The sequence below is a fragment of the Camellia sinensis genome, chromosome 4 (assembly GCF_055761805.1).
Source record: "Camellia sinensis isolate YWXY chromosome 4, ASM5576180v1, whole genome shotgun sequence".
NCBI classification, from domain to species: Eukaryota; Viridiplantae; Streptophyta; class Magnoliopsida; order Ericales; family Theaceae; genus Camellia; species Camellia sinensis.
Window position 1 is genome coordinate 46,743,334 of NC_138964.1, and position 72,089 is coordinate 46,815,422.

The 72,089-nt window shown below is 44.4% G+C and overlaps 1 long non-coding RNA gene across 1 annotated transcript; it reads right to left on the reverse strand.

Annotated features, from left to right (window-relative positions):
• Positions 1-45,088: 45,088 nt before the first annotated feature.
• LOC145824611 (uncharacterized) lies at positions 45,089-50,248 on the reverse strand. Its single transcript, XR_014366440.1, has 3 exons — positions 50,064-50,248; positions 46,218-46,306; positions 45,089-45,280 (listed from the first exon to the last, which is right to left on the reverse strand). It is a non-coding gene; the product is annotated as an uncharacterized LOC145824611 (long non-coding RNA).
• Between the last annotated feature and the right edge of the window lie 21,841 nt (positions 50,249-72,089).

A 72,089-nucleotide genomic window follows, 5' to 3' on the forward strand; every position in this document is an offset into this window, starting at 1 on the left:
GAACATGGCACGGAGGATTTGTTCTTATCAGGGTTTACTTTGGCTGAGGCTCGAATTGTGCAGAACATCATGGCTGTTAATGAGGGAGTGTATGTCAGTGCTCAATCTGTATACCTCATGAACAAGCTTCAGTACATCCTCGGGATGGGATTGGGAAAGAGCGGTCTGAAGGGCGTTGCAGCATTGGCCGAAGTGCCGCACAATCCGCATACCTTTGGCTTGGGTTATCTGCCCACCAAAGAGGACTGGGTGAGGAAGGGTAAAGAGATGGCTGGGAAAGCTAGAGCAAAGAAGGTAGGGAAGCCTTTTGAGTTAATGCATCGACCCATTCAGGGTACCCTGAACAGACGCTTCGTCCGGGAGAGGGAGGACTTTCCATTTTGTGGCTTCCCAGAGCCGTGGCTGAATGCGGAGAGGAAGCGCGTGCCTGGTTTTGAGATCTTCTTCGACCTACAACTATTCGGGGATGACGTTGCCAAAGAGCAGATGGACCCATTGGCTGAGGTTGAGCAGAGTAAGAAAGTGTAGTCTGAGGACACCGAACTTGAAATGGGGGTAACACTGGCGTGTCTACTTTCAGATCCTTCGATCGACCAGGAGTGCTTGGGGGATAACTTCTCGGTATGCGTGATTGGGAATGGAACGGCTACGGGCCCGCCAGCAACTATTTTGGATGCATCTATCGCACCCTCTCTCATTTGGCAGTGTGAAGAGGAATTTTTGTCCAGCAGCACCGAGTCAGGTAATGAGCCGGAATCTGATTCCACTGAGTCTTGTGAGTCGGAATCAAGTTCCAGCTCGACTGAGTCTGAGTTTGGTAATCCTGGAGATGATAACCCGGATGCAACAGTCTTGTCCAGGTCATCTTTTTCTTTCTCTTTTGAGTCTGTTGTAACCGAAGAATCGGACGATTTGGATGTGCTTAATGAGAATCAAGTAGTTGTGGTTTCTGAGTACTTTTCTGTGCCCTTGATTTATTGCATTAACTCAGACTTTCAAAATTTTGATGAAAACGACGAGGAAGAAATTCCTCCGATTTTGCAATGCTTAATTGAACAAGAGCAGGAAAGATTTGTTAAACCCCTAGTTGATGAAATCACTACAGTTAATATTGGTACTGAGGAGGACCCGTAGCTGGTCCAGATCGGGTCCACGTTGTCTTCAGAGGAACGCGAGCGCTTAGTCGCTTTATTAAAAGATTTCAAAGATGTTTTCGCGTGGTCCTACGAAGACATGCCTGGAATCGATCCTGAGATTGTACAGCACCGGATCCCTCTTGATCTCGAGGCCCGACCTGTTAAGCAGAAAGTTAGGAGGATCCGCCCGGATTGGGCTCCCAAGATTAAGGAAGAGGTCACCAAGCAAATCGACGCAGGCTTCCTGCTGGTATCCGAATACCCGACTTGGTTGGCCAACATCGTCCCAGTGCCGAAGAAGGATGGCAGGATCCGAGTGTGCGTGGATTTCAGGGATTTGAACAGAGCTAGTCCGAAGGACGACTTTCCCTTGCCGCATATTGACGAATTGGTGGATTTCACAGCGGGACATGCTTTGCTTTCGTTCATGGATGGCTTCTCAGGTTACAATCAGATAGTGATGGCACTAGAAGACAGGAAAAAGACTGCTTTCACCACCCTGTGGGGGACCTACTGCTACAGAGTGATGTCGTTCGGGTTAAAGAATGCTGGAGTTACATATCAACGGGCCGCGACCACAATATTGCATGACATGATCCACAAAGAGGTTGAGGTGTACGTGGATGACATGATTGTCAAGTCCAAAGAAAGAGAGGGCCACTACACCGCCTTGCAAAAGTTCTTTCAAAGGATCAGAGAATTTTGGTTGCGGCTAAATCCTCAAAAGTGTATGTTCGGTGTTACAACAAGAAAAATGTTGAGGTTTCTGATTACACAAAGGGGCATTGAGGTCGACCCTTCAAAAATCTAGGCCATCTTAGAAATGCCACCACCAAGGACTGAAAAGGAGGTGCGAGGCTTTTTGGGTAAAGTGCAATTCATAAGACGGTTTATCTCAAAATTAACCTTGACTTGTGAACCACTTTTTGGTCTCCTGAAGAAAGGAAAGAAATTCCAATGGGACGGTCGATGCCAAGCTGCTTTTTAACAGATCAAAGAATACTTGCAGAACCCACCCGTGTTGTCACCACCAGAGCCGGGGAGACCGTTGATATTGTGCCTTTCAGTGACCGAGACCACAATGGGCTGCATGCTCGCGCAAGAATCAAAGGACAAAATGGAGAGAGCCATCCGCTATCTGAGCAAGAAGATGCTAGAGTATGAGACTTGCTACACACCGTTGGAGAAGGCATGCTTAGCTTTGGTATGGGCTACCAGGAAGCTGCGGCACTACCTGTTAGCTCACCCCGTAATGTTGGTTTCACGACTCGATCCCATCAAATATCTTTTCGAGAAACCGGCACTTACGGGTAGGCTAGCTCGTTGGTTGCTGTTGCTTTTCGAATTCGATCTAAAATATATGACGCACAAGTCAGTCAAAGGAAGAGCAGTAGCAAAATTCTTAGCCGACCATCCAGTTGAAGGGGGCGAAGGAGTCGAGTACTTATTCCCTGATGAAGCCATTTTGCACATCGACGATAAAACTTGGACGATGTACTTTGATGGAGCGTCAAATCAGTACAGGTATGGGATAGGAGTGCTGCTGATAGCACCTGACAAGTCCCGTATCCCTCTAGCCTTCAAACTCTGATTCAATGTCTCGAACAATGGAGCAGAATACGAGGCATGCATTGCCGGTCTAGAAGCGGCCTTGGAACTAGGGGCAAAACGGTTGGACGTCATCGGAGACTCGAACCTTGTTGTCTCTCAAGCAAAAGGGGACTGGAAAGTCAAAGAAGAAAAGATGATGATGTACCACCAGACCTTGGACTTGTTATTTCCTCGGTTTGTGAAGCTAAACTTTGCTCATCTACTAAGAGAGAACAACAGGTTCGTAGATTCTTTAGCAACTCTATCTTCCATGATAGACATCCCGTTCGGAGTCCGGATGCATCCCGTCATCATTGACTAGAAATTTGCGCCAGCCTACGAGTCAATTTCTGCTATAGATGAGGTCCAAGACGAAAACCCCTGGTATTACGACATTTAGAATTTCTTGGAGAAGGAAGCATACCCGCCAGGGGTAAATGTCAAGGATAAAAGGGCAATCCGAAGAATGGCCGTTCAGTTCATCATCTGTGGGGGTAAGCTGTATAAGAGAGGTCATCTGGGAATGCATAAGCTGTGCGTTGAAGCCGAGGAATCGAAGCGCCTGATGGAGGCCATCCATGGAGGAGAATGCGGTGTGCATATGAACGGAGTAATGCTAGCACAGAAGATCCTCAGACAGGGTTACTACTGGTCCACCATGGAGGAGGATTGTATCGGTTTTGTTCGGCGATGCCACAAGTGTCAGATCCATGGAAACCGCATAAACATCCCGCCGTCGAAGCTGTACAACATGACTTCACCATGGCCATTTTCAGTTTGGGGAATTGATGTGATCGGGGCTGTCACTCCGAAGGGGTCGAATGGGCATGAGTTCATCCTAGTCGCGATAGATTACTTTACAAAGTGGGTCGAGGCCCAATCATATGCCGTGTTGAAGGCGTCGCACGTTGCAAAGTTTATCAGAAACAACATCATCTGCCGTTACGGGGTCCCAAACGAGATTATTTCGGATAACGGTTCCCACTTTAAGAAGGAAGTGATTGACTTGTTGGAGAAATACAACGTGGCTTTTCATAAGTCATCCACATACTGGCCGCAAACCAATGGAGCGGTCGAGGCCGCCAACAAGAATATCAAACACATACTGCAGAAGATGGTGGAAACCTACCGGGATTGGCCAGATAAGCTGCCATTTGCTCTGTGGGGCTACAGGACTTCAATTAGAACTTCTATCGGAGCGACTCCGTATTCATTGGTTTATGGGATGGAGGCCGTTCTACCTATCGAGATTGAGGTTCTATCATTGCGAGTATTGGCTGAGTGTCAAATAGCCGAAGCAGATTGGCAATAGAGCAGGTTTGAGGAACTCATGCTCTTTGATGAGGGAAGACTAAAAGCACTATACCATATTCAAGGTTATCAGCGCAGAATTGCTCGGGCTTTCAACAAGAAAGTCAAGTCCAGGAATCTAAAGGAAGGAGATTTGGTGCTCAAGGACAACCGAGCTCCCATCCACGACCCAAGGGGCAAGTTCAGACCCAATTGGACTGGTTCCTACATCATCAAAGCTATCTGGTCAGGTGGAGCTGTGGTTCTGATGGATCTAGATGGCCTAGAGTTCTCCCAACCGATCAACATGGACAAGTTGAAGAAATATTACCCCTGAGAGGCTTGCTAGGCCGAAAACCCGAAAGGGCGACCTAGGCAAAAGTTAGAGCATAAAAAATTAGAAAAATATAAAAACTGAGCTCGCAAGGTTGAAAACTCGCAAAGGGCGGCCTTGGTAAAAGTTAGAGCGTAAAAAGAGAGTGAAAATACTCGAGTGAACCTAAGCCTGAACTACGTAAGGCTTGATTCCCATCATCGGGATACGTAGGCAACTTCATCCTGAAGTTCAGCCATAAACTTTTTCCCGATCAACTTTGTCCGTTTGATCATCTCAGTCATCTTTGTCTACCAGCATCCATTGGAATCTCCGGTGCAGTGCTTTTCAGACTAGGGGCAACTTTCCGTTGCTGTGCAGTGCTGGGGTGCTATTCAGACTAGGGGCAACTTTCCAGTTGCAGGGATCTGGGGTTGTGCATCTCAGTGACAGATCTCAGGTGTGTCCAGTTCTGATCTATATCGAAAATAGTTTTGAAAAGTTTTAATAAAATTTGACTTTGTTCAAATTAATCTTTCTACAACTAAGAACATTTTTGGACCAAAGCGGAAAATTTTCAGTACCAAAACCTTCAATTTCATTGATTTCAAAACAGAGTTCTCCTGCTCTTGCATACGATCGAAGTTGCTTTTTATTACATTCATAAAGAAAACTTGGAAGTACTAATAAAGCAATAAATCCGGGGCATAGTCAAGTCAGGTGTCCCTGCGCCCCCTCCCAGAGCTGGTCGAAGCTTCTGATACCGAGCTGGGCCCAATCTGTGCCTCTTCATTAAGCCAATCCAAGCACTCGTCAGACAAAGTATAACTAAAAGTGGGAGCGGGGGCCAGGAGTTCTCTCGTCCTCCATGTCGTGGCATATCGGGCAAGCTGTGCACCTCGAACCGGAGATGAAGCCGGATACTCTATCCCCTCTGGTGGACAACTCTGATCAAGACCGAACTGGCACTGGAACCGGAACGGAAAATAGAATACACAGTGAGTCAGACCAATCAATTGGATCCCAGTCTGCCGAGACATGCTATAGCTCATTAACGGGAGATTGAGCCAAGGGCAGCGCCAAGCGATGCGATCTGTAGACAAATTGCACATCCAGTCGAACCACCATCCCTCATCAAGGGGATCGACTAGGCGTTGTTGAAAGAAGTAGCTGCGAGCTGAGTAGGCTGGGCAAGAGTCCACAACCTGCAATTTATCCATCAACCATACCTGGAGAGGGATGAAACATGAGAGAATGAAGAATAGAGAGATGTACGATGAGAGAAAAGTAAGACAAGGGTTTTGTGAGAAAAACCAAGCCAGAGGGCCGAGTGATGTGAGCAATACATATGTGAGATTGGGTGGGAAACATTACCTGCAGTAGTAGTGGACTCCCCGCAAATCTGGTCATCTCCCGGCGATGGAAAGCATCCAAGCCCATCAGCGTCTCAGCCAGTGTTATCGCAATACAACTTTTTCCATCCTTCAAGCCTTGAGCAACTTCAATCAGGCGAATGCTAGATCCACCAAAGCCCGACACAAGCAAAAAGTGAGATAGCATACACAAGCAAAGGGCATGTTGTCGGAAACCTTGCCAATGATGGTCGCCACGGTCACCGGCGTCAGAAAAGCGATAAATCAATCCGAGGATGTCCAGTTCCCCATTACAGATCAGAGACCGAGCGTCATGCGTGGTGAGTCCACACATCCGCCCTAAAGCTTGGGCGTGACCAAAGCGAAACTGAGGCAAGGTCTCTTCATAACGTTCAGATTCCATCAAAACTTGAAAATCTTTGAAAGTCGGACATACCTCTTTCCCGCCAAAGCTAAAGACGTGCGTTACCGGGTTCCAAAACCTCGCCGCGGCATGGAGAAAGGGAAGGTGTAGCGGAGTACGGCTCAGCGTGAATAGTGCATTCAAGCCGAAGCCCCGGAAGTTCAACTTTTCTGAGCCGTCTAAAGTAGCAATCCAAGCTGTGAGATTTTAGACGAGAAATGCCTCCATTTTGGTGCAAAACTGAGATGAAATGAATGAGCCACGGAGCTAGGACTTTTAAAGGGGATAAGGCACTGTTCGGGAGGAGACGTGTCGAAAAACTGGTGGTTGCTGAGCTAAGTGGCCGGCCGGCCACCTTTTCTGGTAGGCCAGCCACCCCTCTCCCCTCAAATGCAAAAAGCTGGTCAGCCAGCTCCCAAAGGTGGCCGGCCATGCTGCAATTTGTGTCTTTGGTCCTGTTCTACCCTCTAGAAGAAAGTTCCTAGCATGTCCATGCATCGAGAGTGTCGAAGGCCTCCATTTCCCTCTGCTTCGGATGCGTTCCATCACCCAGATCATCCAAAATGTGTTTTGTTTATTGAATTGGTGTTTAGTCTTGCTTATCGAGTTGTTGTTTTGTTGGTCAAGCTGTTTCGTTTACCGAGTCTTGTTTATCGAGTTGCCGAGTTTTGTGCATTTGAGTTGTTACTCTTTGTTTATCAATTTTGTTGTGTTGTAAACTTGCTAAGGTTTTGTTGTCTCTTAGTAAGTTAGGTTGCTTAGTTTGTCGTGTCGGTTCGCTACCTGACTTGGCAAATACACAATGCACATTTACCGTTTAATCTCATTATTTGCAAAATGATGCGATGCGATGCTGAGAACATAAAGTACAACACTTTTTCAAAAAGCTGTTTCATTCCATCATGCTTCCTTTGTTACAACATTTTACAACAAAGGTACAAGATTTACAAAAAATAAAACTGCCTAATAATGTACAATGTGCTACAACTACTAGTAAAAAAGGTAAATAAAGCAGGAAACAGCTGCACCAATGCTCTCAAGAGCAGGAATAAGAGGCCCTCTTCGTCCTCTTCTGCGGAACAGGCTCTGCACCACCGGCACCATCTGAGTCGGAACTGTCAGCCTCGGGATCCTCCTCAGCCTCCTCTCCACTCCCGGAACCAGGGTCAGAACCCTCCTCTCTGTCAGCAGATGTCTCTGACTGACGATTTGCAGCCTCCTCCTCCTCTTCGTCCTCACCGGGCTCCTCCTCTACGATATGTGCTCTGCGTCTGCGGGACGACTCCCCTCTCCCGGCCCCATGAGAAGGCCGAGATGGCCCCGCTCCCTGAGAAGGTCAAGATGGCCCGGCTCCCCGAGAAGGCCTGGATGGCCCGATCCGTGGCTGATATACCGGAGGCATCTGAAAATAAAAAGTGCAGTTTGAATACATCAACTCAAATGTGTGTATCAGATACAGATGCAAGCAAACTACATGAAATGAGGGTGCATGCAGATACAGTACATGAATGTGGTGTGTGTTAGATGTGCTCTACACAGGTAACCTACCAATGCAGTGAAATGATCAAGTTCGGCATGTCATCGGAAGTATGATAAATGCGAGAAAATTAAAGAGTACCTGGACACCCATGATGGACAACTGTGCCTCTCTCCGTAAGACCATACCCTCGAGTGCGGCCATCATCCCGAGCATCTCATCCATATACTCGACCGGAGGCTGCAGATACAAATGCAAAATATCAGTAAAGGAGTGAATGCCCAAGTATCTAAGTGATAAATCAAAGCTGTAAAGCATACCGGCGGCGAATCAGGATCTCTGACATATCTGTGGTCAGACATGGGAGGCTCTATCGGAATTGAGTAGGGAGTCCCGAATCGCCATCCCGTCAGCTCGATCGGCATGTCTGGCCATCCAGGATGATGATGAGTCGGAGGAATCAGGGGAACCAATCCACCCCCACCTCTGGATGTACCAGCCCTGCTAGCGAAAAGGCCGTCCGTAGCTCGAGCCTGGCTCGATGAGGGCATACCAGCGGGTCTCCTCGTCGGAGTACGGACTCCCATCAACGAAGGCATCAAGTATGTGTGATGATAAGTCGCGTACTCTCCCTGCTCCAGATGAAGAAGTACATCAGTGCCCAACCTGGCGTCAACAACACCTTGGGGAGGGAGCCTATCAGCGGTCCGCATGTCGTCTGGGGGTGCTGAGGGAATGTCCTGAACGAGGTAGTCCCATGTCTGGCGCAGGAAGCGCTCCCCTAAAAAACAGGCCCTGCCAACCAGCCCCTCTAATAGGATCCTATACCGAAAGGCACCCCAGGCTCCGGCAAATTGGAATTGGAGGTCTCTACCCAAAGGCGCCCAAGGCTGCCATGTGATCTGCGGATAACCAATGCATAAGCTGATCAGAAATTGTAAATGCACAAGATTGGAAACATGAAGAACTGAGAGTTCTGCAATACCTCTGATGGCCGTACTGTATCGAAGTACTGCCGTAGATAGAGGAGAGACTCCCGAGGTCTCAGCCGGTACGGGCCCTCAAATACCAGCGAGTAAGGGGTCATGGAAGGCATCCCCACCTCGAGCTCCGGAGCTAGTGTCGGGAAGTACGCATAGATCCATAGTTGTGGAAAACAGAGCAGTAGCCATCAGAATACAGAATGCTGAGTGCAAATTGTAAATACAAAATGCTGAGAGCAAAGTGCAAGGTACAGAGTGTAAAATACGCCGTGTGTGCAATGTGCAAGTAATGTAAAGCAGAAATGTAAATCAAGAGGGCAGAAAGTACCTCCCAGGCTCTCTAATAGCCGCCGAGTATGTTCCCCCGTCCATGGGAAGTCGCGCTCATATAGCAATAAAGAGTAGCCAGACTAGCGCCACCCCAATCATACCACCGGACCTGTGATAGGTCCACTAGGGCACTCAACAGATAGAGCCCGACAGTGTTCCCCCTATCGGCAAACAGAGTGGTCCCGAAGAGGAACATCAGAAATCCGCGAGTATACTGGGCTACCTCCTCAGGAGTCTCTAGCTCCATCTCCACCCTCTGAAAATGGGAAGAAAACCAAGTATATCGGAACCTGCCCGAAGATCTGTCAACTGGCGGGCGAGCTCCCAATAAGTAGATCCAGGCGGCCTCCCACTGGCCCATGTCCTCATCATATGGGATCGCCCAGCCTCCCACATCAAGGTCGGTCAATACGGCGAAGTCAAATGGGGTCATAGTCATGTCCCCAGTGGCAGAGAAATGAAAGGAGTTGGTGGTGTCCCACCATCTCTCCACCAAAGCACCCATCAGCGTCCTACTAGCCGGACAACGAGATATCCCAGAGCAGAAGGGCCCAAACCCTGCCAAGTCAACCAAATCCCGGACAGCCTCCGGAAGCTCCGCATACCACTCCCTAGCCGCAACGGAGTCGTATCCTCGTGCGATACGGGAAGTCACTTGTATTCGGAATGAATACATATATTCAGTCTCAAAATGAAATAAATGAGCTGCGTGCAAATGAAATAAATGAGCTGCATGCAAATGAAATGTATGAGCTGTGTGTAAACAAAACAGATACAATACAATGAGCTGCGTGCAAATCAAGTATTTGGGCTGTGTGTTCAAATCTCAAAATCAGTGGGCTGCGTGTTCACCCTCAATCTCGGCTATGTGTTCAAGAATTCAAAGCAGATCCCTGGGCGCTCGATCATCAAAATCAGTAAAGTGATAGAAAACAAATGTCGAAGGGTCGTACCTCTCGGGTATGAAGGGTCGAACCCTCGGAGGCAGAGCCATGATATCGGGATCATCCCCGGCGCCTGGAGAACCTCCACCATGGGGAAAATGACCCGCCATTTCAAACAATCTGCAAAAAGGAGCAAAAATGAGCCAAAATTGGAAAAAGTCAACAAAAGTCAACTCTCGGGAAATGAAAAAGTCAACAAAAGTCAACCCCCGAGGAAATCTTCCAAATGTTGAGAAAAACTTACCTCAAGTGGTGAAAATGAGAAAAGAAGCACCGAAATCAAAATTTAATCGGCCCAAAGTGACGAAAACTGAAAGATTTCGCGAAAACGACTTGCGTGGGGCGTTGGAAAACGCGTATAGAGCACAGATCTGAGAGAGAAAATGCTCTAAGGAGGTAGAGGATGCAATTTCGGAGCTGGAGTTGTGAGGAAAAAGTGTTTGGCCGAATGGATTTAAAGAAATGAGGGCAAAAAGACCAAATTGCCCACAGTTTTGGAAAAGTGGCCGGCCGGCCATCTTTTCTGGCAGGCCGGCCACCCCTCTCCCTCAAACCTGGTCGGTGGCCTCCCCCTGCGAAGAAAACTGGCCGGTGGTGTTCCCCATGTGGCCCCCAAGGTCTCTGCAAATTTTGGTAAGGATTGGAGTCCCTGGGACCCGGGAAAGCACAAGCAAAGTGCACTTTTTGTCGCGAAATCGCTCCGCCAGAACTTCAACTCCAATTTTCAATGTGTATCTCACCGTCACTCGCCAAAAGCAAGGTGCATCCTTTTTGAATGTGTTGCGACCCCCCGGGAGGTAAACCGAAGGTCGCGATTGAGTCGCCCTCATCAAAAGTTTGCATTTCTTTGATCATCGTTTTGTGACAAACATGCATTCAAATTCACACTTGTTCTGCATTGTTATGCACGTCACTTGCATTCTCGTGCACACCACTCATACTATTGTGCACGTTTCACGAGTATTGTCATACCCTCATGCTTAGCTTGCGTTGTTACGCGCGTTTCTCCCCGCATTGCGATGCACTTTTCCATCGACACCGCAATTGTCTGCATTCGATATCATTTTGAACATGTGTTGCTAATTATGTTGTGCTTGTCGAGTTTCTTTCTTTTGCAGGCACGATATTGTATGTACGGTTCATTTGAGGCTGGTGCGACCAGACGAACCGCGCAGGTATTGTATCTTCTCCGTGTAAGACGTGGCGAGAATTGAATAATTCTCCGCATTCTTAACTACATGAAATGTAGTTGTTGCTTTGCATTCTTGCTTAAAACTGTTGCATCTATCGTGAATATGTGCTTCATTACAGCTTGCTACATTTGCATGATCATTGAGATACCTTCGGCTTCTTGCATTGTCGGTTGCATTTTGCCCCTACCTGCGGGCACGCTTGCGAGCGCATCTCTGTTTATCTCTCCTGTTTGTCTAAGTTTTCGGCCTTGTCAAAAATGGGTCGTCTCTGGGCTTTGACATTCACTCCCGTCACTTATGACTTTCGAGTTCTGTCAAAGAGGGGAAACTGTAGATAACCCATTTTTGACCGACCTTAAGACTCAGACGTCACTGATTGAGCGCTCGGTGATATTGCATATTGTGCTCGTTCAGAAGTTTCAGAGTCCCGGCTGCAAGCCTTGCCTCCGGACTTCCGGACTCTTTCGTGCCTTGCCTCGGTTTGCGAACCAAGCTCTGTTTTCTTTGTTTTCTCTTTTCGAAGGGAGGGAGAGGTCTCATTGATCATCTCTTAGTGGCCGTAGGCTACGTTTCGTGGTCGTAGGCCATTTTTCTCGTTTAAAGCCCGGTTTCCGATTTTTCGGAGCCGACGGCCGTGTGCCTCGGTTTGGGACCACCTAACCACCTCCGTTTTCTCTGGTTTTCGGCACACATCTTATTTACTCCCTTTTGGGGGACACTGTGGCTCGAGAGACCAACTTCGTGGTCGAATGCCACCTCTGGTGTTTAACAGCCCATTTTCAGGGCCCCGGGCCGCGCATTTCGGTCCCCGAACCTCCATTTTGCATCCGTTTTGGTTCATTTTTGGTGGAAACCTTATTTTCATTGTTAGAAAGCTTGTAGGAGGGTGGGAGGCCAGTAATTTTTCTAAAAAGCCAGTTTTATTTCTTCATCGCTCTCTGTCGCTCGTTTTCCTCACTAGAAAGTTAATGTTGACCACTCCCGGGCCACTTTCTTTAGCCCTAAACCCCATATTTGTGTTGTACACACCTGGGAGGCCACCAATATGAATAGGCTGGCCAGTAATTGTCTCTGACCCTTTTGAACCCCTATAAAAAGTTGGCTTTTCTCTCTCTTGGTTCACATTTTCTGGGTTTTGACCACATATTTGTATTGTGCACACATGGGAGGCCACCTTTTTGGGGTGGCCGAACAACAATTTTGATTGATCCTTTTGACCCCTGGCCAACCGGCCAGGGGGGGTGGCCGGCCGGCCCCCTGACCCTTTTCAACCTGGTCGGCCATGATCCTCTCTCCAAGTGTATTCCAGTTGTGCCAGCTGTTTCCCCCCAGATCTTGTATCCGAGAGGCTGCCTTTTGGGGGGAAAATTTGAATTTGTTTTTCCCTCTCCCCCTTTTCCCTTGGCCTCTCCTCTATAAAGCCAGAACCCCAGCTCCATTTTGAGGGGTTACAAAAACCAGCTGAGGCATTGATACATACACCCTCTATATCTCTCATTCAACCCTCCAAACCCTAAGGTTCATGCACCCTTTACACACCACCTCCAAGCCTACAACCTCCACACTCCATTCCAGCAACTTGAGGTGGTTTTTCAGAGGTTAGGAGCACCTTTCCTTGGTCCAAAAGCTGCTGAAGACTTGTGCTACAAGGGTGAGTCCTCTTCTCCCTCTTTATTGCCTTATTTTGTTCTATATCTTAGCCCCTTTTGCTTACATTTTTGAGCTCCGACCTGCACTGTAAATAGTCATATTTTGAGCTTTTCTTCATGTTTGATCAAGGACTTTTTGCTGTTTGAGGTCTTATCCTTACCCTTCGTGTTTAATCTCTCTTTTAGGCCTATTTTTGCATGGTATTTTAGTCTTATTTGTGAGCTGTTTTGGATTTGGTCATAAACTGTAAAATGTATTTTTTTGAACCCCTCTTCAACTTTGTTGAAGGGCTCTCCTCTGTTTGAGGCCAGCTGCTATCACTTTTCTCTTTATCCCTCTCTTAGGCCTTTTTCTTGCATGTTGTTTTAGCCTCACTTGTGTTTATTTTCGAGACTTGATATAAACTGTAAAGTGCCTTGTTTTGAGCCCCTCTTCAACTTTGTTGACGGGATCTCCTCTGTTTGGGGCCAGCTGCTGTCCCTTGTCTCTAATCTCTCTTTTAGGGCCATTTTTTCATAATAGATTAGCCCTATTTGTGTTCACTTTTGAGATTTTTTTTAAACTGAAAAGAGTCTCCTTTTGACATCATCTTCATGTTTTATTAAGGGCATTTTCTTGTTTGAGGTCATATGCTTCCTTGTATGCTTGATTGTCCTTTATTTTGAGCCTTACACCTAAGCTCTTGTTGCATGCTTGGTTTGGCCTTCTAGCCACTGAAATCCAGTGGATTTTCAGTGGCTAGCACACTATTTTGAGCCTCGAAATCAGAGGGGGGTGACCCCCTCTGACCTTGACTTGTTTGGTGGTCATTTTTGGCCTTCCAAAGAGACCCTATCTTGCATGCTTTGAAGTCACTTTCCAGGGTCAATTTGGTGAGTTCTAAGACTACCATATTTGATTTTCATAATTGCTTATGCCATGCTAAGTGTCCACCTTGTATGTGCTTAATAATCCATTGCACGGCCCTCTAAAGGAGCTCATCATTTTTGCATGTATTGGTTGCATCTCCATGGTTATTTGGGCATATTTTCACATGTTTTATTCACTGATTTTTGCTGGTTTGGTAAGATTCCATGTGCATCCTATACCTGCCATATAACTCATGTTTGCCAGCCAATCTTGCATGCTATTTTAGTCCACCGTGCTAGCATCTTTTGGCCATGCTTTGAACTAGAAATGTTTATGTTTTGGGACTGCCTTGGCTCTGTCTTTAGACTTCATGATCAAATAATGCATGCTTTGTATAGCTATAAGTCATTTCATGTGCCCAGTTTCGAGTTTCGAGGTTCATCTCATGCACCGGGTGCCTTTTTTTCCATGTTTTGGGACCATTTTGCATCACATTTTAGTGCTAGAAATTACATGCTTGTATGCCATATTTCATGCCTTGTCATGCCTTGTTAGAGTTGCATACTATGCCTTAGGTTCGGTCCTCGATTTGCGTGCATGTGTGCACGCATTTCGATAGTCTCATTTTCATCTAATGGCCACTGATGTGAGTGTGGCTGAGGTCCACTCATGTTGGTGTAAGTCCATTATGCATTGTGTATGCCATTTCATAGCATTGCGTATGCTAGGTTGTATTTTAGAACATTGTGTATGTCATGTTGCGTCGTGCATTGTGTATGCCATTTCATAGCATTGCGTATGCTAGGTTATATGCTAGTTGCATTGTGTATGCCATTTCATTTGCATTGTGTTCGGGATAGGAGTTAGCCCAAGCATGGGAAACGAGGGACATTTCGTACTCCGAGTGACGGAACGTGTCTTAATTCTCCGGTCGCCGACACTCCAGATTACCCATGATGGAGTTTAGGTCTTGTTGTGTTTTCATGTGCATTCATTTCACATCGAGTCGTGCAATTTGACTCATCGGCCATCATGCATCGATATGCATGATTGGTGGCACGAGGATCGAGGACTACACTCCCCAAAAAGTAGTCATGCATACATATGTGAAAATACTTTCTCATGCCCCTTTGTTGCTCTTTGTTGCAGTAAATCATAAATCAGCGGCCTCCTGGAGCTTTGCACAATATTTCGAGAAAAACTGCAAACAGAGGCAAATCGAGGCATCGCAATGGATTTCCGCGCTAGGCAATTCAAGCATGCATCATTCCACCATTCGGAACAAAGCTGAGGCAGTCCATAGGCTTACATGCTAGTTTATCGCTTTCCTAGTTAATTTGTTAATTAATTAGGGTTTTGTAATATTTAATTATTCATTTCGGACTGTAATTATTTATTCGGACTGTATTATTCTTTCGGACCCTCCGAGCGAGGACACAACTGTAATAAGTGTGCGTGCGTGTGATGTATGTCTTCCAACCCCACATCTTTTTCCCTTTTATTTGCCTTCTTATGATGGTTAGATTAGGGCATGTTTCAATTAGCATACAGTATGATAGCATGTTTGCCTTTATTCATCTGTATTGCATGCACCGGGCTCGGCGCACCATACTAACTGCATTTGTATTTTAATTCCAAATTAAATACGTGTTAGCTGTAGCATCATCATATGCCATGTTTAGAATAATCGAGCCTAACTTAGTTGCATTTTGCATGTGTTGCATTAGGCATTTCTGTATAGTTAGGATCATGCATGGATTTCTAACAGAGCTTCTGTTTTGGCTTGGAGTACTCGGTAAGTACTTATGCTTTAGCATCCTTGCATGCGTGTGAGTGACTGCCATGATAGCATGCTTACCATGAGGCTATGTGCTTATATGATATAACTGCCTGAATGCCTGCGGGTGAAGGTTGGGTTATTTGATTTGGAACAATTCATTAATTGTGAGTTTTAAGCCCACTAGATAGTGGCAAAATCATGTTTTCTAAACCCATCCGAGGGTGGCAAATCCATGTCTTAGCCTACTTGCGGGTAGCACCATCAAACCATTTTCAAATAAACAAACATGAAATGTTTTGTTCCAATTCAGGCGACCCAGTCTATACTTGTATGCTGTGCGCATCACATAGTAAATCTAGGCTAATAACCGGAATAAGAACGCATAATGTTTTCAAAAATAGATATCATAGTTAGTAGAGGCCGATCTTTGATCGGGCGAGCGGGGGTGCTCACAAAGTGACCTTCCCCAATCGTACCCAAGTTCTCGAGCCGAGGCAACTTTTGTGATGACGAACACGTGGCCTGAGGCAAACGAGTCAGGGTTTCCTAAATTTTCCCAAAATAAAACATTTAGGTGGCGACTCTGTATCTGGCAAATCAGTCCATGTTTGGCACTTCTTTCAAAATCTGTTTTCTCAAAACGATTTATCAGATTTGGACTCTTTGGTTCAGATTTAGAACCGTGACAATTTGAGAGTCCGAACATGTAGTGAGCCCAAATGAACAGAACGGGACTCATCCTCCCGAGACGTTCGGGGACGTCTACAACCTCCCTCCTCCATTGTCACTATTTCAAGCTCCAAAACCCTAATTTTCTTGGTCCATTTACACTACAACCCTTAGCACCACACCTCCATCATCCATTCCAGCACCTTGGAAGTCATTTGCAGAGGTTGAAAGCTCACCAACTTGGTCCAAAAGCTGCTGGAGGTCGGCTCTTCAAGGTAAATCAGAAATCAGCGGCCTTCTGGAGCGTTGCGTAATATTCCGAAAATAATTACAAATAGAGGCAAACCGGGGCATCGCAATGGATTTCTGCGCAAGGCAACTCAAGCATGCATCATTCATCATTTGGAACAGAGCTGAGGCGGTCCATGGATTTGCGCGCCAATTTACCTGCTTTCCTAGATTAATTTGTTAATTAATTAGGGTTTTGTATTTATTCGGACTGTACTATTTATTCGGACTGTATTATTCTTTCGGACCCTCCGAGCGAGGGCAATGTTGTAATAAGTGTGCGTGAGTGTGATATATGTCTTCCAACCCCACGTCTTTCTTCCTTTTATTTACCAGCTTATGATGGTTAGATTAGGGCATGTTTCAATTAGCATACAATATGATAGCATGTTTGCATTCATTCATCTGTATTGCACGCACCAGGCTCGGTGCATCATACCAACTGCATTTGTATTTCAAATTCCAAATTGAATATGTGTTAGCTGTAGCATCATCATATGCCATGTTTAGAATAGCCGAGTCTATCTTAGTTACATTTTGCATGTGTTGCATTAGGCATTTCAGCATAGTTAGGATCATGCATTGATTTCTAACATAGTTTCTGTTTTGGCTTGGAGTACTAGGTAAGTGTTTATGCTTTAGCTTCCTTGCATGTATGTGAGTGACAGCCATGATAACATGCTTACCATAAGGCTATTTGCTTATGTGATATAACTGCCTGAATGCCTGTGGGTGAAGGTTGGGTTATTTGGATTTGCACAATTCATTAAATGCGAGTTTTAAGCCCACTTGAGAGTAGCAAAATCATTTTTTTCTAAGCCCACCTGAGGGTGGTAAATCCACATTTTAGCCTACTTGCGAGTAGCACCATCAAACCGTTTTTTAAAACAAACATGAGATGTTTCGTTCCAATTCAGGCGACCCAGTCTATACTTGTATGCTGTGTGCATCACATAATAAATCTAGGCTAATAACCAGAATAAAAACGCATAATGCTTTCAAAACTAGATATCATGGTTAGTAGAGGCCGATCTTTGATCGAGCGAATGGGGGTGCTCACGAAGTGACCTTCCCCAATCGTACCCAAGTTCCCGAGCCGAGACAACTTTGGTGATGACGGACACATGGCCTTAGGCAACAAGTCAGGGTTTCCTAAATTTCTCAAAATAAAATATTTAGGTGGCGACTCTGTATCTGGCAAAACAGTCCATGTTTGGCACTTCTTTCAAAAAATCTGTTTTCAAAAATGATTTGCCGGATTTGGACTCTTTGATGAATTCATCGGTCTTTCATTGCACTCTGCGAGATTAGATATAAGACCGTGACATTGAGTCCTGAACTGTAGTGAGCCCAATGAACAAAACGGGGGGGACTTCCTCCCGGGACGTTCGGGGACGTCTACAGCCGGCCACTTTAGCTGGTCGGTCAACTTTCTGCTTTTTGCTTTTCTCAAGTGTGTTCCAGCTGTGCCAGCTGTTTTGCACTTGATCCACTGTCCGAGGGTTTTGTCCCTGTTTTGGTCCTTAAAAGGGGGTTTTAACCCCTTTGCTTGGTTGGTAGGAGGAGTTTGACCCTTTTGGTCAAGCTTCTTGAGGAAGCTTGACCCTTTTGGTCTGACTTCCTCAAGAAGCTTGACTCCTTTGGTCAAGCTTCTTTTAGAAGCTTTGAACCTCTCTCTTGGCTTCTCCAAGAAGCCTTACTTCTCTCCCTCTATATAACCAACCCTCCATCTCATTTTGCAAGGGTTAGAAAAATTTTGGTTAAGGCTTATACATTCCATCCTCCATAGCTCTCTTCTCCAAAGCTCAAAAGGCCATTATCCTTGGTCATTTACACTACAACTCATAGCCTACCACCTCCACCATCTATTCTAGCCCCTTGAAGCTGATTTTCAGAGGTTGAGAGCTCACAATCTTGGACCAAAAGTCACTGCATTGCTGTGCTACAAGGATAAGTCTCCATTTCCCCTTTTCTTGCATTCTTTTGCTCCATACCTTAGCCCCTTTTTCTTGCATTTTTGGACTTCGAGCTAAACTGGAAAAGATCTCATTTTGAGCCCCTCTTCAACTTTGTTTGAGAACACTTTGTTGTTTGAGGTCATCTACTTCCTTGTTTGCTCAATCTCTCTTTTAAGGCTATTTTTGCATCATGTTTTAGCCTTACTTGTAAGCATTTTTGAGCTTCATCATAAACTGAAAAAGATATTGTTTTGAGCTCCTCTTCATGCTTGTTTAAGAGTACTTTTCTGTTTAAGGTCTCCTACATCCTTGTTTGCTCAATCTCTTTTTTAAGGCTTATTTTGCTTCAAATCTTAGCCCTATTTGTGAGCATTTTTGGACTTCGACATAAACTAGAAAAAGTCTTTTTTTGATCTTATAAACATGTTTGTTTAAGGACTCTTTTTTGTTTGGAATCATCTTCTTCCTTGCATGCTTCATTTCTTCATGCTTTGAGCCATGCATGTGAGCATTTGCGTTGGCCTTGTTTTGGCCTCTTAGCCACTGAAATCCAGTGGATTTTCAGTGGCCTTAATGTGCCTTTGAGCTCCAAAATCATAGAAGGGTGACCCTCTCACCCCTCATTCTCTTTACTAGCATTGTTGGCCTTCCAAAGGGACCCTATTTTGCATGCATTGAAGTCATGTTTTAGGCCTCATTCTGAGGGTTTTAAGGTTTGCGTAAGCTCTGTCAAGAGCCCATTTTGCCATATTTTATGTCTATGATGCATGTATAGAGTAATCCCATTCAAGGCCTTTCAAATGGGCCTTTCTTTGCATGTTTTTTAGGCTGATTTCAGGGCCTATTTGGTGGGTTTTAGGGCTTTCATAACTCATTTCCAAAGGTGGTTTCGCCATGTTACATGTCTATCTTGTATGTGCTTAATAACCCCTTGTATGGCCCTCTAAAGGAACTCATCATTTTTGCATGCATTGGTTGTATTTCAGTGGTTATTTGGGCATATTTTGACATATTTTATTCACTGTTTTTGGCTGGTTTGATTAGTTCTCATACGCTTCATATACATGCCATGTAAACCATGCTTGCTAGCCAAATTTGTATGCTATTTTAGTCCATCATGTTAGCACTTTTTGGCCATGCTCTAAACTAGAAATGCGTATGTTTTGGGACTGCCTTAGCTCTGTCTTTGTACCTCATGGCCAAATAATGCTTGCTTTGCATAGTTATAATTCAATACATGTGCCTGGCTTTGAGTTTCGGGGCTTATTTCATGCATCGGGTGCCTTATTTCCATGTTTCGGGATCATTTAGCATCATGTTTCAGTGCTGGAGATTACATGTTTGTATGCCATTTTTCATCCCTTGCCATGCTTTGGTAGAGTGGCATTTTATGCCTTAGGTTCGGTCCTCGGTATGCGTGCACGTGTACACGCATTTCGGTTGTCTCTTTTCCATCTAATGGCCACTGATGTGAGTGTGGCTGAGGTCCACTCATGTTGGTGTAAGTCCATCGTGCATTGTGTATGCCATTTCAATCCATAGCATTGCGTATGCTAGGTTGCATTTTAGAGCATTGTGTATGCCATGTTACATCACACGCATTGTGTATGCCATTTTAATACAGAGCATTGTGTATGCTAGGTTGCATGTTAGTCGCATTGTGCATGCCATTCCATTTGCATGGTGCTTGGAATAGGATTTAGTCCAAGCACGGGAAGCGAGGGGCGTTTCGTACTCCAAGTGACGAAATGTGCCTCGATTCCCAGTCCCCGACGTTCTTGATTATCTATGATAGAATTGTTGGCTTCATATGTTCATACCTGCATTCATGTCATATTAAAACGTGCAATTCGGTCTCTCGGCCATCATGCATCGAAATGCGTGATTGGTGGCTTGAGAACCGAAGGCCACACTCCCTAGAGCTTGTGCAAGGACGGGGAGGAGTGGTCGCGCACACATATGTTGAAAATACATTGCTTTCTCTCTTTCTTGCCTTTGTTGCAGAAAAACCAGAGTCCAGGGACAGAAAGTGGTCGGCCGACCAGGTTTTCTGGTAGGCCGACCACCTTTTTTGGTTTTCACCATGAGGGGTGGTCGGCAGGGGGTTTCCAAGCCAATACCTGGTCGGTGGTTTTCCCAAGGTGGAGTTTCAGCCTCCTGAAGCTTTGTGTAAGTTTCTGAAATCAGCTGCAAACAATGGCGAGACAAGGCATTGCGATGGAATTTACCGGCAAAGCGCATCGAGCATGCATGCATCCATTATCATCCAAAACAGAGCCGTGGCAATCCATTTGCATGCCAGTTTATAGCTTACTTAGCTAATTTGTTAATTAGTTAGTGGTTGTGTAATAATTAGCTGTAATTCGTTATTCATTTCGGACTGTATTATTTAGTCGGACCCTCCGAGCGAGGGCACAATTGTAATAAGTGTGCGTGTGTGTGATGTATGTCTTCCAACCCCACATCTTTCTCCCTTTTATTTACCTGCTTATGATGGTTAGATTAGGACATGTTTCAATTAGCATACTTATGCTTGCATATTTGCATCATTCATCTGTATTGCATGCACCGGGCTCGGCGCATCATACTAACTGCATTTGTATTTCAATTCCAAGTTGCATACTTGTTAGTTGTAGCAGTTCACATGCCATCCTTAGAATAGCCGAGCCTATCGCAGTTGCATTTTTGCATGTATTGCATTAGGCATTTCTGTATAGTTAGGATCATGCATGGATTTCTAACATAGTTTCTGTTTTGGCTTGGAGTACTCGGTAAGTACTTACGCTTTAGCATCCTTGCATATGTGTGAGTGACTGCCATGATAGCGTGCTTACCATGAGGCTAATTGCTTATGTGATATAATTGCCTGAACGCCTGTGGGTGAAGGTTGGGTTATTTGGATTGGAACAATTCATCAATTGTGAGTTTTAAGCCCATTAGATAGTGGCAAATCATCTTGTTTTCTAAACCCAGCTGAGGGTGGCAAATCCACATTTTAGTCTACTTGCGAGTAGCAAACCGTTTTCAAAACAAATATGAGATGTTTCGTTCCAATTCAGGCGATCCAGTCTATACTTGTATGTTGTGTGCATCACATAGTAAATCTAGGCTAATAACCGGAATAAGAACGCATAATGTTTTCAAAACTAGATATCATGGTTAGTAGAGGCCGATCTTTGATCGAGCGAGCGGGGGTGCTCACGAAGTGACCTTCCCCAATCGTACCCAAATTCACGAGCCGAGACAACTTTGGTGATGACGGACACGTGGCCTTAGGCAAAGAGTCAGGGTTTCCTAAATTTTCTAAAATAAAACATTTAGGTGGCGACTCTGTATCTGGCAAAGCAGTTTATGTTTGGCACTTCTTTCAAAAAATCTGTTTTCAAAAAACGATTTGCCGGATTTGGACTCTTTGATGATTCATCGGTCTTACATTGTACTCTGCGAGATTAGATACAGGACCGTGACACAAATTGAGTCCGAACTGTAGTGAGGCCCGAGGGCGCGTCTACAGCATCATTCATCAGCATTGCATGCACCGGGCTCGGATCATCATGCTAACTGCATAAGTATTTCAAATCTAACTTGAATATGTGCATCAAATGGTTGCATTTCACATGCCATCCTAGGATTAGCTGAGTCTATCCTAATTGCATTCTGTATGCATTCTGTATGCGTTGCATTAGGCACTTAACATGGACTTGGATTATACATTGATTGCTAACGAGTTCTTTGTTTTGGCTTGGAGTACACTGTAAGTATTTTGTGCTTTAGCATCTCGCACGAGTGTGAATGTTAACATGACAGCATGCTTACCATGTGGCTAGATGCTTATGTGATATGAACTGCCTGAATGCTTGTGGGTGAAGGTTGGATTGCTTGAGTTGGAACAACTCATCAAAATCCGTGTTTTAGCCTACTCACGAGTAGCAAATTTCAAAACATTTTCCAAACAAATGGATATGCGATACTTTGTTCCAAATTAGGCGATCTAGTCTATACTTGTTTTGCTGTGCGCATCACATAGTAATTCTAGCTAATTAACTGGAATAAGAACACATAACGTTTTCAAAATTGGATATCATGATTAGTAGAGGCCGATCTTCGGATCGGGCTAAAGGGGGTGCTCATAGCTGACCTTCCCCAATCGTACCCAAGTTCCTGAGCCAAGGCAACTTTGGTAATGACGGACACGTGGCCTTAGGCAAACGAGTCAGGGTTTTCTAAATTCCCCCATTAAAAAATATTTAGGTGGCGACTCTGTATCTAGCAAAGCAGTCCACGTTTAGCACTTCTTTTCTAAAAATCTATTTTCTCAAAACGATTTGCCGGATTTGGACTCTTTGATTCAGACTAAGAACCGTGAAACAAAAGGGAGTCCGAACTGTGGTGGCATAAAGCCCGAGGACGCGTCCACAAATATTCTTTCAAACCCTCCGAGTGAGGGCCAATTGTTGTAATAAGTGTGCGTGTGTGTGATGTATGTCTTCCAACCCCACGTCTTTCTCCCTTTTATTTACCAGCTTATGATGGTTAGTTTAGGGCATGTGTAGACACCCCATTTTTTACCGACCTTAAGACTCAGATGTCACCAGTTGAGCGCTCGGTGATATTGCATATCGTGCTCGTTCTGAGGTTTCGAAGTCTCGGCTGTAAGCCTTGCCTCTAGACTTCTGGACTCTTTCATGTCTTGCCTCAGTTTGCGAACCAGGCTCTGTTTTCTCTGTTTTCTCTTTCCGAAGGGAGGGAGAGGTCTCGTAGACCATCTCTCAGTGGCCGTAGGCTACATTTCGTGGTCGTAGGCCATTTTTCCCGTTTGGAGCTCGGTTTCCGATTTTTCAGAGTCGATGGCCGTGTGCCTCGGTTCGGGACCACCTAACCACCTCCGTTTGCTCCGGTTTTTGGTATACACCTTATTTACTCCCTTTTGGGGGACACTGTGGCCCGAGAGACCAACTTCGTGGTCGAATGCCACCTCCGGGGCTTAACAGCCCATTTTCAGGGCCCTAGGCCGCGCGTTTCGGTCCCCGAACCTCCGTTTTGCATCCGTTTTGGTTCATTTTTGGTGGAGACCTTATTTTCATAGTTAGGAAGCTTTTAGGAGGATGGGAGGCCAGCAATTGTTCTGAAAAGCCAGCTTTATTTCTTCATCGCTCTCCGACGCCCGTTTTCCTCACTTCAAAGCCAATGTTGACCACCCCGGGGCCACTTTCTTGAACCCTAAACCCCATATTTGTGTTGTACACACCTGGGAGGCCACCAATATTTGGTGGCCGACCAGTAATTGTGCTTGACCCTTTTGAACCCCTCTAAAAAGTTGGCTTTTCTATCTCCTGGTTCACATTTTCTGGGTTTTGACCACATAGTTGTGTTGTGTACACATGGGAGGCCACCTTTTTGAGGTGGCCGACCAGCAATTGTCCTTGACCCTTTTGACCCTTGGTCGATCAGCCATGGGGGGTGGCCGGCCGGCCCCCTGAACCTTCTGATCCTGGCCGGCCATGACCCTCTCACCTGGTTCCTTACAGCTGCACCCTCTGTTTCCCCCTAGATCCTGTATCCGAGGGGGGGTCTTTTGGGGGGGGGAATTTGAATTTGATTTTCCCCCCCTTTTCTCCACTCCTCTCCTCTATAAAACCAGCCCCTCAACTCCTTGTTTGAGCGTTACAAAAACTTGTTTGGAGCTCTTGCATTCAATCTCTCTCTCTCTCTACTCCAAGCACCAAAACCCCTTATGTTCTACACCATTTACCCTACACCTCATAGCACAAGGCCTCCATCCCTCATTCCAGCAACTTGAGACTGCTTTCCAGAGGTGAAGAACTCCCAAACTTGGCCCAAAAGTTGTTGAAGTTTGGTTCTACAAGGGTGAGTCCCATTTTCCCTCTTTCTTGCCTTGTTTTGCATGCTATCTAAGTCATACTTGATAGCTTTTTTAGGCTCCGACCCAAACTGTAAATAGTCATATTTTGAGCCCATTTTCATGTTTGATCAAGGACCTCCTGCTGTTTGAGGTCCCCTACTACCACTTTCCTCTTTATCTCTCTTTTAGGCCAATTTTTGCATAGTATTTTAGGCTTATTTGTGAGTTGTTTTGGACTTGATCATAAACTGTAAAATAACTTGTTTTGAGCCCCTCTTCAACATTGTTGAAGGGCTCTCCTTTGTTTGAGGCCTCCTTCTATCACTTGCCTCTTTATCTCTCTTTTAGGCCAATTTTTGCATAGTATTTTAGGCTTATTTGTGAGCTGTTTTGGACTTTTCCATAAACTGTGAAATATCTTTTTTTGAGCCCCTCTTCAACATTTTTGAAGGGCTCTCCTCTATTTGAGAACAGCAGCTACCACTTGTCTCTTTACCCCTCTTTTAGGCCTTTTCTTGCATGATAGTTTGGCCTTATTTTTGATTATTTTTGTGGCTTGATGTAAAATCTAAAGTGCCTTGTTTTGAGCCCCTCTTCAACTTTGTTGAAGGGCTCTTTGCCATTTGGGGCCAGCTGCTGTCCCCTTGTGTTTAATCTCTCTTTTAGGGCCATTTTTGCACGATAGATTAGCCCTATTTGTGTTCATTTTTGAGACTTGTTATAAACTGGAAATATGCATGTTTTGAGACTGTCTTGCATCTGTCTTCATGCTTCATGATCAAATAATGCATGCTTTGTATAGCTGTAAGTCATTTCGTGTGCCTAGTTTCGAGTTTCGAGGTTCATTCCATGTATCGGGTGCCATGTTTCCATGTTTCGGGACTGCTTTGTATCAAATTTCAGTGCTGGAATTACATGCTTATGTGCTACATTTCATGCCTTTCCATGCCTTGTTAGAGTTCCATACTATGCCTTAGGATCGGTCCTCGATTTGCGTGCATGCGTGCACGTATTTCGAGAGTCTCATTTTTCATCTAATGGCTACTGATGTGAGTATGGCTGAGGTCCACTCATGTTGGTGTAAGTCCATTATGCATTGTGTATGCCATTTCGATTCATAGCATTGCATATGCTAGGTTGTATGTTAGAGCATTGTGTATGCCTTGTTACATCGTGCATTATGTATGCCATCTCATAGCATTGTGCATGCTAGGTTGTATATTAGTTGCATTCATGCATGTCATGCATATTGCATTGTGCTTGGGATAGGAGTTAGCCCGAGCACGGGAAACGAGGGACGTTTCGTACTTCGAGTGACGGAACGTGTCTCAATTCCCAGTCACCGACACTCCGGATTATCCATGATGGAGTTTAGGTCTTGTTGTGTTTATATGTGCATTCATTTCAAATTGAGTCGTGCAATTCGACTCCTCGGCCATCATGCATCGATATGCGTGATTGGTGGCACGAAGATCGAAAACTGCACTCCCCGAAGAGTAGTCATGCATACATATGTGAAAATACTTTACCATGCCCCTTTGTTGCTCTCTGTTGCAGCAAATCAGAAATCGACAACCTTCCGGAGCTTGGCACGCATTCCAAGAACAATTGCAAACAGAGGCAAACCGGGGCATCACAAGGGATTTTCCGACAAAGGCAACTGGAGCATGCATCATTCATCATCCGGAGCAAATTTGAGGCAGTCTCTGGCTTGCATGCCAATTTATTACTTTCCTAATTTAATTTGTTAATTAATTAGGGTTTTGTACATATTTGGGCTGTGATTATTCATTTGGGACTGTATATTATTTATTCGGACCCTCTGCGCGAGGGCAATGTTGTAATAAGTGTGCGTGTGTGCGATGTATGTCTTCCAACCCCACGTCTTTCTCCTTTTTATTTACCCGCTTATGATGGTTAGATTAGGGCATGTTTCAATTAGCATACAGTATGATAGCATGTTTGCATTCATTCATCTATTTTGCATGCACCAGGCTCGGCGCATCATACTAACTGCATTGTATTTTCAATTCCAAGTTGAATACATGTTAGCTGTAGCATTTCATATGCCATGTCTAGAATAGTCGAGCCTGCTATAGTTACACTTTTGCATGTGTAGCATTAGGCATTTTTGTATAATTAGGATCATGCATGGATTTCTAATTAGCTTCTGTTTTGGCTTGGAGTACTCGGTAAGTTTTATGTTTTAGCATCCTTGCATACGTGTGAGTGACTGCCATGATAGCATGCTTACCATGAGGCTAATTGCTTATATGATATATCTGCCTGAATGCCTGTGGGTGAAGGTTGGGTTATTTGGATTGGAACAATTCGTTGACTGTGAGTTTTTTTAAGCCCACTAGATAGTGGCAAAATCATGGTTTTTTTTTAAGCCCACCCAAGGGTGGCAAATCCACGTCTTAACCTACTTGCAGGTAGCACCATGACAAACCATTTTCAAAATAAACAAGCATGAAACGTTTTGTTCCAATTCAGGCGATCCAGTCTATACTTGTATGCTGTGCGCGTCACATAGTAAATCTAGGCTAATAACTGGAATAAGAACGTATAATGTTTTCAAAAATAGATATCATGGTTAGTAGAGGCCGATCTTTGATCGGGCGAGCGGGGGTGCTCACGAAGTGACCTTCCCCAATCGTACCCAAGTTCCCGAGCCGGGGCAACTTTGGTGATGACGGACACGTGGCCTTGGGCAACGAGTCAGGGTTTCCTAAATTTCCCAAAAATAAAACATTTAGGTGGCGACTCTGTATCTGGCAAAGCAGTCCATGTTTGGCACTTCTTTCAAAATCTATTTTCTCAAAACCATTTGCCGGATTTGGACTCTTTGGTTCATATTTAGAACCGTGACAATTTGAGAGTCCTGAACTGTAGTGACCCCAATATGAACAGAACGGGGGGGGACTCGCCCTCCCGGGGCGTTCGGGGACGTCTACAGTTTCTGGCGACTCTGTTGGGGAATTAGAGAACTTGACTCGAACTCATGATATCTTGTTTTGACTACACTTGTATGTTTCTTTGTATTGCATGTGCATTGGTGCGCCTAGGACACCGTGTTTGCCATCTGCTATTCCTGAATGGTTTGCCGGAGGCTTGTCTTGTCAAGGCTTGACCGTAAGGCTGACCGGTTATGGGCTCTGCCAGTATGGGAACACAAACCCCGGTTTTACCGGGGCACCCTTTTCGACCATTCGACCTAGTGCAAATTCGGATCCATAGTGACCATTCCAAACTAGGACAGGTTGCTTACCCGATATAGGTTGTTTGAAACCGCTGTGTGCGTAGTGAAACCCTAGCTCCTGACAAAATAGGACAGGGAAACCCTCCCCTAACATAGGGGTGTTTTGGCTCTCAATTATCTGTTATGTGCTGTCAAAGTGTATCTCTACAGGGGTTGCATGTATCAGTTTGCGAGTTTGGGGCACCAGGCCTGCGGGCATCAGTCAGTGTTTGAGAATCAGTTATCTGCAGGTATCAGATTCAGTCTTTGGGGACAGTGATTCAGGGATATGATCAGTGATTGAGGACAGTGTGTGTTCAGCTTACCGACCGTGTGTTGTTATGCCCGGCTGTGTGTTGTGCATTTACTTTAAGTTGATATGCTGTCCGTTTATCTGTTTATTTCCTTATTGTTTTATTTATCTTTTACTAGGGGCAGTTTTTAGAACAATTGCATCTGACCAAGTAGATATTCCCTAAGCACCCTGGACAAGAGGCCGCCGACTCAATCGATCCGACGATCTGGTTGACGGACAGCCAGTGTTTCACTCTCTACCCCCAGTTATCAGACGGAGGCCAAGAAAACACAGTGTATCCGAGCAGAGGTTGCCAGAGCAGTGGATTACCCCATCAATAGACAGTCAGATTGAGATCCCGATTGTTGCTATAGAAATAGACCTGCCAATAGTTCAGACAAATCTGGGCAGTATGGCGGTACCGACAGGAGTTGAGGAAATGATGCGTCAGATGCAAGAGACCATGAGAGCCATGCAGCAGGACGCTGTTCGCCGAGATGAGTTTGCCAAACAACAGGCCGAGATCATGGCCCAGCAAGCAAAATTAATTGCCAGGCTGCAACAACAAACCGGGGCATCCGCTTCACACCCGGTTCCTCCCCCACCGGGAATCCCAGCACCCGAGGAGGCACCAAATGTCCAGGCAGATACGGGCATACCCACGGGGCCAGCTTTGCCCCCAATTCTGCCCCAGCTATCTAAGGCACCTACGTCTGTCAATCAACCGGACTCTCCCTTCGAGTTCGAGGTAGACCATACAACACTGAAATTGAGCAAGCTCGAGAAGCTATTCAAAAAATCCCAGGGGGTAAAGGCTATCCCGGATATCGAGGACGGATATACTGACGTGGCTGTAACGTTGCCGGATAGATTCAAAATGCCGCAAATTGATCGCTTTGATGGATCTAGGGATCCCATGGTCCACCTCCGTTTATTCTCAGATATACTACGGCCGATGGGCCTCACCAGACCCCAGAAGCTTTCGCTATTCGGCCGGACCCTGTCGGGAGTGGCCGCTATCTGGTATGCTAAGTTGGAGGATGATGTCAAGTGAAGTTGGGATGAAATGGTCGAGGCCTTTGTTGCGCAATACTCTTACAACACCCAAATTAAGATTACAACTCGTGATCTCGAAACAACAAGGCAGGAGCACAAAGAGAGTTTCTCGGATTTCGTGACCCGGTGGAGGGCGAAGGCCTCGATGATGACTTTAAGGCCCACCGACAAGGACCAGGTCAGGATGATTGTGCGCAATCTCCAACCAAAACTGATGCAAAAAATGATTGTACTCCCCTTTCCCACCTTTTCTGACCTGCATGAGATGGGGGTACAAATTGAAGATGCAATGAAGCAGGGTCTGATTGACCAGGATAAGGAACAGCCCAGAAGAACCTTTAACAGCAACAACAATGCAGGCTCGAGTGGCGCTGCAACTACAAGGACTTTGGAAGTCAGCATGGTCACCGCCATCCCCCCTCCCCTTCCAAGACCTATGGCAGCCACACCTTTCTCCGGTGCATCCGGGAATAACACCCAAACCACCAAGTACCCACCCAGAGGCCAAAGAAACTTCACCCCATTATATATGCCCCTATCCAAGGCTCTAGGGGTATTAATCAGGAAAGGGTATCTAAAACCCCTGGAACCGAGGCTGTTGCCAAATCCACTCCCCCTCACTCACAACCCAACCAAATATTGCGCATATCACCAACAACACGGTCATGACACTAACTAATGTTTCTGATTGCGTCATGAGATTCAAGATCTCATTGACAAACAGGTGATCCTACCTCCAGAAAAACCCAATCTCACAACTAACCCACTCCCTACACACAACCAAGCTCCACCTCCCAAAAGAGTCAATTTTATCCAAACTGGGATCGTGTCTTACAATCCTAGTATCTATATCACTCCTTCCCATCTACCTAAGCCGGTGGTGCTCCTTCCTAACTGCACTAACTTTTTGTGCATGTTAGACACCTCCACAACCCAACCTGAGCCAATGGTGGCGACTGTTGAAGACGGTGCGGGAGAGATTGCAGAGGGAGATGGAGCTGTTGAATCAGGGTTTGAGCAGTCTGGGAACTATGCTGGGGAAGCCTACGATCCGAGTGATTACATCCTATCAGCAGGCCAGTCTAAGCCAAGTGTAGAATGGCCAAAGAAAGCAGAACTGTGTGTGATCCAGGGGGATAGATTTGAGCAGGGAACAGATGACGTGGCGGCTGTAGAAGAGGACTTTGCCAACCTACAGTTTTTCAATGACCAAGAATCAGGGGGCGCGGCAGTCAACTGGTTTCATTATGAGGAATTGGCAGAGGTTACCGGATGGCTGGATGATCAACCGGATATTGTGGAAGAGTTCCAACCAGAACAGGGCCCGGTAGGGGCGAGAGTATCAATTGTGGCCGGAAAGGTCGGAAGTCAGAATACAATGCCCGAGAGCGCCGGTACGAAGAATTTTGCTGAGGACTTGAGCATTGTGGATGCAGAGAAAGTTGAACCACAAACTGCACTGATACAGTCAGAACAAGAAAAGTTTTGGGATTCTGAGAGAATAAGGAAGGCAAAAGCCTGTGAAGGGGCCGAAAGTGCTGTGGGCACAGGAACAGAAGACGCTGCTGCGGGCATGTGGACTGAAGGTACTGTGAGTACGATCATACCAGGGCCGAACAGGTGTCTGTCGGCCGCCGACGGAATGTGGTGGGAAGACGATGATTTATGTCTCACCCACACAGATGAAGATTGGGGGAGTAACCAGCCAGATGATACCTGGTATATCGGTGAGGTCGATCATATGACAAGAAGTGGGCGGTATTTCAAACCCCCGCACCTAGACCAGCCAGAAGCATCCGGAAAGGATAAGGAAGCTGAGAGACAGCAAGAAAAGCAAATCGAAGAAGAGGCTGTACTGAAGCAGTTAAAGAAGATACAAGCAGACATCTCCATCTGGGGACTGCTTATGGCATCACGAGTACACAGGCAGGCTGTCCTTTCAGCCATGGGCAAGGCCAAGCTTTCTATAGACACCACGCCGGAGCAACTGGTTGGATTGGTTTTTTCGGGAGGAGGTTCCCTGACGTTGACCTTTTCTGACAAAGAACTACCGCCTGAAGGCGCAAATCACAACAAACCTCTCTACATCTCGGTGGAATGTAGAGGCAAATGGGTACCAGTGGTTCTTGTCGACACGGGATCCGCTATTAACGTGTGCCTGTCAAGGACGGCATATGCAATCGGGTTGAAGCCCGCGGACTTCGTGCCAACTACTCAAGTGATCAGAGCCTATGATAACACAAGCAGGGAGGTGATGGGGACTGTCAAAATTCAGACTCAGGTTGGTCCAGGACAACACAACATTGAATTCCATGTCTTGGACGTTGCCGCAACCTTTAACCTACTTTTGGGGCGACCGTGGTTGCACCAGGTCAAGGCAGTCTCTTCCACCTTACATCAGATGTTGAAGTACCCTCACGGGAAAGGGGTAGCTATTGTTTTTGGGAATTCGTCAATCCATCCGCCGCCGGAAGTGTCTACGCTGGTCTTGGAAATTGAACATGGCACGGAGGATTTGTTCTTATCAGGGTTTACTTTGGCTGAGGCCCGAATTGTGCAGAACATCATGGCTGTTAATGAGGGAGTGTATGCCAGTGCTCAATCTGTATACCTCATGAACAAGCTTCAACACATCCCCGAGATGGGATTGGGAAACAGCGGCCGGAAAGGCGCCACAGCATTGGCCGAAGTGCCGCACAATCTGCATACCTTTGGCTTGGGTTATCTGCCCACCAAAGAGGACTGGGTGAGGAAGAGTAAAGAGATGGCTGGGAGAGCCAAAGCAAAGAAGGCAGGGAAACCTTTTGAGTTAATGCATCGACCCATTCAGGGTACCCTGAACGGACGCTTCATCCGGGAGGGGGAGGACTTTCCATTTTGTGGCTTCCCAGAGCCGTGGCTGAACGGGGAGAGAAAGTGCGTGCCTGGTTTTGAAATCTTTTTCGACCTGTAACTATCCGGGGATGACGTTGCCAAAGAGCAGACAGACCCATCAGCTGAGGCTGAGCAGAGTAAGAAAGTGCAGTCTGAGGACACCGAACTTGAAATGGGGGTAGCCCTGGCGTGTCTACTTTCAGATCCTCTGATCGACCAGGAGTGCTTAGGGGATAACTTTTCGGTATGCGTGATCGGGAATGGAACGGCTGCGAGCCCACCAGCAACTATTTTGGATGCATCTATCGTACCCTCTCTCATTTGGCAGTATGAAGAGGAATTTTTGTCCAGCAGCACCGAGTCAGGTAGTGAGCCGGAATCTGATTCCACCGAGTCTTGTGAGTCGGAATTAGGTTCTAGCTCGACTGAGTCTGAGTCTGGTAATCCTGGGGATGATAACCCGGATGCCACAGTCTTGTCCAGGTCGTCTTTTTCTTTCTCTTTTGAGTCTGTTGTAACCGAAGAATCGGACGATTTGGATGTGCTTAATGAGAATCAAGTAGCTGTGGTTTCTGATTACTTTTCTGTGCCCTTGATTTATTGCATTAACTCAGACTTTAAAAATTTTGATGAAAACGACGAGGATGAAATTCCTCCGGTTTTGCAACGTTTAATTGAACAAGAGCAGGAAAGATTTGTTAAACCCCTAGTTGATGAAAACACTACAGTAAATATTGGTACTGAGGAGGACCCACGGCTGGTCCAGATCGGGTCCACGTTGTCTTCAGAGGAACGCGAGCGCTTAGTCGCTTTATTAAAAGATTTCAAAGATGTTTTCGCGTGGTCCTACGAAGACATGCCTGGAATCGATCCTGAGATAGTACAGCACCGGATCCCTCTTGACCCCGAGGCCCGACCCGTTAAGCAGAAACTCAGGAGGATCCACCCCGACTGGGCTCTAAAGATTAAGGAAGAGGTCACCAAGCAAATCGACGCAGGCTTCCTGCTGGTATCCGAATACCCGACTTGGTTGGCCAACATCGTCCCAGTGCCGAAGAAGGATGGTAGGATCCGAGTGTGTGTGGATTTCAGGGATTTGAACAGAGCTAGTCCGAAGGACGACTTTCCCTTGCCGCATATTGACGAGTTGGTGGATTTCACAGCGGGGCATGCTTTGCTTTCGTTCATGGATGGCTTCTCAGGTTACAATCAGATAGTGATGGCACCCGAAGACAGGGAAAAGACTACTTTCACCACCCTGTGGGGGACCTACTGCTACAGAGTGATGCCGTTTGGGTTAAAGAATGCTGGAGCTACATATCAACAGGCCGCGACTACAATATTGCATGATATAATCCACAAAGAGGTTGAGGTGTACGTGGACGACATGATTGTCAAGTCCAAAGAAAGAGTGGGCCACTACACCGCCTTGCAAAAGTTCTTTCAAATGATCAGAGAATTTCGGTTGCGGCTAAATCCTCAGAAGTGTACGTTCGGTGTTACAGCGGGAAAAATGCTAGGATTTCTGATTACACAAAGGGGCATCGAGGTCGACCCTTCAAAGATCAAGGCCATCTTAGAAATGCCACCACCAAGGACTGAAAAGGAGGTGCGAGGCTTTCTGGGTAAAGTGCAATTCATAGGACGGTTTATCTCAAAATTAACCTTGACTTGTGAACCACTTTTTGGTCTCCTGAAGAAAGGCAAGAAATTCCAATGGGACGGCCGATGCCAAGCTGCTTTTGAACAGATCAAGGAATATCTGCAGAACCCGCCCGTGTTGTCACCGCCAGAGCCGGGGAAACCGTTGATATTATATCTTTCAGTAACTGAGACCACAATGGGCTGTATGCTCGCACAAGAATCCGATGACAAGGTGGAGAGGGTTATCTACTATCTGAGCAAGAAGATGCTAGAGTATGAGACTCGCTATACGCCGTTGGAGAAGGCTTGCTTAGCTTTGGTATGGGCTACCAGAAAGTTGCGGCACTACCTGTTAGCTCACTCCGTAATGTTGGTTTCACGACTCGATCCCATCAAATATCTTTTCGAGAAATCGACACTTACAGGTAGGCTAGCTCGTTGGTTGTTGTTGCTCTCCGAATTCGACCTGAAATATGTGACACGCAAGTCAGTCAAGGGAAGAGCAGTAACAGAATTCTTAGCCAATCATCCAGTGGAAGGAGGTGAAGCAGTTGAATATTTATTCCCAGATGAAGCCATTTTGCACATCGACGACGAGTATTGGATGATGTACTTTGACGGAGCGTCAAATCAGTACAGGTATGGGATAGGAGTGCTGCTGATAGCACCTGACAAGTCTCGTATCCCTCTAGCCTTCAAACTCCGGTTCAAAGTCTCGAACAACGAAGCAGAATATGAGGCATGCATTGCCGGTCCACAAGCGGCCCTGGAACTAGGAGCAAGACGGTTGGACGTCATCGGGGATTCAAAACTTATTGTGTCTCAAGCAAAAGGAGACTGGAAGGCCAAAGAAGAAAAGATGATGATGTATCACCAGACCTTCGACTTGTTAATTCCTCGGTTTGAAAAGCTAAACTTTGCTCATCTTCCAAGAGAGAACAACAGGTTCGCAGATTCTTTAGCAACTCTATCTTCCATGATAGACATCTCGTTTGGAAGCCGGATGCGTCTAGTCATCATTGACCAGAAATTTGCGCCAGCCTATGAGTCGATTGCTGCTATAGATGAGGTTCAAGATGAAAACCCCTGGTATTATGACATTTGGAATTTCTTGGAGAAGGAAGCATACCCGCCAGGGGGTAAATGCCAAGGATAAAAGGGCGATCAGAAGAATGGCCGTTCAGTTCATCATCTGTGGGGGTAAGCTGTATAAGAGAGGTCATCTGGGAATGCATAAACTATGTGTTGAAGCCGCGGAATCGAAGCGCCTAATAGAGGCCATCCATGGAGGAGAATGCGGTGCGCATATGAACGGAGTAATGCTAGCACGGAAGATCCTCAGACAGGGTTACTACTGGTCCACCATAGAGGAGGATTGTATCGGTTTTGTTCGGTGATGGCCATTGACCAGAAACCGCATGAACATCCCGCCGTCGAAGCTGTACAACATGACTTCGCCATGGCCATTTTCAGTTTGAGGAATCGATGTGATCGGGGCTGTCACTCTGAAGGGGTCGAATGGGCATGAGTTCATCCTGGTCGCGATAGATTATTTCACAAAGTGGGTCGAGGCCCAATCGTATGCGGTGTTGAAGGCATCGCACGTTGCAAAATTTATCAGAAACAACATCATCTGCCGCTACGGGGTCCCAAACGAGGTCATTTCAGATAATGGTTCCCACTTTAAGAAGGAAGTGATTGACTTGTTGGAAAAATACAACGTGGCTTTCCATAAGTCATCCACATACCGGCCGCAAACCAACGGAGCAGTCGAGGCCGCCAACAAGAATATCAAACACATACTGCAGAAGATGGCAGAAACCTACCGAGATTGGCCAGATAAGCTGTCATTTGCTCTGCGGGGCTACAGGACTTCAATTAGAACTTCTACCGGAACGACTCCGTATTCATTGGTTTATGGGATGGAGGCCGTTCTACCTATCGAGATTGAGGTTCCGTCATTGCGAGTGTTGGCTGAGTGTCAAATAGCAGAAGCAGATTGGCAACAGAGCAGGTTTGAGGAACTCATGCTCTTTGATGAGAGAAGACTGAAAGCACTGTACCATGTTCAAGGTTATCAGCGCAGAATTGCCCGGGCTTTCAACAAGAAAGTTAAGTCTAGGAATCTAAAGAAATGAGATTTGGTGTATGCCTTGTTACATCGTGCATTGTGTATGCCATCTCATAGCATTGTGCATGCTAGGTTGTATATTAGTTGCATTCATGCATGTCATGCATATTGCATTGTGCTTGGGATAGGAGTTAGCCCGAGCACGGGAAACGAGGGACGTTTCGTACTTCGAGTGACGGAACGTGTCTCAATTCCCAGTCACCGACGCTCCGGATTATCCATGATGGAGTTTAGGTTTTGTTGTGTTTATATGTGCATTCATTTCATATTGAGTCGTGCAATTCGACTCCTCGGCCATTATGCATCGATATGCGTGATTGGTGGCACGAGAATCGAGAACTACACTCCCAGAAGGGTAGTCATGCATACATATGTGAAAATACTTTACCATACCCCTTTGTTGCTCTCTGTTGCAGCAAATCAGAAATCGACAACCTTCCGGAGCTTGGCACGCATTCCAAGAACAATTGCAAACAGAGGCAAACCGGGGCATCACAAGGGATTTTCCGACAAAGGCAACTGGAGCATGCATCATTCATCATCCGGAGCAGATTTGAGGCAGTCTCTGGCTTGCATGCCAATTTATTACTTTCCTAATTTAATTTGTTAATTAATTAGGGTTTTGTACATATTTGGGCTGTGATTATTCATTTGGGACTGTATATTATTTATTCGGACCCTCTGCGCGAGGGCAATGTTGTAATAAGTGTGCGTGTGTGCGATGTATGTCTTCCAACCCCACGTCTTTCTCCTTTTTATTTACCCGCTTATGATGGTTAGATTAGGGCATGTTTCAATTAGCATACAGTATGATAGCATGTTTGCATTCATTCATCTATTTTGCATGCACCAGGCTCGGCGCATCATACTAACTGCATTGTATTTTCAATTCCAAGTTGAATACATGTTAGCTGTAGCATTTCATATGCCATGTTTAGAATAGCCGAGCCTGCTATAGTTGCATTTTTGCATGTGTTGCATTAGGCATTTCCGTATAATTAAGATCATGCACGGATTTCTAATTAACTTCTGTTTTGGCTTGGAGTACTCGGTAAGTTTTATGCTTTAGCATCCTTGCATGCGTGTGAGTGACTGCCATGATAGCATGCTTACCATGAGGATAATTGCTTATGTGATATAACTGCCTGAATGCCTGTGGGTGAAGGTTGGCTTATTTGAATTGGAACAATTCATCAAATGTGTGTTTTAAGCCCACTAGATAGTGGCAAAATCATGTTTTCTAAGCCCACCCGAGGGTGGCAAATCTACGTCTTAGCCTACTTGCGGGTAACACCATCAAACCGTTTTCAAAACAAACAAACATGAAATGTTTTGTTCCAATTCAGACGATCCAGTCTATACTTGTATGCTATGCGCATCACATAGTAAATCTAGGCTAATAACCGGAATAAGAACGCATAATGTTTTCAAAAATAGATATCATGGTTAATAGAGGCCGATCTTTGATTGGGCGAGCGGGGGTGCTCACGAAGTGACCTTCCCCAATCGTACCCAAGTTCCCGAGCCGAGGCAACTTTGGTGATGATGGACACGTGGCCTTAGGCAAATGAGTCAGGGTTTCCTAAATTTCCCCAAAATAAAACATTTAGGTGGCGACTCTGTATCTGACAAAGCAGTCCATGTTTGGCACTTCTTTCAAAATCTGTTTTCTCAAAACGATTTGCCGGATTTGGACTCTTTGGTTCAGATTTAGAACCGTGACAATTTGAGAGTCCGAACTGTAGTGACCCCAAATGAACAGAACGGGACTCGTTCCTCCCGGGGCGTTTGGGGACGTCTACACTTGCATTGCGATGCACCTTTCTATCGACGCCGCGATTGTCTACATTCAATATCGCTTTGAACATGTATTGCTGATTATGTTGTGCTTGTCGAGTTTCCTTCTTCTGCAGGCACGATATTGTATGTACGGTTCATTTAATGCTGGTGCGACCAGACGAACCGCGCAGGTATTGTATCTTCTCCGTGTATGACGTGACGAGAATCGAACAATTCTCCGCATTCTTAACTGTATGAAAAGTAGTTGTTGCTTTGCATTCTTGCTTAAAACTGTTGCATCTATTGTGAATATGTGCTCCATTACAGCATGCTGCATTTGCATGATCATTGAGATACCTTTGGCTTCTTGCATTGTCGGTTGCATTTTGCCCCTGCCTACGGGCATGCCTGCGGGCACATCTCTGTTTGTCTTGCCTGTTTGTCTAAGTCTTAGGCCTTGTCAAAAATGGGTCGTCTCTGGGCTTTGACATTCACTCCCGTCACTTATGACTTCCGAGCTCGGTCAAAGAGGGGCAACTGTAGACACCCCATTTTTGACCGACCTTAAGACTCAGACGTCACCAGTTGAGCGCTCGGTGATATTGCATATCATGCTCGTTCTGAGGTTGCGGAGTCTCGGCTGCGAGCCTTGTCTCCAAACTTCCGGACTCTTTCGTGCCTTGCCTTGGTTTGCGAACCAGGCTCTGTTTTCTCTGTTTTCTCTTCCCAAAGGGAGGGAGAGGTCTCGTAGACCATCTCTCAGGGGTCGTAGGCTACATTTCGTGGTCGTAGGCCATTTTTCCCGTTTGGAGCCCGATTTCCGATTTTTCGTAGCCGACGGCCGTGTGCCTCGGTTCGAGACCACCTAACCACCTCCGTTTGCTCCGATTTTTGGTATACACCTTATTTACTCCCTTTTGGGGGACACTGTGGCCCGAGAGACCAACTTCGTGGTCGAATGCCACCTCCAGTGCTTAACAGCCCATTTTCGGGGCCCCGGGCCGCGCGTTTCGGTCCCCGAACCTCCGTTTTGCATCCGTTTTGGTTCATTTTTGGTGGAGACCCTATTTTCATAGTTAGGAAGCTTGTAGGAGGGTGGAAGGCCAGCAATTGTTCTAAAAAGCCAGCTTTATTTCTTCATCGCTCTCCGATGCCCGTTTTCCTCACTGGGAAGCCAATGTTGACCACCCCGGGGCCACTTTCTTGAACCCTAAACCCCATATTTGTGTTGTACACACCTAGGAGGCCACCAATATTTGGTGGCCGACCAGTAATTGTGCTTGACCCTTTTGAACCCCTCTAAAAAGTTGAATTTTCTCCCTCCTAGTTCACATTTTATGGGTTTTGACCACATAGTTGTGTTGTGCACACATAGGAGGCCACCTTTTTGAGGTGGCCGACCAGCAATTATCCTTGACCCTTTTGACCCTTGGTTAAACCTTCTGAACCTGGCCGGCCATGACCCTCTCACCTGGTTCCTTACAGCCGCACCCTCTGTTTCCCCCCAGATCCTGTATCCGATGGGGGGTCTTTTGGGGAGGAAATTTGAATTTGATTTTCCCCCCTTTTCTCCACTCCTCTCCTCTATAAAACCAGCCCCTCAACTCCTTGTTTGAGGGTTACAAAAACTTGTTTGGAGCTCTTGCATTCAATCTCTCTCTCTCTCTCTACTCCAAGCACCAAAACCCCTTAAGTTCTACACCATTTACCCTACACCTCATAGCACAAGGCCTCCATCCCTCATTCCAGCAACTTGAGGCTGCTTTCCAGAGGTGAAGAGCTCCCAAACTTGGCCCAAAAGTTGTTGAAGCTTGGTTCTACAAGGGTGAGTCCCATTTTTCCTCTTTCTTGCCTTGTTTTGCACGCTATCTAAGCCATACTTGCTAGCTTTTTTAGGCTCCGACTCAAACTGTAAATAGTCATATTTTGAGCCCCTTTTCATGTTTGATCAAGGACCTCCTACTGTTTGAGGTCCCCTAGTACCACTTGCCTCTTTATCTCTCTTTTAGGACAATTTTTGCATAGTATTTTAGGCTTATTTGTGAGTTGCTTTGGACTTGATCATAAACTGTAAAATAACTTGTTTTGAGCCCCTCTTCAACATTATTGAAGGGCTCTCCTTTGTTTGAGGCCTCCTGCTATCACTTGCCTCTTTATCTCTCTTTTAAGCCAACTTTTGCATAGTATTTTAGGCTTATTTGTGAGCTGTTTTGGACTTTGCCATAAAATGTGAAATATCTTTTTTTGAGCCCCTCTTCAACATTGTTGAAGGGCTCTCCTCTGTTTGAGAACAGCAACTACCACTTGTCTCTTTACCCCTCTTTTAGACCTTTTCTTGCATGATAGTTTGGCCTTATTTGTGATTATTTTCGTGGCTTGATGTAAACTGTAAAGTGCCTTTTTTTGAGCCCCTCTTCAACTTTGTTGAAGGGCTCTTTGCCATTTGGGGCCAGCTGTTGTCCCCTTGTGTTTAATCTCTCTTTTAGGGCCATTTTTGCATGATAGATTAGCCCTATTTGTGTTCATTTTTTAGACTTGTTATAAACTGGAAATATGCATGTTTTGGGACTGTCTTGCATCTGTCTTCATGCTTCATGATCAAATAATGCATGCTTTGTATAGCTGTAAGTCATTCTGTGTGCCTAGTTTCGAGTTTCGGGGTTCATTCCATGCATCGGGTGCCACGTTTCCATGTTTCGGGACTGCTTTGTATTATATTTCAGTGCTGGAATTACATGCTTATGTGCTACATTTCGTGCCTTGCCATGCCTTGTTAGAATTGCATACTATGCCCTAGTGTAGACACCCCATTTTTGATCAACCTTAAGACTCAAACGTCACCAATTGAGCGCTTGGTGATGTTGCATATCGTGCTCGTTCAGAGGTTTCGGAGTCTTGGCCGCGAGCCTTGCCTCCGGACTTCCGGACTCTTTCATGCTTTGCCTCGGTTTGCGAACCAGGCTCTGTTTTCTCTGTTTTCTCTTCCCGAAGGGAGGGAGACGTCCCGTAGATCATCTCTCAATGGCCGTAGGCTAGTTTTCATGGTCGTAGGCCATTTTGCCCGTTTGGAGTCCGGTTTCCGATTTTTCGGAGCCGTTGGCCGTGTGCCTCGGTTCGGGACCGCTTAACCACCTCCGTTTGCTCCATTTTTTGGCATGCATCTTGTTTGCTCCCTTTTGAGGGACACTATGGCCCGAGAAACCGACTTCATGGTCGAACATCACTCCCGGTGCCTAACAGTCAGTTTTCGGGGCCTCGAGCTGCGCGTTTCGGCCCCCAAACCTTTGTTTTGCATCGGTTTGGGTTCATTTTTGGCAGGGACCTCTGTTTCATTGGTAAGAAGGCCGTAGAAGGGTGGGAGGCCAGTAATTGTTCTGTCAGCTAGCTTTATCCCTTCATCACCCTCCGTCGCCCGTTTTTTTTCACTTCAAAGCCAATGTTGACCACCCTTGGGCCATTTTCTTGAACCCTAAATCCCATATTTGTGATGTACACATCTGGGAGGCCACCAATATTTGGTGGCCGGCCAGTAATTGCTTTTGAACCTTTTGAACCCCTTTGAAAAGTGGGTTGTTCTCCCTCCTGGTTCACTATCTCCAGCTTTTGACCACATAATTGTGTTGTGCACACATGGGAGGCCACCAATTTGGTATGGCCGGCCACTAATCCTCACTGAACCTTTTGACCCTTGGCCGGCCGGCCATGGGAGGTAGCCGGCCGGCCACCTGCAACCTCAATAACCGGCCGGCCATGCTCCTTGCTGCAGGCACATTCCAAATATGCATCTCTTTTCCCCCCAGATTGTGTATCCGGGGGGTGCATTTTTTGAGGGAAACTTGGATTGTTTTCCCTCCATTTTTTCCCCCCTTTTTCCCCCCTTTGGTCTATATAACAGCAGCTCCAGCTCTGTTATTAGGGTTACAAAATTTTGCCTTAAGCCCCTTGCATTGCATCTCCCTCTCTCTACACTTCAACCCTCCAAACTCTCAAGTCCTACACCCATTTCTTCACCAACCCATAGCCCCACCCTTCTATCCTCCATTCCAGCAGCTGGAGGTTGTTCTTCAGAGCCTAGGAGATCTGCATCTTGGTCCAAAAGGGTGCCAAAGACTAGTCTTCAAGGGTGAGTCCCTATTATCCTTTTTTGTGCTTTATTTTGTTCAATACATTAGCCACACTTTCTTGCTATTTTGGGCTCTGAACCTAACTGGAACTAGGCTTATTTTGAGCTATTTTTCATTTTTGTTTAAGGGCCTCTCACTGTTTGAGGCCTCCTTGTTGCACTTGCTTCATTGCCTCTCTTGTATGCCATTTTCTTGTGTAGTATTTTTGGCCTATGCATAAATTGTTTTGAGGCATGTCATAAACTGTAAAGTTTCTTATTTTGAGCCTTTCTTCAACATTGTTGAAGGGCTCATCATTGTTTGATGCTTCCATTTGCCACTTGCCTTTATATCTCTCTTTTGGCTCCATTTTTGCATGATTTGTTAGCCTCTTATGCTTCTATTTTTGGGCTCTGGTCCGAACTACAAATGACCTTATTTTGACCCCCTCTTCATGTTTCATTAAGGGTCTTTCACTTTTTGAGGCATCCTTTTTATACTTTGTGTTATAGCTCTCTTTTTGGCCTTATTTTGCAAAGTGTTTTGAGCGTTCTTGTACACTGTTTTGGGTCTGGCCACCAACTGGAAAATATCATGTTTTGGGCCCCTCTTCAACTTTGTACAAGGGCCCTTCTCTGTTTAGGGACAGAAGCTGCCACTTGCTTCATTATCTCTCTTTCGGGGCCATTTTTGCATGCTAGCTTAGCCCCATTTTTGTTCACTATTTGGCCTTGCTTAAAACTGTAAATATGCTTGTTTTAGGGCTGCCTTGAATCTGTATTCACATTTCATGTTCAAATAATGCATTTTTTGTATAGCTATAGGCCAATGCATAGGCCTAGTTTTGCATTTCGGTTTCATTTCATGCACCGGGTGCCATGTTTCCATGATTCGGGACTGTTTTGGGTCATATTTTAGCGCTGAAATTTGCATGCTTGTATGCCATATTCCATGCCTTGCCATGTCTTGTTAGAGTGGCATACGTGCCTTATGTTCGGTTCTCGGTTTGCGTGCACGCGTGCACGTATCTCGAGTGTCTCATTTTCATTTCATGGCCTCTTATGTGAGTGTGGCTGAGGTCCACTCATGTTGGTGTAAGCCCATTATGCATTGTGTATGCCATTTCATTTCATAGCATTGCGTATGCTAGGTTGTATGTTAGCGCATTGTGTATGCCATGTTATCTCGTGCATCGTGTATGCCATTTCATAGCATTGTGTATGTTTGGTTGCATCTTAGTTACATTTCATGCATATCATGCATATTGCATCGTACTTGGGATAGGAGTTAGCCCACGCACGGGAAACGAGGTACGTTTCGTACTCCGAGTGACGGAACGTGTCTCAATTCCTAGTCGCCGACACTCCGGATTATCCATGATGGAGTCTAGGTTTTGTTTTGTTTTTATGTGCATTCATTCTATATTGAGTTGCACAATTCGACTCCTCGGCCATCATGCATCGATATGCGTGATTGATGGCACGAGGATCGAGGCATACATACATTTGTGAAAATACATTGCTATGCCCCTTTCCTGCTCTCTGTTGCAGCAAATCAAGAATTAGCAACCTTTCGGAGCTTGGCGCACTTTCCAAGAGTAATTGTAAAACAGAGGCTAATTGGGGCATCCCAGTGGATTTCCGCGCAAGGCAGCCCAGACATGCATCATCCATCATCTGAAGAAGAGTCAAGGCAGTCCCTGGCTTGCATGCCAGTTTATTATTTTTCTTAGTTAATTTGTAAAGTAATTAGGAATTTGTTTATATTCGGACTGTATTATTTGGACTGTACTATTTATTCGGACCCTCTGCGCGAGGGCACAACTGTAATAAGTGTGCCTGTGTGTGTTGTATGTCTTCCAACCCCACGTCTTTCTCCCTTTTATTTATCCGCTTATGATGGTGAGATTAGGGCATATTTCAATTAGCATACAGTATGATAGCATGTTTGCATTCATTCATCTGTTTTGCATGCACCGGGCTTGGCGCATCATACTAACTGCATTATACTTTTAATTCCAAGTTGAATACATGTTAGTTGTAGCATTTCATATGCCATGTTTAGAATAGCCGAGCCTGTTATAGTTGCATTTTTGCATGTGTTGCATTAGGCATCTCTGTATAATTAGGATCATGCATGGATTTCTAATGAGCTTCTGTTTTGGCTTGGAGTACTCGGTGAGTTTTATGCTTTAGCATCCTTGCATGCGTGTGAGTGACTGCCATGAATAGCATGCTTACCATAAGGCTATACGCTTATGTGATATAACTGCCTGAATGCTTGTGGGTGAAGGTTGGGTTATTCGAATTGGAACAAATCATCAACTGTGAGTTTTAAGCCCACTAGATAGTGGCAAAACCATCTTTTCTAAGCATACCCGAGGGTGGCAAAATCTGCATTTTAAGCCTACTTGCGAGTAGCAATCCATCTTTCAAAAACAAACATGAAATGTTTTGTTCCAATTCAGGCGACCCAGTCTATACTTGTATATTGTACGCATCACATAGTAATCTAGGCTAATAACCAGAATAAGAACACATAAAGTTTTCAAAAATAGATATCATGGTTAGTAGAAGCCGATCTTTGATCGGGTGAGCGGGGGTGCTCACGAAGTGACCTTCCCCAATCGTACCCAAGTTCCCGAGCCGAGGCAACTTTGGTGATGACGGACACGTGGCCTTAGGCAAACGAGTCAGGGTTTCCTAAATTTTCCCAAAATAAAATATTTAGGTGGCGACTCTGTATCTGGCAAAGCAGTCTATGTTTGGCACTTCTTTTCTAAAAATCTGTTTTCTCAAAACGATTTGCCGGATTTGGACTCTTTGGTTCAGAATAAGAACCGTGACATTTGAGTCCTGAACTGTAGTGAGCCCAATATCGAACGAAACGGGAGCTCGTTCCTCCCGGGGCGTTCGGGGACGTCTACAGTTTCTGGCGACTCTGCTGGGGATTTAGAGAACTTGACTCGAACTCATGATATCTTGTTTTGACTACACTTGTTTGTTTCTTTGCATTGCATGTGCATTGGTGCGCCTAGGACACCGTGTTTGCCATCTGCTCACTACTACAAAAACAGATAAAGATCACACTTTTTCGGTGTGATGTTTGTTATTTAATCACACCTTTTAAGTTTTATTGAAGTGTGATCTTTGGGAGTGTGATTAAAAAGGGTCATTTTTAATCACACCTTTTAAGTGTGATTAAAGATATTTAGATCACACCTTTTAAGTGTGATTAATAATGTATAGATCACACCTTTTAAGTGTGATTAATAACATTTAGATCACACCTTTTAAGTGTGATTAAAAATATTTAGATCACACCTTTTAAGTGTGATTAATAACATTTAGATCACACCTTTTAAGTGTGATTAAAAACATTTAAATCACATCTTTTAAGTGTGATTAAAAACTAATAAAACATGTGATAATAAACTTTAGATCACACCTTTTAAGTGTGATTAATAACATTTAGATCACACTTTTTAAGTGTGATTAAAAACATTTAAATCACATCTTTTAAGTGTGATTAAAAACTAATAAAACATGTGATAATAAACTTTAGATCACACCTTTCAAGTGTGATTAAAAACATTTAGATCACATTTTTTAAGTGTGATTAAAAACTAATAAAACCTGTGATAATAAACTTTAGATCACATCTTTTAAGTGTGATTAAAAACATTTAAATCACATCTTTTAAGTGTGATTAAAAACCAATAAAACCTGTGATAATAAACTTTAGATCACATCTTTTAAGTGTGATTAATTACTAAAAAGATTCGACATATTTGAAGAATAATCAATATTATTTTTGTACACGCATTTTAAGAATGTAATACACACTATATACTATACTTCGAATCATAACCACATATTCAATGAAATAGCGCCATATATTTCGTAAATGAAAATTAAATATGTTCAAAAGTATGTACAAAGGAATTAAATAAAAAAATTTAAACTGTGCTTACATATATTAAAAAATAATAAAAAATAAAAAAAACTTGAAAAATTAAGTCATTGAATTCTTTGACCATATTTTGCATCTCTCCAAAAAATTTCTAACCTGAAAAATAAAAACACAAATTAATTCAACAACTCGGATGAAAAGCCACACCAAACTAAATTAAATAAATTAAATTAAATTAATGATTGACTTACAATGACAAAGAGATCCCAACAATGTCAAATGTAGTCGGATTATTATAGGGCAGCCACATAAAATCGGGCAAATGAAGTCAGCCTCCGTTTGGGAAGTGGGTTGGCTTTTTGACTTTTTTTGTGAGAGAGGATTGTAATGATTATGGGTTGGATTTGATGTTTTGTTTTTTGTGGCTAAAATAGCCTATTTTATTTTTTGTGACTATTTTAACCAAAAAAACCCGACTTTTTTCTTCCCAAACAGACCCTCACTATCTAAAACTTTCGTAACAGATTAAAGAAGTAGGAAGCTTAAATATACTTCATTTGACTTTGCATTTTCAATTCCCATGAAGGGCTGCTAAAAGGGTTAATTATGTAATGACGCCCCAGAAACCACCAATCCATCAAATAATATAAACCTTTACTTATAGTAAATAAGTAAGAATTTCACATTATGATAACGAATACTAATAAGCTGAGAAAAGATTTCAATTTGCATAACCCGCCAAAGATTTGATGATCAAATTTACCCACCCAGAAACAATTGGATAGCAATTATGAAATGATTAATGCCACAAAAAAAGGGCAATCTTAGAACCTAAAATCAATACCTCATAAACCAACAAAATCAAATGAAACCCAAATCATTAAAATCACAAATCGATACAATACTCATGAAATATGACTAATAAATAGATCAGCTAAAGCTTCGAGACCCATCACCCAAAGACCTTCAAAAGATTCAACTGTGTGCCCGGAAAACAAAAGCTAATGATATCATCAAAGTTCATTCACTAGCAAGTATAAACCACAAAAGAGAAAGAAAATAATTAAAAAAAAATCAAGAGGTTTACTATTACCCTCAAAATAAGAAGAACCCATAGCTGTTGTTGAATAACTAAACCACTTTCACCACCACATTACCACCAAAGCCCAAACTTTTCTATACCTGAAATAGACAGATCAGGTAAAAGGTGAATGTAAATATGTGTTTAAAAACAAAGAAAGCATATGAGAGAGAAATGTGATAAATTTTTTGTGAACTCAAGATTATGTGAAGTCCCAACATAGAAATGTGATAAATTTTTTGTTTGAGCACTCTATCTAAACACTATGTTCAGATTATCGGATATTTTGTTCAACATGCTTTTTGATTATTTTGTTTAAATTTTTTATTAGACATTGTGCTCGACCCAATTTATTAAGTCAATATGTTCAGTTGATAAATTAGGTCATTCTAACGGAGATAATCTGAGAGAACCTCACTGGTTTATTTAAATAATGTTGATTCACACCTAAATATGGCACTATCCCACAAATCCACAATGCTTTGTTATCTCTTCATTGATCACTCACATTAATCAATTTAGAAAACATTACATAGAAACAATATCTACAAAGAGAGTACTGTATTGAATAAGAAAAATATTTCAAACACCTAATTTATCACTCTTAAAAATTACCTCTAATAATATGTTTGACAAGTGTCAAATTTTAAACATTCCATCATGTGGGATCTAACCTCAATATCATATCATTAGAGGTAATAAACTATGAGGATGTCGCATTATTGATTAAATAATAAAGAGAGTTTTGTATTAAATAATAATGTTACATATCTACAAAAATTAAAAATGCATGAAGTATTGTCAACACAACATTCTCAATATATTAAAAAAAGAAAGTATATACTATTTTCCAATAATAAAATTAAGGAATAAAAATGAGAAGAAAAAAAAAACTTTGCTTAGGGAGATTGTAGCCATCCAAGTTGAGTTGAGTTGGGGATGCCTTTTAACAAAGAGAGGGAAACAAAACGATAAAAGACAGCTTATCTCCACATGCACTATCCTTTGTTTAATCTTATTTAAGCACTATAACAAGTTTTCTTGTAAATTAAACGTTGATGTACTCAGTAACATCAAATACAAGCTCAGATAAATTTTTTTAAATTTCTTCATTTTAAATCAGATAAAATGTTTACATTTATTTGTTAGTGAATAACTCAAGTTTACAAAAAAAAAAAAAAATTTGGTCCAATATTGTTGGGTATTTTTTGAGGGGGAGTAAAAATGAGGTATCAACATGTATTATGCATTAAAAACTGGATATGGTTTCACCTATGTTTACATGAACGTCTTTGAGAGAATTGCAAATCTTAAGCTTGCTCAGGATGCTAACCTCTATACCAAGTCTAAGAAATCTAGTTGTATACCTTCTATGAATAATAAGTGTTGTCCTCTAACTTTGCATGTTGTTTGTCTCTTTGGCCTAGCTCTTGAGTTGTGAGAGTTTGTTTTATTGTGAGAGTTATTTTATCACTAGGTCTTTGAATGCTTTGTTTTGATGGCTTGCTCAACTATCTTTATTGTCCCCTATGGGGGTGTATTGAGCCTCATTGTAATGTTTATTTTTTGCGTATATCTAAACTGCTTACCTACCACACGCAAAAACAATAAAAAATAATAAAAAAAATTTTGATCACAATGAACACTGAAAAAATGATGAGTAGTGTTATTGCACCCTTCTTTTTTAGCTTCACGCACCCAAACTCCTTTCAAACTGGCATCCAATCACCATGTGGAATACATTATGTGATCCTTTATATAAACTATTCAGATTTTTTTGTTGTTGATAAATACTCAACATTCAGATATCAAATATCACCACTTCAGGTTTGAGAGATTTGTCTTTCTCACCATTTCTCTCCTTTTCTCACCAAAACCACCCAATCCAAACGAAGTGGACAAGAACGGGAAGGAAAAAAAAAGGGGGGAAACAATCAATAATTACGCAACATAAAAATCCGGTCGACAGATCAAAAGGTGGAACAAATAATAACAAAAATGTGTGTATATGCTGTATAAATGCAGATAATTCATATACAAAAATACACATACATATATAATGAAAATATCGCTCAATTTCATTATACAAGAAAATGCAGGGGAAAAAAAAAATCTAAACAACTATATGTATCAGCCCTGAAACAACCACAACCCAAATCACAAGATTCAAAATTTCCTTTCCTTTCCTTTCCTTTCTTTGAATTCATTTTCCTTTGTTTTATTTACACATAAGCATCCATATATATGCATTTTGTACACACACATATTATACATATATATATATATATATAGAGAGAGAGAGAGAGAGAGACAGAGAATTACAGGATCGGAAACAGAGGAGCGGCCGGAAGCGATGCTCTTGAGGCGACGCATGACATTCATTATGGTTTCTGAAACGAAACCCTAATTTGTCTCTCTCCCTAAATTTCTTGATCAATAAGAGAGAGAGAGAGAGAGAGAGAGAAAGCCATGGCTCTCCAATCTTTCTCCTCTACTTCATTCAACAGAGATAAGAATCTGCGAAAAAGACACCAATCCACCAACAACACCACCAGCTTCCCCCTCTCTCTCTCTCTCTCTCTCTCTCTCTCTCTCTCTCTCTCTCTCTCTCTCTTGTTTTTTTCAATTTTTCTACGGTCAAAGTCGTTATCAAAGCCAATCATTCCAACCTAATTCGTACTTCAGTCAAACTTTCATTTTTGATCATCGATTTATCATCCTTAGGTGATCCGACGGTTTATATATTTTTTAGCTTGAGCTTTGTCAGGTGTTGGAGTAGATTTTGAATTTTGGATTTGGTTTTTCTTAACTTATCATTTTATTATGGGAGTTCTTAGGTTTGGTAGACTCAGTGTAGAATTAATTTTTGATGATAAGAACCGTTTAATTTTGTAAATTTGTTGAATTAAATATTGCAAATTTATTTTTAAACCTTTTTTTTCTCCCAATCTTTATTTTGGACCATTTTTTCTCATATTTTTTAAAATGCTCCAACATTAATAATTAATGAACTAAAACTTATAAATACAGATTCAGAATTAAATACAGATTAAAATACAGATTCAGAATTAAATACAGATTAAAACACAACTTATACAGACAGAATCAATCAGTTTGAATGTAAACAGACAGATTAAATACAGATTCAGAATTAAATACAGATTAAAATACAGATTAAATACAGATACAGATTAAATACAGATTGAATGTAATCAGTCTGAATTCCACCTAGTTGGTCAATCTGAATTCCAAAAATTAAATAACATACAGATTCAGATTTCAGATTTAAAGAACAAATTTGAAGAAAGAAACACAGATTCGGTCGGATTTAACATACAGAAACACAGAAAGAAACACAGATTTAAAGAACAAATTTGAAGAAAAAAACACAGATTTGAACAAATTTGAACAGATTCAGATTTAACATACAGACAGATTCGATGCAGACTAGCCAAAACAAATGTGAAACCGAACAAAACAAACACAGAGGCCAAAACAATTTGAAGAACAAATCTGAAACCGAAGCTACCTCAAACAAAACAAACACAGGCCAAAACAAATTCAAAAAATGAGATCTGTTGGTCCACAAAAAAAATCAGATTTATTTCCAAAGAAACACAGATTCGATCGGTGCAGAGATGAGAGATCAGGGAGAGAGAGAGAGAGAGAGGCTTACCTGTGTGTGAGTCGATCGGTGCAGAGATGCACAGAGAGTGAGATTGATGAGATGAGAGAGTGAGGGAGACAGATCAGATCAGAGAGATATATCATATATATATATATATATAAAACAAAAAAAATCAACGATCGATTGGGGCGAGAGAGAGAGAGAGACAGAGATTGAGAGAGAGAGTTTACCTGTGAGTAGATCGGCGGTGCGATGAGATGAACAACTAGAGAGTGAGAGAGTGATCGGTGCAGAAACGAGAGAGTGAGAGAGAGAGACAGTGAGTTGAGATGAGGCTGAGAGAGAGAGTGAGGGAGACGATTGATTTTAGGGTTTTTTCTTTTGTTTTGTTTGTTATAGGTGAGTAGATGGTGAGTGAGAGATGGACGGTTAGATTTGGAGAAAAAAAAATAATAATAATAATTAATTAATTAATTAATTAATTAATTTAAAAAATATAAATTATAAATGCGTTTGAACAAAATATTTAAAAAAATTAAAATTATACACTAAAAAATATTTTTATCCAAGTCTAAAATATTTATATTTATTTTTTTATTATTTATGACAATGAGATCATGCACATTTTAATTGGAAAAAAATTAATTGAAAAAATTTTATTTGAAAAAAATTATTTAAAAAAAATAATTAAAAAAAATATTTGAAAAAACAATTAATTAAAAAAAATTGTTAGTCAAATTTTTAGATTTTTGTTTAAAAACCAACGTAAACTCATTTTTTTAGAGAGATGAGTGAGAGAGGGAAAAGCTAGATGAGCGAGAGACACAGAGAGAAAGAGAGAGAGAGAGAGAGAGAGAGAGAGAGAGAGAGAGAGACCCATTTCATTTTTTGACTTTTTTCTCTTTCAACAACAATGGGCTCAGAGAAAAATATGAGTGTGAATGAGAGAAATGAACGATTGGGAGAGAAGAGAGATGAGGGAGAGAGAGAAATACAAATAAAAATAAAAAAGAGAAACAAAATAAGTGTCAGAGAGAGAAAGACAGTAAAAAGAGATGAACAAGAGATATAGAGAGAGAATGAGAGAGAAGAAAGATGAGCAAGAGAGATGAGAGAGCCAAAGAGAATAGTGATGAGTGAGAGAGAGAGAGACACACACGCACACAGAGAAAAAAAGAAGAGATAAACAAGATAAGCGAGAGATAGACAAAAAGAGAGAAAGAGAAACAGCAAAAAGAGATGAACAAGAGATATAGAGAAAGACATAGAAAGAGAGAGAGAGAAAAGAAAGATGAGCAAGAGAGATAGGGAGCAGAGAGAGAGAGGCCCATTTCATTTTTTGACCTTTTTCTCTTTCGACAAGTGATTAAGAGAAATGAGAGATGAGCGATTGAAAGAAGAGAGAGAGAGAGAGAGAGAAAGAGAGAGAGAGAAAAAAGTGATCGATAATCAAGAGGGACATCGATAATTCAATAAGAGGGGATGGAAAGAGTGAGCAACGCGAGCACAGTGTGGGATAGAGAGAGAGAGAGAGAGAGAAAGACATAGATATAAAGGCAAAGAGTGATGATTAGGGGTAATGAAAAAAAAAATATTTTATTTTTTTAGTTACTAAGGTTGAAAATTTATTTGTTTCATATTTATTTTAATGTTTTTTTTTTTTTTTTTTTTTGTAGAAGTAAGGGTAATATTTTAATGAAAAATATTTTCCATTAAAAATAAAGTTAATTTTTTTTTTGGTCAATGAAAAATATTTTTTTACGGCCCTTTTTTTTTTTGTTACTAAAATGAGAGTGGCAGAGAAGAAAGAGTGGCAGTAGTGGTGAATGTGGTGGACAAGAGGTGGTGGTGGTGGTGGTGATGGCAAAGGAAATTAGTGGTGAAGTTGTAGTAGTGGTAGAGGAGATAGAGTGGCGGTGGTGGAGGAGAGGTAATGGTAGTAGCAGTTGCAGTAGTGGAGTGGTGGTGATGGTGGATAAGAGGTAATGGTAGTAGTAGTGGCAGTAGTGGTGGTGGTGGTCATAGTTCCACCCATTTATTTAAGTATGGTTTTTGTACGGGAAAGAAATAAACATTCTCGTATAATCCTGTTGACCAAGTCTGCGCTCCTCCGTACGACGTCGCTTTATCACCTGAAAACACAAACGTGAGCTAGCCGGCGGGTGTGTGCCGGAAACCTCTCCGATGCCTAAGTCAGTAAGCTTGACAAATAGACAAAGCTCTGTGTATTCAGAAAGCAAAGTTGTGTGTTACCTCTCCCAAGGTGATGTTTGTGAGCTTTTATAGGTTTCGTGTGGCACAATCCTAGTGGGACTTCTATTCCTCCATGCAGAGTCCTTCTAGGATTCATACTCCTGAAGGATAATGCTTATCCCTCAACACCCCCCTCACTGCTCAAACCAAGTGAGATGGTTTTACCATGGCCGAACTTCCACATGACCGAAGTAAACACGACTCTGCTTAGCCGCAGAGTGAGCCGAACTAACCTTAATTCGGCTCTTCCCCATACTATTCTTACTTCGGCTTCTCATGTACAACTCATGGTATAGTTAAACCGAACTAACATGTCAAGACCGGTTCAACACTAAGACCGGTATAACTCCGAAGCATTTCTAGGCCAGTAACTGCAATTTTCTTTCGGACCGGACTAACTCCAAAACATCCACAAGACCGAAGTAACTTATACGGCCATTCTACTCGGCCCTTCATACTGCGGCCCAAAGCAGCCCATTTACCTAGCTCGGTCCAATTTCCATATAAATTACCCTCTCAGTGTTTGTTTTGACCTTTCAAATCATAATTTTACATCCATTTTTCAAAACTCAATTCAAAATATAATCATTACTTTTCAAAACTCATAACCAAACACATAAATCAAAACTCTTTTCAAAACTTAATTAAAAATATACATATAATCACATTTAATTAAAAAGTGTGGTTAATATATATATATATATATAAATAATCACACTTAATTAAAAAGTGACATAAAAAATAAATATGATCACACTCAATTAAATTAAGTATAATTAAAATATCAATCTAATTTTTTATATCACACTTCTAATAAAAGTGAGATATTTTCATTTATCAAAGTGTGATCTTTAACTGTTTTTGTAGTAGTGATATAATCACACTTTAATTAGAATGTGTGATTAAAAATATATATAAATAATCACACTTTAATTAGAATATGTGATTAAAAAATATATATATAATCACACTTACTTTAAAAGTGTGATTAAAAAGTAGTAGTGTATATATAATCACACTTTAATTAAAAAGGTGTGATTAAAAAATATAAAATAATCACACTTTAATTAGAATGTGTGATTAAAAAATATATATATATAATCACACTTACTTAAAAAGTGTGATTAAAAAGTAGTAGTGTATATATAATCACACTTTAATTAAAAAGTGTGATTAAAAAATATATAAACAATCACACTTTAATTAGAATGTGTGATTAAAATATATATATATAATCACACTTACTTAAAAAGTGTGATTAAAAAGTAGTAGTGTATATATAATCACACTTTAATAAAAAGGTGTGATTAAAAAATATATAAACAATCACACTTTAATTAGAATGTGTGATTAAAAAATATATATATAATCACACTTGTTTAAAAAGTGTGATTAAAAAGTAGTAGTGTATATATAATCACACTTTAATTAAAAAGGTGTGATTAAAAAATATAAAATAATCACACTTTAATTAGAATGTGTGATTGAAAAATATATATATATATAATCACACTTACTTAAAAAGTGTGATTAAAAAGTAGTAGTGTATATATAATCACACTTTAATTAAAAGGTGTGATTAAAAAATATATAAACAATCACACTTTAATTAGAATGTGTGATTAAAATATATATATATAATCACACTTGTTTAAAAAGTGTGATTAAAAAGTAGTAGTGTATATATAATCACACTTTAATAAAAAGGTGTGACTAAAAAATATATAAACAATCACACTTTAATTAGAATGTGTGATTAAAAATATATATATATAATCACACTTGTTTAAAAAGTGTGATTAAAAAGTAGTAGTGTATATATAATCACACTTTAAATTAGAAGGTGTGATTAAAAATATATATATATAATCACACTTAATTGAAAAATGACATAAAAAATAAATATTATCACACTCAATCAAATTAAGTGTGATTAAAATATCAATCTAATTTTTTTTATCACACTTCCAATAAAAGTGAGATCTTTTTTTTTTGTCAAAGTGTGATCTTTAACTATTTTTGTAGTAGTGGCTATTCCTGAACAGTTTGCCGGAGGCTTGTCTTGTCAAGACATGACCATAAGGCTGACCGGTTGTGGGCTCTGCCAGTATGGGAACACAAACCTCGGTTTTACCGGGGCACCCTTTTTGACCATTCGACCTAGTGCATATTCGGATCCATAGTGACCATTCCAAACTAAGACAGGCTACTTACCCGTTTATAGGTTGTTTGAAGCCGCTACGTGCGTAGTGAAACCCTAGCTCCTGACAAAATAGGACAGGGAAACCCTACCCAAACATAGGGGTGTTTTGGCTCTCACTTATCTGTTATGTGCTTTAGAGTGCGTCTCTACAGAGAATGCATGTATCAGTGTATGAGTTTGCGCACCAGGCCTGCGGGCATCAGTCAGTATTTGAAAATCAGTTATCTGCGGATATCAGAGATTCAGTTTTGGGGGCAGTGATTCAGGGATAATAATCAGTGATTGAGGACAGTGTGTATTCAGCTTATCGACTGTGTGTTGTTATGCCCGTCTGTGTGTCATGCATTTACTTTAAGCTGTTATGTTGTCCGTTTATCTGTTTATTTATTTCCTTATTGTTTTATTTATCTTTTTACTATGGCAGTTTTAGCACAATTGCTTCCAACCCAGTAGATATTCCCCAAGCACTTTGGACACGAGGTCGTCGACTCAATCGATCTGAGGATCTAATTGACGGATAGCCAGTGTTCCATTCTCTACCCCCCGTTGTCAGAAGAAGGCCAAGAAAGCGCAGTGTATCAGAACAGAGGTTGCCAGAACAGTGGGTTACTCCATTAGAGGACAATGGAACTGAGGTCTCGATTGTTGCTATAGAAATAGACATACCAGTTAGTCGGATAGATCAGCAAAATACATCAGGAATGGAAGCCTTGATGTGCCAAATGCAGGAGAGCATGAGACAAATGCAGGAGGATGCTGCCCGTCAAGCGAAATTCTCCAAACAGCAGGCCGCGATCATGGCCTAGCAGGCCGAGCTAATCACCAGACTGCAACAGCAGAATGCGGCATCTGCTTCACATCAAGTTCCTCCTCCGCCAGGGGCTCCGTTACCCGAGCAGGCACCTACTGTCCAGAACGCTCTGCCAAACACCCAGAACACCGTGCCAAACATCCAGAACATACAAGAGGACACGAACCTTCCAACGGGGCCAGCTCCGCCCCCGCTTCCGCCTCAACTGTCCAAGACCCATACACCCAACCACCCGGACTCTCCCTTCGAGTTCGAAATAAACCATACAGCTCTGAAACTGAGCAAGCTTGAGAAGCTCTTCAAGAAATCATAAGGAGTAAAGGCTATTCCGGATATCGAGAATGGATATACCGACGTGGCCGTGACATTGCCCGATAGGTTCAAGATGCCGCAAATTGACCGCTTCAACGGGTCCGGGGACCCCATGGTCCATCTTCGGCTATTCTCAGACATCCTGTGGCCAATGGGCCTAACCCGACCACAAAAGCTTTCGTTGTTCGGCCGAACCCTGTCGGGTGTGGCTGCTATCTGGTACGCGAAGTTAGAAGATGAGGTAAAGAGGAGTTGGGATGAAATGGCCGAGGCCTTTGTCGCACAGTACTCGTACAACACCCAGATCGAGATTACAACTCGTGATCTCGAAACGACAAGGCAAGAGCCCAAGGAAACTTTCTCAGATTTTGTAACTCGGTGGAGGGCAAAGGTGTCGATGATGACTTTGAGGCCCACTAATAAAGACCAAATCAGGATGATTGTGCGCAATCTCCAACCGAAATTGATGCAGAAGATGATTGTACTCCCCTTTCCCACCTTCTCAGATTTACACGAGATGGGGGTACAAATTGAGGATGCGATGAAGCAAGGTCTGATTGACCAGGATAGGGAACAACCGAGGAGGACTTTCAACCGTACCAACAATGCGGGCCTGAGTGGCGCTGCAACGGCAAGAGCTTCAGAGGTGAGCAAGGTCACCACTATTCCCCCTCCTCTTCCGAGACCCATGGCAACCACACCCTTCTCCGGTGCATCCGGAAGTAATACCCAAACCACTAAACACCAGCCCAGAGGCCAAAGAACCTTCACCCCACTGTACATGCCTTTGTCTAAGGCTCTGGGGGTCTTAACCAGAAAGGGGCATCTAAAACCCCTAGAGCCGAGGCCATTACCAAATCCACTTCCACCCTCTCACAACCCAGCCAAGTACTGTGCATATCACCAGCAGCACGGTCATGATACTGACCAATGTTTCAGGCTGCGTCACGAGATTCAAGACCTCGTTGACAAAAATGTGATTCTACCTCCAGAGAAACCTAACGTCACAACCAATCCACTCCCTACACACAACCAAGCTCCACCTCCCAAAAGAGTCAATCTTATCCAGACTGGGGTCGTGTCTTACGATCCTAGCATCTATATTACTCCTACCCATCTACCTAAGCCGGAGGTGCTCCCTCCCGACTGCACTGACTCTTTGTGCATGTTGGACATCTCCACAACCCAACCAGAGCCGACAGTGGTGACCATCGAAGATGGGGCAGGGCAGACTTCGGGAAAGAATGGGATTGTTGAGTCTGGGATTGAACAGAGTTTTGCTGGGAGAGCCTACGATCCAAGTGAGTACATCTTGTCAACAAGCCAGATTGGGCTGGGTATAGAATTTCCAGAGAAGGAAGAGCTATGTGTGATCCAGGGGGACGGATTTGAGCAAGGGGCAAATGATCTGACAGCTATAGAGGAGGACTTTGCCAACCTACAATTTTTTGATGATCAAGAATCAGGGGACGCGGCAGTCAACTGGTTTGACTATGAGGAATCGGCAGAGGCCACTGCATGGCTCGATGATCAACCAGATGTGGTGGGAGAATCCCAACCAGAACAGGGCCCGGCAGGGGCGAGAGTATCAGCTGTGGCCAGAAGGACCGGAAGGCAGGTTACATTGCCGGAGAGCGCTGGTACGAAGAATTTCGCTCAGGACGGAAACATTGTGAATGTAGGGAAAGTTGAACAACAAACTGCACTGACGCAAGTAGAACAACAGGGTTCTGAGAGAACCGGGAAAGCCAAAATCCATGAGGGGATCGAAAGTGCCGCGCGCACAAGAACAGAGGATGTTGTGGGCATGCAGACTGAAAGTGCTGTGAGTACAAACATGTCCGAACCAGACAGGTGCCTTTTGAATGCCAACGGAATGTGGTGGGAAGACGATGACTTATGTCTTGCCCACACAGACGAAGACTGGGGAAGCAGCCAACCGGACGACACTTGGTACCTCGATGAGGTTGATCACATGACAAGAAGCGGGCGGTACTTTAAGCCCCCGCACCTAGACCAACCCGAGGCATCCGGGAAGGATAAAGAAGCTGAGAAACAGAAGGAGAAGCAGATCGAAGAGGAAGCTGTGCTGAAACAGTTAAAGAAGATACAAACAGATATCTCCATCTGGGGACTGCTTATCACGTCGCGAGTACATAGACAAGCTGTCTTATCTGCTATGGACAAGTCCAAACTCTCCATAGATACTACACCAGAACAGCTGGTTGGGCTGGTTTTTCCGGGAGAAGGTTCCCCGGCATTAACCTTTTCAGACAAAGAACTACCGCCTGAGGGCACAAATCACAACAAACCCCTCTATGTTTCCGTGGAATGTAAAGACAAGTGGATACCGGTGGTACTTGTTGATACCGAGTCCGCCATCAATGTCTGCCCAGCCAGAACAGCATATGCAATCGGGTTGAAGCCCGCGGACTTCGTGCCGACTACTCAGGTGATCAGGGCATATGACAATACTAGCAGGGAAGTGATGGGGACTGTCAAAATTCAGACTCAGGTTGGTCCAGGACAACACAACATTGAATTCCATGTCTTGGACGTTCCCGCAACCTTTAACCTACTTTTGGGGCGACCGTGGTTGCACCAGGTCAAGGCAGTCTCTTCCACTTTACACCAGATGTTGAAGTACCCTCACGGGAAGGGGGTGGCTATTGTCTTCGGGAATTCATCAATCCATCCGCCGCCGGAAGTGTCCACACCAGTCTTGGAAATCGAGCATGGCACTGAGGATGTGTTCTTATTAGGGTTCACTTTGGCTGAGGCTCGAGTGGTACAGAATATTATGGCTGTGAATGAGGGGGTGTACGTCAATGCTCAATCCGTCTACCTCATGAACAAGTTACAACACATCCCCGGAATGGGATTGGGAAGGAGCGGCCGGAAGGGCGTCGCAGCATTGGCCGAAGTGCCACACAACCCTCACACCTTTGGCTTGGGTTATCTGCCCACCAAAGAGGACTGGGTGAGGAAGGGTAAAGAGATAACTGGGAGAGCCAGGGCAAAGAAGGCTGGGAAGCCTTTTGAATTAATGCATCGGCCCATTCGGGGTACCCTAAACGGACGCTTCGTCCGGGAGGGGGAAGACTTTCCATTTTGCGGCTTCCCAGAGCCATGGCTGAATGCGGAGAGGAAGCGCGTGCCTGGTTTCGAGATCTTCTTCGACTTGCAACTACCCGGGGATGACGTTGCCGAAGAGCAGACAGACCCATCAGCTGAGGTTGGGCAGTGTAAGGCAGTGGATTCCGAGAGCACCGAACTTGAGATGGGGGTAGCGCTGGCATGTCTACTTTCAGATCCTTCGATCGACCAAAAGTGCTTGGGGGATAACTCCTCGGTTTCCATGATTGGGGATGAAACGGCTGCGGGCCTTCCAGCGACTATTTTGGATGCATCTTTCGCACCCTCTCTCACTTGGCAGTACGAGGAGGGATTTGTGTCCAGCAGCACCGGGTCAGGTAGTGAGCCGGAATCTGATTCCACCGAGTCTTGTGAGTCGGAATCAGGTTCCAGCTCGACTGAGTCTGAGTCTGGTAATCCTGGGGATGATAACCCGAATGCCACAATTATGTCCAGGTCGTCTTTTTCTTTCTCATTTGAGTCTGTTGTAACCGAGATTTCGGACGATTTGGATGAGCTTAATGAGAATCAAGTGACTGTGGTTTCTGAGTACTTTTCTGTGCCCTTAATTTATTGCATAAACTCAGACTTTCGAAATTTTGATGAAAACGACGAGGACGAAATTCCTCCGGTTTTGCAACGTTTAATTGAGCAGGAGCAGGAGAGATTTGTCAAACCCTTAACGGATGAAATCATTACCGTGAATATTGGTACTGAGGAGGACCCGCGGCTGGTCCAGATCGGGTCCACGCTGTCTTCGGAGGAACGCGAGCGCTTAGTTGCTTTACTAAAAGATTTCAAAGATGTTTTCGCGTGGTCCTACGAAGACATGCCTGGGATCGATCCTGAGATTGTACAGCACCAGATCTCCCTTGACCCCGAGGCCCGACCTGTCAAGCAGAAACTCAGAAGGATCCGTCCGGACTGGGCTCTCAAGATTAAGGAAGAGGTCACCACGCAGATCGATGCAGGCTTCCTGCTGGTATCCTAATATCCGACTTGGTTGGCCAACATCGTTCCAGTGCCGAAGAAGGATGGCAGGATTCGGGTATGGGTGGATTTCAGGGATTTGAACAGAGCTAGTCCGAAGGACGACTTTCCCTTACCGCATATTGATGAGTTGGTGGATTTTACAGCAGGGCATACTTTACTTTCATTCATGGATGGCTTCTCAGGGTATAATCAGATAGTGACGGCACCAGAAGACAGAGAAAAGACTGCATTCACCACCCCGTGGGGAACATACTGCTACAGAGTAATGCCGTTTGGGTTGAAGAATGCCGGAGCTACTTATCAACGGGCCGCGACCACAATATTGCACGACATGATCCACAAAGAGGTTGAGGTGTACGTGGACGACATGATTGTCAAGTCCAAGCAAAGAGAGGGCCACTACACCGCCTTGCAAAAGTTCTTTTAAAGGATCAGGGAATTCCGGTTACGGCTAAATCCTCAGAAGTGTACGTTCGGTGTCACAGCGGGAAAAATGCTGGGGTTTCTGATTACACAAAGGGGCATCGAGGTCGACCCTTCAAAGATCAAGGCCATCTTAGAAATGCCACCACCAAGGACTGAAAAGGAGGTGCGAGGCTTTCTGGGTAAGGTGCAATTCATAAGACGGTTTATCTCAAAATTAACCTTGACTTGTGAACCACTTTTTGGTCTCCTGAAGAAAGGCAAGAAATTCCAATGGGACGGCCGATGCCAAGCTGCTTTTGAACAGATCAAGAAATATTTACAGAACCCGCCCGTGTTGTCGCCACCAGAGCCGGGGAAACCGTTGATATTGTACCTTTCAGTGACTGAGACTACAATGGGCTGCATGCTCGCACAAGAATCAGAGGATAAGGTGGAGAGGGCCATCTACTATCTGAGCAAGAAGATGTTGGATTATGAGACCCGCTACATTCTGCTCGAGAAGGCATGCTTGGCTTTGGTATGGGCTACCAGGAAGCTGCGGCACTACTTGTTAGCTCACTCCGTAATGTTGGTTTCACGACTAGATCCCATCAAATACCTTTTCGAGAAACCGGCACTTACGGGTAGGCTAGCTCGTTGGCTACTGTTGCTCTCCGAATTCGATCTGAAATATGTGACACGCAAGTCAGTCAAAGGAAGAGCAGTGGCAGAGTTCTTGGCCGATCATCCAGTCGAAGGAAATGAAGCAGTCGAGTACTTATTCCCAGATGAAGCCATTTTGCATATCGACGACGAATATTTGACGATGTACTTTGATGGAGCATCAAATCAATACGGGTATGGGATAGGGGTGTTGTTGATAGCACCCGACAATTCCCGTATCCCTCTAGCCTTCAAACTCCGGTTCAAGGTCTCGAACAACGAAGCAGAATATGAGGCATGCATTGCCGGCCTAGAAGCGGCCTTGGAATTAGGGGCAAGACGTTTGGGCGTCATCGGGGATTCGAACCTTGTTGTGTCTCAAGCAAAAGGAGACTGGAAAGTCAAAGAAGAAAAGATGATGATGTACCACCAGACCTTGGACTTGTTAATTCCTCGGTTTGAAAAGCTAAACTTTGCTCATCTTCCAAGAGAGAACAACAGGTTCGCAGATTCTTTAGCAACTCTATCTTCCATGATAGACATCCCGTTTGGAATCCGGATGCGTCCAGTCGTCATTGACCAGAAATTTGCGCCAGCCTATGAGTCGATCGCTGCTATAGATGAGGTTCAGGACGAAAACCCCTGGTATTATGACATTTGGAATTTCTTGGAGAAGGAAGCATACCCGCCAGGGGTAAATGCCAAGGATAAAAGGGCGATCAGAAGAATGGTCGTTCAGTTCATCATCTGTGGGGGTAAGCTGTATAAGAGAGGTCATTTGGGAATGCACAAGCTGTGTGTTGAAGCCGAGGAATCGAAGTGCCTGATGGTGGCCATCCATGGAGGAGAATGCGGTGCACATATAAACGGAGTAATGCTAGCACGGAAGATCCTCAGACAGGGTTACTACTGGTCCACCATGGAGGAGGATTGTATTAGTTTTGTTCGGCGATGCCACAAGTGTCAGATTCATGCAAACCGCATGAACATCCCGCCGTCGAAGCTGTACAACATGACTTCGCCATAGCCTTTTTCAGTATGGGGGATCGATGTGATCGGGGCTGTCACTCAAAAGGGGTCGAATGGGCATGAGTTCATCCTGGTTGTGATAGATTATTTCACGAAGTGGGTCGAGGCCCAATCGTATGCGGTGTTGAAGGCGTCACACGTTGCAAAGTTTATCAGAAACAACATCATTTGTCGCTATGGGGTCCCAAACGAGATAATTTCAGATAACGGTTCCCACTTCAAGAAGGAAGTGATAGACTTATTGGAGAAATACAACGTGGCTTTCCATAAGTCATCTACAAACCGGCCACAAACCAACGGAGCGGTCGAGGCCGCCAACAAGAATATCAAACACATACTGCAGAAGATGGTGGAAACCAACCGGGATTGGCCAGATAAGCTGCCATTTGCTCTGTGGGGCTACAGGACTTCAATCAGAACTTCTACCGGAGCGACTCCGTATTCATTGGTTTATGGGATGGTGGCCGTTCTACCTATCGAGATTGAGGTTCCGTCATTACGAGTATTGGCTGAGTGTCAAATAGCCGAAGCAGATTGGCAGTAGAGCAGATTTGAGGAACTCATGCTTTTTGACGAGAGAAGACTGAAAGCACTGTACCATGTTCAAGGCTATCAGCGCAGAATTGCCCGGGCTTTCAACAAAAAAGTTAAGTCCAGGGATCTAAAGGAAGGAGATTTGGTGCTCAAAGACAACCGAGCTCCCATCCACGACCCAAGGGGCAAGTTCAAACCCAATTGGACTGGTCCCTACATCATCAAAGCTATCTGGTCAGGTGGAGCTGTGGTTCTGATGGATCTAGATGGCCTAGAATTCTCCTAACCGATCAACATGGACAAGTTGAAGAAATATTACCCCTGAGAGGCTCGCTAGGCCGAAAACCCGAAAGGGCGACCTAGGCAAAAGTTAGAGCACAAAAAATTGGAAAATATAAAAACTAAGCTCGCAAGGTTGAAAACCCGTGAAGGGCGACCTTGGCAAAAGTTAGAGGGTAAAAGGAGAGTGAAAATACCCGAGTGAACCTAAGCCTGAACTACGTAAGGCTTGATTCCCATCTTTGGGATACGTAGGCAACTTCACCCTGAAGTTCAGCCATAAACTTTTCCCCGATCAACTTTGTCCATTTTGACCATCTCGGTCATCTTTATCCATCAGCATTTATCGTGATCTCTGGTGCAGTGCTATTCAGACTAGGGGCAACTTTCCGTTGCCATGCAGTGCTGTGGTCCTCTTCTGACTAGGGGCAACTTTCCAGTTGCAAGGATCTGGGGTTGTGCATCTCAATGACAGATCTTAGGCGTGTCCAGTTCTGATCCATATCGAAAATAGTTTTGAAAAGTTTTAATAAAAGTTGACTTTGTTCAAATCAATCTCTTTACAACTAAGACCATTTCTAGACCAAAGCGGAAAATGTTCAATACCACAACCTTCAATTTCATTGATTTCAAAACAGAGTTCTCCTGCTCTTGCATACAATCGAAGTTGCTTTTTATTACATTCATAAAGAAAACTTGAAAGTACTAATAAAGCAATAAATCCGGGGCATAGTCAAGTCAAGTATCCCTGCGCCCCCTCCTAGAGCTGGTCGAAGCCTCTGACGCCAAGCTAGGCCCAACCTGTGCCTCCTCGTTGAGCCAATCCAAGCACTCGTCAGACAAAGTGCAACTGAAAGTGGGAGCAGGAGCCAGGAGCTCTCTAGTCCTCCATGCTGTGGCATATTGGGCAAGCTATGCACCTTGGATCGGGAAAGCAGCCGGGTACTCAACCCCCTCTAGTGGGCAAATCTGATCATGACCGAACTGGCGTAGGAACCGGAACGAAAGTAGAACACACAGTGGGTCAGACCAATCAACTGGATCCCGATCAGCCGGGACATGCTATAGCTCATTGCCGGGAGATTGAGCCAGGGACAACGCCAAGCAATGTGATCTGCGGACAGATTGCACATCCAGTCAAACCACCATCTTTCATCAGGGGCATCGACTAGGCGCTGTCGAAAGAAATAGCCTCGAGCTGAGTAAGTCGGGCAAGAGTCCACAAACTGCAATTTGTCCATTAACCATACCTGGGGAGGGGTGAAAAATGAGAGAATAAAGAATAGAGAGATGTACGGTGAGAGAAAAGTGAGAAAAGGGTTTTTGTGAGAAAAACCGAGCCTGAGGGCCAAGTGATGTGAGCAAATACATATGTAAGATGGGATAGAATCCAAGCCCATCAGCGTCTCGGCCAAGGTCATGGCAATGCAGCTCTTTCCTTCTTTCAAGCCTTGAGCAACTTCAATCAGACGAATGCTAAATCCGCCAAAACCCGAGGAAAGCAGAAAGTGAGACAACAAGCACAAGCAAAGGGCGTGTTGCAGGAAACCTTGCCAATAATGGTTGCTGCGGTCACCAACGTCAGAAAAGCGATGAATCAAACCAAGGATATCCAGTTCCCCATTACAGATCAGAGACCGAGCATCATGCGCAGTGAATCCACACATCTGCCCTAAAGCTTGGGCGTGGCCAAAGCGGAACTGGGGCAAGATCTCTTCATGACATTCAGACTCCATCAAAACTTGAAAATCTTCAAAAGTTGGACATACCTCTTGTCCGCCAAAGCTAAAGACATGCGTCACTGGGTTCCAAAACCTCGCCGCGGCATGGAGGAAAGGGAGATGTAGCGGGGTGCGGCTCAGCGTGAATAGTGCATTCAAGTCGAAACCCCGGAAGTTTAACTTTTCCGTGCCATCTAGAGAAGCGATCCAAGCTGTGAGATTTTCAACGAGAAACGCCTCCATTTTTGTGCAAAACTAAGATGAATTGAATCAAAACACGGAGCTAAGGCTTTTAAAGAGGAAAAAACACTATTCAAGGGGACAAGTGTCAAAAATTGGGCGGCTGCAGAGTTAAGTGGCCGGCCAGCCATCTTTTCTGGCAAGCCGGCCATTTCTTGTTTCAAAACTGGCCGGTGACCCCCCCCCCTCTGCAATAAACCTGGCCGGCCGGCTCCCAAAAGTGGCCGGCCATGCTCCAATGTATGTCTTTGGCCCTGTTTTACCCTCCGAGGGAAAGCTTCAAGCATTTCCATGCAACGGATGTGTCGAAGGCCTCTATTTCCCTCTGTTTCGGATGCGTTCCGTTGCCCAGATCGTCCAACGTACACTTCGTTTTGTTAAGTTTTGTTCATCGAGCTGTTGTTTAGTTCATCGAGTTGTTTTGTTTATCGAGTTGTTATTTTGTTTATCGAGTTGTTATTTTGTTTATCGAGTTGTTTGTCGAGCTGTCGTGTTTTATGTTTTTGAGTTGTTACTCTTTGTTTAAGCTTTTTGTTTGAGTCTTGTTTATCGAGTTGTCAACATTATTGCATTTTGTTTATCGAGTTGTAAACTTGCTAAGGTTTTGTTATATCTTATAAAGTTAAGTTGTTACGTCGGTTCACTACCTGACTGGGAAAAATGCACAATACACATTTCCATTCAATCTCATTATGATGCCAAATGATGTGATATGATGCTAAATGTTTGAAATACAATACTTTTTTCATCCCATCATGCCTCACTTGTTACAACATTTTAGAGAGTTTAAAACTGCCCGATAATGTACAATGTGCTACAACTACTAGCAAAAAGATGAATAAAACAGGAAATAGCCGCATCTATGCTCTCAAAAGCAGTAATAAGAGGCCCTCTTCGTCCTCTTCTGCGGAATAGACTCTCCGCCACCATCGCCATCGCCATCATCTGAGTCGAAGTCGTCATCCTCGGGATCCCCCTCAGCCTCGCCTCCACTCCCGGAACCAAGACCGGAGCCGTCCTCTCTATCAGCAGATGTCTCCGACTGACGGTCTGCAACCTCCTCCTCCTCATCCTCACCAGGCTCCTCCTCCACAATATGTGCTCTACGTGTACGAGACGACCCCTCACCTCGAAAAGGCCTGGATGGCCCAGCTCCTCGGAAAGGCCTGGATGGTCCAGCTCCGTGAAAAGGCCGGGATGGCCCAACTCCGTGAAAAGGCCCAGATGGCCCAGCTCCCCGGGAAGGCCCAGGCGGCCCGGCCTGCGGCTGAGCATATACCGGAGGCATCTGAGAACAAAGAGTTCAATTTAAATACATCAGTCCAAGTGTGTACATCAGATGCAGATACAAGCAAAAACTACATGAAGTGGGTGCATGTAAACACAGTGTACAAGTGGGGTGTGTGTCAGATGTGCTCTACACAAGTAGCCTATCAATGTAGTAGAAATCAGCATGTCATCAGAAGTATGATAAATGCCAGAAAACTAAAGGGTACCTGGAAGCCCATGATAGACAACTGTGCCTCCCTCCGCAGGACCATCCCCTCAAGTGAGGCTACCATCTCGAGCACCTGATCCATATACTCAACAAGGGGCTGCAGATGCAAAGGCAAAGGTATCAGTAAAGGAATCAAAGTCCAAGTATCTGAGTAATGAATCAAAGCCATAAAACATACCGGTGGCGAGTCGGGGTCTCTGACATATCGATGACTGGGCATCGGAGGCTCTATCGAGATCGGAATCGGAATCGGAGAGGTAGTCCCATACTGCCACCCCATCAGCTCGGTCGGCATGTCCGGCCACCCAAGATGAGGAAAAGTCGGAGGAATCGGGGGAACCGATCCACCCCCACCTCTAGATGTACCAGCCCTGCTGGTCGAAGGGGCGTCTGCAACCCGAGCCCGGGCCTAGCTCAAAGATGGCATACCAGCAGGCCTCATCATCGGAGTGAGAACTCCCGTCAATGGGGGCATCAGGTATGTATGATGGTAAGTAGCGTAATCCCCCTCCTCAAGATGTAGCAAAGCATCAGTACCCAACATAGCATTAACGACATCCCGGGAAATGAGTACATCAGCAATTCGCATGTCGACTGGGGGTGCTGAGGGAGGGTCCTGAGAAGTGTACCCCCAGACCTGACGCAAGAAACACTCCCCCAAAAAGAAGGCCCTACCAACCGGCCCTTCGAACAGGAGCCTGTACCGGGAGGCACCCCACCCTCCGGCAAACTGGAATCGGAGACCCTCACCTAAGGGCGCCCAGGGCTGCCATGTAATCTGCAGATAACAGGTGCATAAACCAAGCAGAAATCGAAGATGTACAGGACAAATCAAAGATGAAAACAGAAAGAACTGAGAGTTCTGAAGTACCTCCGATGAGCGCACCGTGTCAAAATACTGTCGCAGGTAAAGGAGAGACTCCCGAGGTCTTGGCCGATGCTGGCTTTCAAACACAAGTGAGTACGGGGTCATGAGAGGTCCCGCTACCATCAACTCCGGGGCCAATGTCGGGAAATATACATAGACCCACAACTGTAGAAAACAAAGCAGAATATGAAATGCTGAGGGCAAAATGCACGATATAGAGTATAAGGTGCGCCGTGTGTGCGATGTGCAGGTAATGAGGAGCAGAAATGTAAATCAAGAGAGCAGAAAGTACCTCTCAGGCTCTCCAATAGCAGCCAAGTAAGTCCCCCCATCCGCGTGAGGTCGCGCTCATGTAGCAATAAAGGGTGGCCAAGCCGGCACCACCCCAGTCATACCGCCTGACCTGTGACAGGTCCACCAAGGCACTCAACAGATAGAGCCCTACAGTGTTCCCTTTGTCAGCAAACAGAGTGGTCCCGAAGAGGAACATCAAAAAGCCGTGGGCATACTGTGCTGCTTGCTCAGGAGTCCCGGGCTCCATCTCCACCCGCCAGAAATGGGAAGAGAACCAGGTGTATCGGACTCTCCCCGAAGCTCTGTCAACAGGCGGGCGAGCCCCCAGCAGATATATCCAGGCAGCCTCCCACTGGCCCATGTCCTCATCATATGGGATCGCCCAGCCTCCCACATCAAGGCCGGTCAATACAGCAAAGTCAAAAGGGGTCATAGTCATATCCCCAGTGGCAGAGAAATGAAAAGAGTTGGTGATGTCCCACCATCTCTCCACTAGGGTGGCCATCAGCGTCCTCCTGGCAAGACAACGAGATAGCCCAGTACAGAAAGGCCCGAACCCCGCTAAGTCAACCAAATCCCGAACGGCCTCCGGGAGCTCAGCATACCAGTCTCTCGCCGCGGTAGAACCATACCCCTGCACAGTGCGAGAAGTCACCTGCATTCAGAATGAATACATGTTTCAGCATGAAATGAATAAGCTGCGTGCAAATAAAATGAATAAGCTACGTGCAAAGTAAAGTAAGTGGGCTGCGTGTTCACAATCAGTCTGGGCTATGTGTTCAGAAAATCAATTTGAGCTGTATGTTCAGAAAATCAATGTTTCGGGCTGCGTGTTCAACTCTCAATTAGTGTGTGCTGCGTGTTCACCTTCAATTTGGGCTGTGTGCTCTAAAAATCAGTGTTTGGGCTGCGTGTTCACCTTCAATTTGGGTTGTGTGCTCTGAAAATCAGTGTTTGGGCTGCGTGTTCAACTCTCAATCAGTGTGGGCTACGTGTTTACCTTCAATTTGGGCTGTGTGCTCCAAAAATCAGTGTTTGGACTGCGTGTTCAACTCTCAATTAGTGTGGGCTGCGTGGTCACCTTCAATTTGGGCTGTGTGCTCTAACAATCAGTGTTTGGGTTGCGTGTTCAACTCTCAATCAGTGTGGGCTACGTGTTCACCTTCAATTTGGACTATGTGTTCAGAAAATCAGGGTTTGGGCTGCGTGTTCAACTCCCAATCAGTGTGGGCTGCGTGTTCACCTTCAATTTGGGCTGTGTGCTCTGAAAATCAGTGTTTGGGTTGCGTGTTCAACTCTCAATCAATGTGGGCTGCGTGTTCACCTTCAATTTGGGCAGTGTGCTCCAAAAGTCAGTGTTTGGGCTGCGTGTTCAACTCTCAATTAGTGTGTGCTGCGTGTTCACCTTCAATTTGGGCTGTGTGCTCCAAAAATCAATGTTTGGGCTGCGTGTTCAACTCTCAACCAATGTGGGCTGCGTGTTCACCTTTAATTTGGGCTGTGTGCTCTAAAAATCAGTGTTTGGGCTGCGTGTTCAACTCACAATCAATGTGGGCTGCATGTTCACCTTCAATTTGGGTTGTGTGCTCTGAAAATCAGTGTTTGGGCTGCGTGTTCAACTCACAATCAATGTGGGCTGCGTGTTCACCTTCAATTTGGGTTGTGTGCTCTGAAAATCAGTGTTTGGGCTGCGTGTTCAACTCTCAATCAATGTGGGCTGCGTGTTCACCTTCAATTTGGACTGTGTGTTTAGAAAATCAGGGTTTGGGCTGCGTGTTCAACTCTCAATCAATGTGGGCTGCGTGTTCACCTTCAATTTGGGCTGTGTGCTCTAAAAATCAGTGTTTGGGCTGCATGTTCAACTCTCAATCAGTGTGTGCTGTGTGTTCACCTTCAAATTGGACTGTGCGTTCAGAAAATCAGTGTGTGAGCTGTGTATTCAACCCTCAACCGGTGTGTGCTGTGTGTTCACAATCAATTTATGGGCTGAATGTTTAGAAATTCAAGTGATTGAACTGTGTGTTCACAGTGCAAACAAAATACAAGAAAAATTCATAATACGTTACAGAAAAGGTAAAAACGAAGTAAATACCTCTCGTGCCTCATGGGAGAGATGATACTCAAGCTCCCGCAGGAGGAGATTCCTGGGTGCTCGCTCGTCGAACTCGGTGAAATGATGAAAAACAGCCCGCGGAAGAACGTGTACCGGTGGGTCATACCTCTCGGGTATGAAGGGGTGAACCCTCGGAGGCTGAGACATGATGTCAAGCTCGCCTCCGACGCCTGGAGAACCTCCGCCGTGGGGAAATTGACCCGCCATTTTGAGAAATCTGCAAAAGGGGCAAAAATGAGCAAAAATGAGCCAAAATTGGAAAAAGTCAACAAAAGTCAACTCTCAGGAAATGAAAAAGTCAACAAAAATCAACTCCCGAGAAAATCTTCCAAATATTGAGACAAACTCACCTCAAGTGGCGAAAATGAGAAAAGAAGCTCCGAAACCAAAATTTAATCGGTTCAAAGTGCTTGAAACTGAAAAATTTCGCGAAAACAACTTGCGTAGGACGTTGGAAAACGCGTATAGAGCCCAGATCTGAGGGAGAAAATGGTTTGGGAAGCTAGAGAGGAGGATTTCGGAGCTGCACTTATGAGCTCAAAGTGTTTGGATAAGTGTATTTATAGAAAAGAGGCTAAAAGGACAAAATTACCCCCGGATTTGGCAAAGTGGCCGGCCGGCCACTTTTTCTGGCAGGCCGGCCATTCACTTTTCAAGAAATGGCCGGTGGTCTCCCTCTCCCAATAAAACTGGCCGGTGGTGTTCCCCACATGCCCTCCAAGGTCCCTGCAAATTTTGGGAAGGATTGGAGTCCCCGAGACCTGAAAAAGTACAAGAGAAGTGCACTTTCTGTCGCGAAATCACCCCGCCGAAACTTCAGCTCCAACTTCCGATGCATGTCTCATCGTTTACTCATCGAAAGTGAAGTATATCCTTCTTAACATGTTGTAACCTTTTCGGGAGGTGGACCGGAGGCCGCGATCGAGTCACCCTCGCCGAAACGCGCGTTTCTTCCCGCATTGCGATGCACTTTTCTATCAACACCGCAATTGTCTGCATTCGATATCACATTGAACGCATGCTGTTAGATATGTTGTGCTTGTTGAGTTTCTTTATTTTGCAGGCACGATATTGTATGTACGGTTCATTTGAGGCTGGTGCGACCAGACGAATCGCGCAGGTATCGTATCTTCTCCGTGTGAGACGTGGCGAGGATTGAATAATTCTCCGCATTCTTAACTACATGAAATGCAGTTGTTGCTTTGCATTCTTGCTTAAAACTGTTGCATCTATTTGCGAATACTTGCTTCATTACAGCTTGCTGCATTTGCATGATCATTAAGTTACCTTCGGCTTCTTGCATTTTCGGTTGCATTTTGCCCCTGCCTACGGGCATGCCTGCGGGCACATCTCTGTTTATCACGCCTATTTGTCTAAGTCTTCGGCCTTGTCAAAAATGGGTCGTCTCTGGGCTTTGACATTCACTCCCGTCACTTATGAATTTCGAGTTCTGTCAAAAAGAGGCAACTATAGACACCCCATTTTTGATCGACCTTAAGACTCAGACGTCACCGATTGAGCGCTTGGTTATATTGCATATCGTGCTCGTTCAGAGGTTTCGGAGTCTTGGCCGCGAGCCTTGCCTCCGGACTTCCGGACTCTTTCATGCTTTGCCTCGGTTTGCGAACCAGGCTCTGTTTTCTCTGTTTTCTCTTCCCGAAGGGAGGGAGAGGTCCCGTAGATCATCTCTCAGTGGCCATAGGCTACGTTTCGTGGTCGTAGGCCATTTTGCCCGTTTGGAGTCCGGTTTCCGGTTTTTCGGAGCCGTTGGCCGTGTGCCTCGGTTCGGGACCGCTTAACCACCTCCGTTTGCTCCAGTTTTTGGCATGCATCTTGTTTGCTCCCTTTTGAGGGACACTGTGGCCCGAGAAACCGACTTCATGGTCGAACATCACTCCCGGTGCCTAACAGTCAGTTTTCGGGGCCTCGAACTGCGCGTTTCGGCCCCCGAACCTTCGTTTTGCATCGGTTTGGGTTCATTTTTGGCAGGGACCTCTGTTTCATTGGTAAGAAGGCCGTAGAAGGGTGGGAGGCCAGTAATTGTTCTGTCAGCCAGCTTTATCCCTTCATCGCCCTCCGTCGCCCGTTTTTTCTCACTTCAAACCCAATGTTGACCACCCTTGGGCCATTTTCTTGAACCCTAAATCCCATATTTGTGATGTACACATCTGGGAGGCCACCAATATTTGGTGGCCGGCCAGTAATTGCTTTTGAACCATTTGAACCCCTTTGAAAAGTAGGTTGTTCTCCCTCCTGGTTCACTATCTCCAGCTTTTGACCACATAATTGTGTTGTGCACACATGGGAGGCCACCAATTTGGTATGGCCGGCCACTAATCCTCATTGAACCTTTTGACCCTTGGCCGGTCGGCCATGGGAGGTAGCCGGCCGGCCACCTGCAACCTCAATAACCGGTCGGCCATGCTCCTTGCTGCAGGCACATTCCAAATATGCATCTCTTTTCCCCCCAGATTGTGTATCCGGGGGGTGCATTTTTGGAGGGAAACTTGGATTGTTTTCCCTCCATTTTTTCCCCCCTTTGGTCTATATAATAGCAGCTCCAGCTCTGTTATTAGGGTTACAAAATTTTGCCTTAAGCCCCTTGCATTGCATCTCCCTCTCTCTACACTTCAACCCTCCAAACTCTCAAGTCCTACACCCATTTCTTCACCAACCCATAGCCCCACCCTTCCATCCTCCATTCCAGCAGCTGGAGGTTGTTCTTCAGAGCCTAGGAGTGCTGCATCTTGGTCCAAAAGGGTGCCAAAGACTAGTCTTCAAGGGTGAGTCCCTATTATCCTTTTTTGTACTTTATTTTGTTCAATACATTAGCCACACTTGCTTGCTGTTTTGGGCTCCAACCCTAACTGGAACTAGGCTTATTTTGAGCTATTGTTCATGTTTG